The following is a 72,089-nucleotide window of genomic DNA, read 5'->3' as shown; positions in this document are numbered from 1 at the left end:
CTCATGGTTTTGCTCTTGGGCTCTCCCCAAAAGGCCTCAAGCCAATGGAGATATCTTTTCTCTTATAAACCTATGATCTTTCCCATGTGTTTCCAATATGGGACTATGTTTGCAACCTTGTAACCCCAACAATCCCCCCCCTCAAACAAAGGACCATAGGCTTCCCACGTCCGATCCTCGACCCACCAGGTCTTTCTGCCCCTCGGTCTACCCGACCTACTAGGACTTCCTGCCCCTCGGTCAACCCGACCTACTAGGACTTCCTGCCCCTCGATCCACCCGACCTACTAGGACTTCTTTGCCTAGCCGCAACTAGAACTTCCTGCCTGGTGTCTGGTCCTCTTGATCCGAACATAGGAGCCCCCACTTTCTTTATTCGAGGTCAATATTGTACTCACATGGTTCAATCAGACCATAGCTCTTTTTGCATAGTCGGTGGTTAAACCTTATAGCAGTCCGGGCTCTGATACCAATTGTAGGATCGAAAAGAATTTAGATATATCCACAATAGCATGATATTGTCCACTTTGGGCCTAGACCCTCATGGTTTTGCTCTTGGGCTCTCCCCAAAAGGCCTCAAGCCAATGGAGATATCTTTTCTCTTATAAACCCATGATTTTTCCCATGTGTTTCTAATATGGGACTATGTTTGTAACCTTGTAACCCCAACAATTCACCCCCCCCCCCTTTAGCTACTTTTCGGTCCCAACAAGTGGTATCAGAGTGAGGTCGCTCTTCACCGGAATCATCACCGGAAGGGGCAAACAAAATAAGCAAAGCTAGAGGGTGAAGAAGTTGGAGCAAATTCATCAAAGTCAAAGAATTCACGAAGCTCAACTTCAAGATGCAATTCCAAGATGGACTTGGATTTGACACAAGGGTGGCTCCACCGTACACATCTACAAGCTTCGATCTTTGGAAATCAAGAATCGAAAACTTCTTAATGGTGGAGATAGAGCAATGGTTTGCTCTTATGGAAGGCTTCGAAGCTCCAACGAATTCAAAGGGAAAAGTTCTCAAGAGGAGCAAATGGAGCCTGGAGCAAGTCCAAAGGTGCGAAGCAAATGACAAGGTAACTAAATTATTGGTTAATTTATTGCCTAGCACAATTCTATGCAAAATTGGAGAGTTCAAGGATGCCAAGGAGCTATGGAGCAAATTGGCATCAATTCATGAGATCCCCTCCACTGCACCAATCCAAGAAGAATCCAAAGAGGGTGACTCATTGGAGCAAAATCAAGAGGAAGAGGAAGAGGACTCCGAAGTTGAGAGATGCTCAACTTCCGAAGAAGAAGAAGTCCAAGAAGCATCATCCTCAAAGAAGTACAACCAAAAGAACAAGGAAGGAGCATATTCCTTGTTCAATGTGCAAGAGGATGAAGAAAAAGAAGAAGCCTCCACCTCTAGGATTGAGGGGGAGCAAATTTCGGTGACACCGGATCAAGGAGAAGAAGAAGCCTCCACATCTGGGTCAAAAGAAGAAGAGGATGAAGAAGCTTCCACCTCCACAAGTCAAGTCAAATCAAATGGAGGAATATCATTATCGGATCAAGAGGAAGCCTTTACATCCACATCACATGGACCAAGTGTCATCCCTACATGTGAAGGTAAAAATATCTCAATTAAAAATAAAAATCATATTATATATTTTGAGTGTAGGGAGAATGGGCATTACAAGAGCAAGTGTCCCAACTCGGCCAAGAAGAAGGGCCAAGTGGCACCCAAGGGCAAGGAGAAGCCCAAGGAGACCATTCCCACAACAAAGAAGAACAAGGAGCACATTGTGTGCTTCTTGTGCCAACAAAGAGGGCATTACCGAAGTCAATGCCCTAAGGGGAAGAAGGTGGTCAAGGCTCAAGGAGGAAGCTCAATTCAAGGGGGAGCCTCTAAGGTAAAAAGAAATGTAACCTTTATTGAGCCTACCCCTTTAAATTATGGTAAAAAACATGCTAGTTCTAATTTATATCATTCTAATGCTATTTACTATGAAAATAGGAGGCATGATAAAGTTAAGAAAAATCATGTAGCTTTTCATGCTAAAACCTCTCAACCTAGGGCTAGGAATGTAGATAAAAATCTAGGCAAGAACACTAAGATCAATAACTATATGCCTAGAAATAAAAACGCTTAAGGATTAAATAGAAAACCAAAATCTAGGGATTTATGGGAAGAAAATCAACTCTTGAGGTCAAGACTTGATAAAATGGAAAAGACCCTAAAAAGGATGGAAAATATCCTAATAGGGTAAAATGAGCAAAACCTAGGGCTAGGAGTATCAAAGCCATCCAATGGTCATAAAGGTTTGGGATACACACCAAAGGTTAAGAAGGATGTAATTTCCTACCATAGAGTTCCATATAGTTATGGAACAAACCCTAGGTCTAGTGGTTAAGTCAAGAATACTAGGGAGGTTATTCCTAAGAGTATTTTTTGCAATAAATGTGACTAAGACTTCTAAGAAGTCTAAGAAAGTCACAAAGAAAGTCACAAGGGAAGCAATCCCTAGAGTTGACCTGGAAAATGTGACCAAGGCTTCTAAGAAGCCAAACAAAGTCACTAAGAAGGTATCTAGGGAAGTTATCCCTAGTGAGTACCTAGAGCATCCAAGGAGCACTAATAGGTTTTGGGTTCCTAGGAGCATCTTCTCTACCCCATAGATGGGTTAGATGGTACCAACTCTAAGAAGAAGGGTAGTTAACCCAACTTTGAAGAAATTGACACTCAAGGAGCATTTTCAAGGTTATTATTAACCTTTAAAAATGAAATGGATTTATGATTTACTCTTTGAAAGAGTAAAATGTGCCAAAATTTGAGAAGTATTGATTTTAATCTTAATTGGCACAATTTGGGAAAACATAAGAAATACCAAGTTGGGATTTTGGTATTTTCTTAGTGTTACTCTTGTGGAAGAACAAAATATGCCAACATTTTAGGAATAAGCTAAATTTCAATTAGCATAAGTTAATCAAGAGAACTAGAAATGCCAATTTAGGTTTTGGCATTTTCTTGGAGCGTTTAGAGGGCAATCTAGGTTTAATTTTTAACTTAGCTAAGGGTTAAGGATACTTAGGTAGGTAATCTAGGTATTTTATTTATGCTAAACCTTACCATGATTGCTTGCTCACTATATGCCATGACATCATGATTATTTTTGCATTCTTACCTTACTATGAAAAATACAAAAATACCATGTCATGTCATACATACATCATGTAGTTATAGGAATCTTTCTTTTGAAAGTTATTTCATTTTGATGTATGCCATGACATTATCATGCATTATGTTTATTTCCTTAAAATTAAAGACAAATGGCATTTATCAACAAGTATCAACAAGTGACATCCTAGGTGGATGTTCAATATCCATAAAATGCCTAGATAGATATGCATGATCCCTAGATTAGGAAAAAATCAAATTTTACATCTCACAAAGACCCATAAGGTGACTTGTATGTGTTTTAGTGCACATTAGATACAAGTGGGATGTTAGAATAATGAACAAAACTCAAGATGTTGATTTAGTGCATTCTTTTGAGTTTTTAAGTTCATCAAAACACATAGTTATGTGTTTTCCCATCATTAGGAAAGCTAATGTACAAGTCATGTGCATTAAGCCCAAGGAACATAGTGGGATATTGGTTTTGAAAATCATTTTAAAATACTTTTGGAAAACTTTGGTGAAGGCTATCTTTTGATAGTACTCATCATTGAATAGTTAGGCACAAACTAGAAGAAAACACTAAAATTTTTGTAAGTTTTCTAGTTTGTGTCAATCTTTGAAAATATGATGTATTTTCATATAAAACTATTTTTCCATGATAAAGTATACCCTAAATAATGTCTACACGAATTTTTATGATTTTTAGAATTTTATAGAATTTTCTAGGGGTTTCTGAACTTGACTGAAATGAAAGTTCAGCAACTATCAGACCTCAATCGATCACCCGATCGATTGAAGGGTCTCAATTGATCGGGTGATCGATTGAGAGCAGGCTTCTCGTGAACAGAAGCCTTCTGGATCGATCCATCGATCGATCCAGCCCGTCTGAATCGATCAGTGGATCGATTCAAGCTGGTTCAATCGATTGGAACCCAACTCCAATCAATCGAAGATGCTGATTTTGGCTGAGAAAGCTTATTTTCAGTATTTTGAACCTATTTTAGTCTAGGTAACCATTCCTAACCCCTCAAAATAAATTTGCATACATAAAAAGGGTGTTTTCATGTTGAAAACAATGATGGATTGGTTAAAGGAGACTAAATTGAAGTTTAGGTTGAGGTTTGGTGTCAAATTTTAAACTTTTGAACCTCAAAACTTCTAAATCTGGGTTTCCTAAAGGTTTAGGGATTCCAAGTCATTGTTGGTGCAATGACAGAAGGTACGACCATGTCTTTAAGGGGAGGTACTCTTTAAAGACATGAAAACTATTTTTCATACACCTTGGAAGGTGTTTAACCTTCTTTAGTAAAAATGCTGAAGGTTAAGCATTGGATTACAATGGAGAGTGGATATCTTCATTGTTTAAGTTATAAATGCTCAAGATTGGGCATTTGTCTACATTGGGGGAGAATGTAGGGTTAAGGATAAATGAAGGGTATGGGACCTTCATTATCGTGTTGATCACAATGAGTGAAGTTGTGAACAACGATGAGCAACTCTTCAGGGGGAGAGTCTCAAAGGGGAGAGTTGTCAACAAGAAGTGGCATCAACAAGTGAATTTGTTTGATGTGTGCCAATAGGGAGAGAATGTAGGATTTAAGTTAGGCCTTCATTATCTAAGAGGGAGTCTGCCTTCTTAGAGGGAGAATGTAGGTTGTAACTCAAGCCTTCATTACCTAGTGGCATGAAGGAAGTTGAGGCTATGGGAATTAGCTTAACTTAAATATGGTATTGTCAAACATCAAAAAGAGGGAGATTGTTGGTGCAATATCCCTCAGGTCATTGTTGACCAAGTTTGAGTCTTGGTTTGGGTTTCGATGTTTGACAATACAAGACTTTGATGAAATGGACAAGTGCAGGTGCAGTTGTTCATGTGGGGAGATTGTTGGTACAATTCTCCACTGATCAGGGCTTGATCAGTTTTGGGTGTAGAAGAGTCAAGTAGGTCAAGGTTGACCGGATACTTGACTGGGAAAGTCCTAGTGAGTGAAACCAGACAGAAGGAAATCCTGGTGAGTGAAGCCAGGTGAAAGACCTAGTGAGTGAAGCTAGGCAGATGGAAAGTCCTAGTGAGTGAAGCTAGGCAGAAGGAAATCCTGGTGAGTGAAGCCAGGTGAAAGACCTAGTGAGTGAAGCTAGGCAGATGGAAAGTCCTAGTGAGTGAAGCTAGGCAGAAGGAAATCCTGGTGAGTGAAGCCAGGTGAAAGACCTAGTGAGTGAAGCTAGGTAGAGAGAAAATCCTGGTGAGTGAAGCCAGGTGAAAGTCCTAGTGAGTGAAGCTAGGCAGTTAGAAATCTTGGTGAGTGAAGCCAAGTGAAAGTCCTAGTGAGTGAAGCCAAGTGAAAGTCCTAGTGAGTGAAGCTAGGCAGTTGGAAGTCCTGGTGAGTGAAGCTAGGCACGGGAAAAATCCAGATGGGTCAAGGTTGACCAGACATCTGGTGAAAGTCCAAGTAGGTCAAGGGATTGACCGGATACTTGGCACGAGGAGAAAAGTCCAAGTAGGTCAAAGCGATTGACCGGATACTTGGCAAGAGGAGAAAAGTCTAAGTGGGTCAAAGGGATTGACCGGACACTTGGTGAGCGAGTTCTAGCAGGTTAAGGGTGACTGGATGCTAGGTACGATGAACCAACAGTCATGGTTAACCAGATGTTGGTTTAGGAGGCGTTAGACTTGATTTTAGGGAGAAATCATGAGCTGGATCGATCAGCCAATCGATTGGCTCATGCCCAATCGATCGACCGATCGATTGGGCGAGTCTTCGCGATAACCTCCTCCCAATCGATCAGTGGATCAATTGGGACACGTGCGCGATCGCACAGAACAGCGCTGGATCGATCGATCGATCGATCCAGATACCCCAATCAATCAGTGGATCGATTGGGAGCTGCGATTTCACATGATAAGCCCTGGATCGATCAGTCGATCGATCCAGGCAATTTACCGAGAGCACAGAGGCACTCTGGATCGATCAGTCGATCGATCCAAAGCCTCCCCGATCGATTGGGAGCAATCCAATCGATCAGGATCCGACCGTTAGCGTCGATAAAAGCCGCAGGCGTTCGATTCCTTCAGCAGAGACTTTACGATTTATCTCCGATCCTCTCCAGCAGCTCTCCACACTTCTTCTCCACTCTACCGCCAGTTCTTGAAGAGTTCTTGGAGCAAGGTTTGCTAGTGATCCAAGATCAAGAGGCGGGCAACAACAAGAAGTTAGGGTTAGGGTTTTCACTGCATAACGTGTAAGATTTTGCTTGTATTTTTGTTTCCCTTTCCTTCTTCTTGTATTGAGAGTGTTGTAGGGCTTCTCCGCCTTTGGTAGTTACCATAAAGGAGTGTTTATTAGTGGAGGTGTGTGTGTGTGTGTGTGGATCCTTGTACTAGTCACCTCTTGTGAGGTGGATACCAAGTAAAATCCATTTGTTAGCATTGTTGTAGTTATTTCTTTGTATTTCCGCTGCACATCTCTGAATAAACAAGCAACGAAGCACACAAGCACGTGACAAGCTATTCACCCCCCCCCCCTCTAGCTACTTTTCGGTCCCAACACTTAGTACATTTATTAGCAACACAATAAAACTGAACTCCTAGAATGCTTCCTTCAACCGAGTTCCTCAACCAATCCTCAACTTTCTCTTTCTCTCTCTTTCTCTTTCTTCCAATCTTACTTCTCTCTACTTTAGTGCATAGATTCTCAATCATTGATCGTTTAACAATTCATTATGATTAATTTCTAGTACTTATATTCAGTCTTTATGGGTTTGATATCTTTTATTACTTGATGACAATTATGTATTTGCAAATTGTATACATCACTTTACATACCTTGCAAAGTATTTGTTACTTGGATTGTAAAACCAGAATCAATCCATCAAGTGTTATAAATTGTACTAACCATATTCGATTCATAACAGACAAATGAGATAGAAATACCTTTCTTTTCAAACCAATCCTTAAATTTGGTATAATCTTTCTTCATATGCCTCTTCTTTTTATAGAAAAAATACTTAGATTCCTTCTTAATGTCAGGTTGGGATGGAATCTTCCTTTTCCATTTTCCCTTGACTATAGCTTGTCTTTGTGGCTTCCCTTGTGAGGTTATAAGAACATTATCACTTATTTCCATCAACAACCTTTCTTCCTCTTGTACACATATGGTCATTAACTCATTAATTGGCCACTTATCCTTATGTGCATTGTCGGAGATTTTGAAAGAACCATATCAATGAGGAAGAGTACATAAGATGTAGTGCACAAGAAAAGTTTCAAATATTTCCACCTCGATTATCTTTAATCAAGCTGTTATATCCCTTATCTTCATGATGTGCTCGCACACCTTTTATAGGATTGGTGCGCATGTAAGAGGGGATGGTGAATCATGCATATTTTGAAAACTTGTCTGTTTCTTCTTCTTTAAAAAATAAAAACAAAGTGCACATCGAAATTAAACAAAAACATAAACGAAAAGCACAAGTATGATTGGTTACTTGATTCGGAGCTTCTGATGACTCCTACTTTAAGATCTAGGTTCTTCGGACCTATCGATGGATAATTCACTAAATTCTCTTTCGAATCACTGTAAGAGTAATAGAATACAAAGAAGCGAATGGGAAATGTAACACTCCTACACTTCCCTTTTGCAAGTATGTATAATAGACACAAATTTAAAAGTTGTTACCAACACAAAGATGTCTACATAAAAGCACTTGTGTGTTGGTGTCGGTTCATCTACAGTAGTCGGGTGTAGCAGTGTCGTAGTAGGACGAGGTTGGAGTAGCTAGAATGTCGAATGATCGCATAGAAGAGTTGTGCTCAAGTTGTCATGACCCCTGGCCGAACACTTTTTTTAAAGGATCTTGAGGGTGCATCCAACCCTCCTCCGAGAAGCCTCCAATGCAAATCTGATCATATAACCTTCAGCTTCTTATCACCTTCGAAGTTTGTAATTTCTATCTGCGTGAGGGCACCTCCAATGCACCATTGAGGCACCTCTAGCACACTCCAGGGCACCTCCCCCAGTGGAAACTTATCTCCTTGAGGGTACCTCCACTGGTCTAGGGTGCCTCCAAGCGTCAATCCAAGGTGAATTTTATTTTTTTAACCTTGCCAAAAGAGTTAATCCGTAAAATCAAATATATCCTGCAAAATAGAGTTAGCATAATATAAAATAGTATTGTTAATTAGATCCTATTTCTCTGAAACCTAGATCTAGTTATGGTCTCAGCTTAGACTTTCAATATGGATCTAAGCTAGACCAGTGCCTAAAATCCTTAATTAGGACTCGTCCTCACTGACTCACTCTCCTACAGTGCTTACTTTCACTTACCTGCCAAACATCTGGTCCTCCAGACCTATTTGGACTTTCTCTAGTTCTGCTTAGTGTCTGATAAATATGATCCACTAAGACTTATTTGCAATACTGAGCTTGCACAATAGATATAAAATAGTAAGGTAAAACAGTGTTAGCAACTTTCAAGATTTGCTGGTCTGGTCGACTGTGTGTCAATCACACATGCTTGGAGTTTACTCCTCCAAGACTTTTCATTACCTAGGGTTACCTCCCCCTATGGTTGCATAGCTTCACTCACTAGTGTTGGAGCAATCTAGTGACCCTAGATTTTGATATTTGGGCAAAGGTTTAAGTTAGGTTTATTATTGTATTTGATATGCATTGTGAGTGCAGGATACATGTACAACAAGGAAAGTCCAAGTGTGATTTTGACAAAGGAGGAAAGTCCAAGGATGAGTCTTGGCGATATAAGTTCAAGCATGTAGTTTGGCAATGTAAGTCTAAGTGTGACTTGGCAATGGATGAAGTCCCGGAGGCGCGACTTCTTGGCAAAGGAAGACCCGACTACAATGACAAGGCCGATGGAAGCTCCAGAAGGTAAGACGTGAAGGATAGGAAGGCATCCGAGGGATGCAAGGCTGATGGAGGAGTCTTGAAGGCTAGGTCTAGGTTAGTCAGGCGAGGACGAGTGTTGAGTGAATGTACTCGGGAGTTAAATCCTATGATTAGGGTTTTAGTGTAGCGTCACTGTAGCATTACTGTAGCGTTACTGTAGCAGTACTATAGCATTACTGTAGTAGACGACTGGTGTTTTCATCAGTCGACTGGTAGCTGATCGTTGGTTTGTAACGGTTGAATTTCACTTAGGACCAGTCAACTGGTGGTAGGGGAAACAATAGGTATTTTCCTCCCGAGCTCTATTTAATAGAGCTCAGGATGTTTGGCCAAGGTTGACGAAATTAGTGGTGGTTAACTCTAATTAGAGTCTTCAAGTACCCAAGTGATCTAGCATGCTTGTACGAGGTTATAGTGAGGTTTCTCCACCCACAAGGAGCTACGCAAGCTAGCCGGAGGTTCTCATCCACCGACGAATCGGGATCGTCCACCTTACGGACAACCGTGGAGTAAGAGCTTTACATCCAAACCACGTTAAATCAACGTGTTAGGTTTACTTTCTATTGTTATTATTTGTTTTTGTATTCTGTTGTGCGTACTAACCATTGTAGGAAGCGGTGTTTTGGGTGAGACGCTATTCACCCCCCTCTAGTTGACGTCAAGGTCCCAACAACTAGGGCTTCCGTTGCTTAGCTTCACTCACCAGAACTTTCACTACCTAACTTCACTCACTAGGACTTCCATTTCCTGGCTTCACTCATCAGGACTTTCACCACCACCTTCACTCACTATGGTTTGACTTCACTCACTATGGTCTGACTTCACTCACCAGGACTTCCATTACCTAGCTTCACTAACTAGGATATGGCTTCACTTATCAAAAATTCTACTACCTAGCTTCACTCACTAGGACTTTCATTGTCTTGATTCACTCACCAGAACTTTCCCTTACCTGACCTCCAGTTAGGACTAGTCACTCAGTAGACTTCTCACCTACCTAACCTCTAGTTAGAACTTACCCTTGCCTAACCTCTAGTTAAGACTTTTCCTTGCTAGTCATCTAGTCCTGACTAGACTTCTCTCTTCCAATTAGATCAACCCTTAGTCAACTATATTGATATATTGTCAAACATCAAAACCCTAGAGGTTGATTGCACCAACACCTTTCACGTTGGTGAGCCTTAATGATGAGAATTCTATTATTTGGGTGTTAGCAAAGGCCTTGTCTGAAGTTGTAAATTGTTCATCAATTGCCTTAAGTAGGTTCTTGACATTGCCATACTCCTCAATCAAACCACGAATACTAGTAGAGATTTTGGTCTTTATGAATATTACGTTGGTACAATTTGATCGCTCCTATTTTTCATAAAGGTCAATCTCATCAGGAATGCTAAAATTATTAATAGTAAGTGGTTCATCTTTCCTTATGGTATAGTCAATGTCTAACCACCTCAAATGAAGGAGAACTCTTTCCTTCCATACTTTATAGTTTTCACCTTGAGTTTGAGAATATCACAATGCATATTAGAGAAATTTAAAGATTATGCTGCATAAATTAAATACATGTTTATTAAAAAAAAATAAGGAAAATGTCATGTTTACCAATGTAAATCATGTTTAGAGAAAAAACTCTAGTGACATAAAACTTGCCTATGAGCTAAAGTTTAATTCAATTAGATTCTACTATAACTTTATAATAAAACTATCTAATTATATTTTCTTTAACTCCTATGGATAAATCAAGAAAATATAATTTGATATTTTATTCTAATTAATCATATAAATATGACAAAAATCCCTGTGAGGTAAAATTTGTTATGTTTATATAATTAATTATAATTGATATACATTATGTGATCTTAATCTACTTAATGTATAATTTTAAATAATTAAGGATATTGTGGCTAAACCTCAATTATTTAAAACTATAACTAGACTTGTTTTTTAATCTTTATATAGTAATTATTTAGTAACACAATCAACACTTTCCAAGAATGCTCCGAGGAAAGATTGGTAGGGAGAGGCCTCTTTAAAAACTAACCTTCTTAGACAAAGCAACGCTACTAAGCAAACTAGTGCCCCAGGTGTTAACCTAAGGCGGGAGCATCAACAAGACTAGTCTATGAATAATTCTATTGGATCATGTCTTCAAACCTCTTCTATGGATGATGTTATTATTCTTGAAAGGTGTGTATATTTAAGGACCCTAAAGGCCACTCATTATAGTGCTCATTACCATTATTGAGTAAATCCTTAATATTATGATAAATCATGACAAAATAATCATACAATATTAAAAGATATGATAAAATAATCATACTATATTAAAATATATGATATTCATATTAAGGTAAGATTTCAATTAATTATGGACATTTAAATCTTCCAATATATGATCTCTTTATTAAGACAAAAGATGATACATAAATAAAATCTTAACAAATATGTGGCACTTAATAAGGAAAGATTCATAATAATAAAAAAATTCAAATAGCTTGCACTTCTGAATTTTTTAGATGGACGAACAAGGGGAAGGTCATCCGCTTCCAGGATTTGTTGAGTCGAAGCTCAAATATCTTGATATTCAAAAGATAAAATAAAATAAATCATTGAAATAGTTGTTCAAACTTGAATTTATGTATTTATTTATAACTTTGAAGTTAATTTGTGTATATGCTATCGAACTCTTTTAAATTTATTTGATTGATTACTGAATTTGATAATACAAATTTATTTGTTCATTTTGAAAAAAAAAAATACTATATTGACAAGAGTTGTTGATGGACATGATTCATAAATTTTATTTATATTCATGAATATTAATGAACTAAACATAAATATGTTTAAGTTTGTTCTTTAATTTAACAAGTTGTTCAAACTTATTTATTTAATTAATCTTTTGTTTATTAAATGAATATAAATAAACTCTTATTAAGTCATTCATCAAATTTGCACATGAATATTTAATTCATTTACAACTCTAACATCAAATTTTATTAAATTATACACCTCTTTTTTAAAAAAATACCTTATAACTAACCACTAAACACATTCAATGGGCATTCATAATCTAATAATAGGGATCAGGTTTTATAGCTATTATTTCTTTGTCATTCGACCATCTGCCAACTTTCCAAAGCTGTAATCTACACTTTGTTCTTACTTTTGATGATGACTTATTTAGGGTTATAAATGAGTCAAGCTAAGTCAAGCTTTATGGTATTCAAAATTATATGATAAGATAGTCAAGTTAAGCCAAGATGAACTTGAAATGAACCAAGTCATTGAAATGAATGTTCAACCTTGTCTTGATTTCTTTTTTATGATCTTGAGCTTAGTTTGAGCTTGATTTGAACTTAGTTCTTTTAGATATTATCGAGCTCTTAATTTAAGATTATTTAAAACTTTTATATTTTAACTTTATTTAATTGGTCATTGAACTTGATAGTATAAATTTATTTATTTATTTTGAACTTTTTTTTTTTAATTTAGCATGTTGATAAAAGTTTTATTGATAAACATATTGTTCACGAATATTATTCATAACATGAATATTCTTTATGAACACTAACAAATTGAATATATGTGTATTCAAGCTTTTCATTTAGTTTAATGAATTATTCAAGCTTATTTATTTAATTAATCTTATGTATATTATGTGGTAAAAGATGATAACGAATATAGATAAGCTCTTACCAAACTTGTTTAGGAACGTTCGATCATAGTCATCATTTTTCTCCTTCAATTTTAAAAGAGCTATATTGTAACTACTACAACGTAACATACTTAGGATTTAGAACTTACGATTTAGTTTGATTAAAATGAAATATATGATTTTTTTTAAAGACATGGTCATACCTTCTGTCATACCTTCTGTAATATATTAAAAGACATGAAATATATGATTTTTTTGAACTTACAATTTAGTTTGGAGCAACTATAAAGACATGGTCATACCTTCTGTCATTGCACCAACAATGACTTGGAATCCCTAAACCTTTAGGAAACCCCAAATTTAGAAGTTTTGAGGCTCAAAAGCTCAAAATTTGAATCAAACCTCAACCTAAACTTCAATTTAATCTCCCTTAGCCAATCCTTCCTTGTTTTCAACATGAAAACACCCTTTTTTATGTATACAAATGTATTTTAAGGGGTTAGGAATGGTTACCTAGACTAAAATAGGTTCAAAATGCTGAAAATAAGCTTTCCCAACCAAATTCAGCATCTTCGATCGATTGGAGTTGGGTTCCTATCGATTGAACCAGCTTGAATCGATCTACTGATCGATTCAGAAGGGCTGGATCGATCGGTGGATCGATCCAGCGAGCTTCTGCTCGCGGGATTTGCCTTCCCAATCGATCGCTCGATCGATTGAGGCACTCCAATCGATCGGGTGATCGATTGGAGTTCTGATAGTTGCTGAAATTCCATTTCAGTCAACTTCAGAAACCCCTAGAAAAATCTACAAAAATCCAAAAATTATGAAAATTTGTGTAGACATTATTTAGGGCATATATTATCATGGAAAGATAATTTTATAAGAAAATACTTCATATTTTCCAAGATTGACACAAACTAGAGAACTTGCAAAAACTTTAGTGTTTTTCTAGTTTGTGCTCAACTATTCAATGATGATTACTATCAAAAGATAATCTTCATCAAGGTTTGCCAAAAGCATTTTAAAATGATTTTCAAAACCAATATCCCACCATATTCCTTGGGCTTAATGCACATGACTTGTACATTAGCTTTCCCAATGATGGGACAACACATAACTATGTGTTTTGATGAACTTAAAACTCAAAGAAATGCACTAAATCAACATGTTGAGTTTTGTTCATCATCCTAACATCTCACTTGTATCTATTGTGCACAAAACACATACAAGTCATCTTATAGGTCTTTGTGAGATGTAAAATTTGGTTTTGCCCTAATCTAGGGATCATGCATATCTATCTACGCATTTTGTGGATATTGAACATCCACCTAGGATGTCACTTGTTGACTTGTTGATAAATGTCATTTGTCATTAATTTTAAGGAAATAAGCATAATGCATGATAATTTTATGACATACATCAAAAAGAAATAATTTTTAAAAGAAAATTTTCTTATAACTACATGATGTATGTATGACATGACATGGTATTTTTGTATTTTCATGATAAGGCATGAGTGCAAAAATAAAACATGATGTCATGGCATATAATGGGCAAACAATCATGGCAAAGTCTAGCATAAATAAAATACCTAGATTACCTATCTAAGTATCCTTAATCTTAGCTAATCCTAAAACTTAAACCCAAGATTGCCCAAAGTGCTTCAAGAGAGTGCCAAAACCTAAATGGGCATTTCTGATTCTCTTGATTAATTTATGCCAATTGAAATTAAGCTTATTCCTCAAATGTTGGCATATTTCATTTTTCCATAAGAGTAGCACTTTAAATTAAGGCTCAAATTGCCTTTAATTTCCTAAGAACATACCAAAATCCCAACTTGGTAGGTCTTATGATTTTCCAAGATGTGCCATTTTAAAATAAAACCAAAACTTCTTAAATTTGGCACATTTTACTCTTTCAAGGAGTAAATCATAAATCCATTTCATTTTCAAAAGTTGATAATAACCTTGAAAATGCTCCTTGAGTGTCAATTTCTTCAAAGTTGGGTTTACTACCCTTCTTCTTAGAGTTGACACTCTCTAACCCATCTATGGGGTAGAGAAGATGCTCCTAGGAACCCAAAACCTATTTGTACTCCTTGGATGCTCTAGGTATTCACTAGGGATAATTTCCCTAGATACCTTCCTAGTGACCTTGTTTGGCTTCTTAGAAGCCTTGGTCACTTTTTCTAAGTCAACCCTAGGGATTGCTTCCCTTGTGACCTTGTTAGTGACTTTCTTAGCCTTCTTAGAGGTCTTAGTCACGTTTTTCGTTGCAAAGATACTTCTAGGGATAACTTCCCTTGTTTCCTTGACTTGACCTCTAGACTTAGGGTTAGTTCCATAGCTATATGGAACCCTATGGTAAGTAGGTACATCCTTTTTGATTTTAGGTTTGTATCCCAAACTTCTATGACCCTTGGATGACCCTTGTAGTACTCCTAAACCTAGGTTTTGCTCATTTTGCCCTTTTAGGATATTTTCCATCCTTTTTAGGGTCTTTTTCATTTTATCAAGTCTTGACCTCAAGACTTGATTGTCTTCCCATAAATCCCTAGATTTAGGTTTTCTATTTAATCCTTGAACATTTTTATTTCTAGGCTTATAGTTATTGACCTTAGTGTTCTTGCCTAGATTTTTATCTACATTCCTAGCCCTAGGTGTAGTGGTTTTAGCATGAAAAGCTACATGATTTTCTTTAACTTTATCATGCCTCCTATTTTCAAGGTAAATAGCATTAAAATGATATAGGTTAGTACTAGCATGCTCTTTACCATAATTTAAAGGGGTAGACTCAATAAAAGTTATCTTTCTTTTTACCTTGAAGGCTCCCCCTTGAATTGAGCTTCCTCCAAGAGCCTTGACCACCTTCTTCTTCCCCTTAGGGCATTAACTTCGGTAATGCCCCTTTTGATTGCACAAGAAGCACACAATGTACTCCTTGCTCTTCTTTGTTTCGAGGATAGTCTCCTTGGGCTTCTCCTTGCTCTTTTGTGCCACTTGGCCCTTCTTCTTGGCCAATTTAGGGCATTTACTTTTGTAATGCCCTTTTTCCCTACATTCAAAGCATATAATATGGTTTTTATTATTAATTAAAATTATTATACCTTTGCTTGTAGGGGTGGAATCTTCTCCTTTTAATCCGGAGGTAGAAGCTTCCTCTTGATCCGAAGATGATACTCCTCCATTTGATTTTGCTTGACTTGTGGAGGTGGAAGCTTCATCATCCTCTTCTTCTTTTGACCCGGATGTAGAAGCTTCTCCTTCTTCTTGATCCGGTGTCACCAAAAATTGCTCCCCCTCAATCCTAGAAGTGGAGGCTTCATCATCTTATACATGGAACAAGGAGTATGCTCCCTTCTTGTTCCCTTCATTGCATTCCCTCGAAGATGAAGCTTCTTCTTGAACTTCTTCTTCGGAAGTTGAGCATCTCTCAACTTCAAAGTCCTCCTCTTGATCTTGCTCCAATGAGTCGCCCTCTTTGGATTCCTCTTGATTCGGTACAGTGGAGGGGATCTCATGAATTGATGTCAACTTGCTCCAAAGCTCCTTGGCATCCTTGAATTCTCCAACTTGAGCCAAAATATTGCTTGGCAATAAGTTTACCAAAAGCTTGGTCACTTTATCGTTTGTGTTGCTCCTTTGAACTTGCTCTTGACTCCATTTGCTTTTCTTGAGAGGCTTGCCCTTAGAGTTTGTTGGAGCTTCAAATCCTTGCATGAGAGCAAATCATTGCTCTATCTCCTGTTAGTTAGAGCCCTAGAGCCAATTATTTGATGATTGTATGGACTCATTGTATCACATTCTTGTATATTAATAAAGGCATTTGTTTGGTTATTATACTTACTTGTATTAGTGCCAAATAAACTAAGTATAATAATGTCCTTGAGTAGATGGTTCTCACCTATATCAATCGGTTAGTTGAACCGATAGTGAGATGATATAGGGAACACTACTCTAAATCATTCCTAGTCGAGTATTAACGTTCAGGGACAATGTTAATGCAAAAAAGACTAGCATGTAGGTCAACTCGATGACTTGATCTCACAAGTCATGGATATGGAGATATCAAGTTGACACATGAGTATGCATTGGAGAATGTATACTGAATGACCCGCCATGAGAAAGTATCATGGATCGTTATATGAGTGTCATATACTTTCTCATGTGGCTATTAGTATGACTATTAGTCCTTAGACCTGAAGTCACCATGGATCCCTACATAAGGAGTTATGTACTTTGGTTTCGTCAAACGTCACCCGTAACTGGGTGGACTATAAAGGCGATTACTGGGTATGTAACGAATTATGCAGAGGGATGTGAGTGATGTAGATGGGATCTATCCCTCCTATATGACGGGAGTGACATCGATATTCTTGATAGAGTAAGACCACGAAATGTATGGCCATACCCAAATGAGTCAATATGAGATATTGAGCTCATTTGATTAAGTGAGTCTACTTGGAGTTCAAGATTTAGATTGGTCAGAGGATGACATGGTCTATGCCTCACATTGATCAATCTAGATGTCTAGGATAGAAGGACACTTGTCATATATTGTGAGGAGTCACAATTAATAGTCACAAGGTGATGTTGGATCTCAACATTCTTGTAACTTGGGTAGCAATGATGTATTGCTAGATGTCGCTCATTGCTTATGTTTCTAAAGGAGTTTAGAAACATTGCCAACGTTACAAGAACCTATTGGGTCACACACAAAGAACAAGTGGATGGAGATTAGGTTCATATGATGAACCAATTGGATTAGGTTCATATGATGCACCAAAGATTGGATTCAAATTAGACTTATTGAGTTAGACTCAATTAGATTCAATTGTTGAATGAGTCTAATTTAAATTTGATTCATTGAGTCAATTTATATTAATGAATTGAGATTCATTAAATTGAAATTGACTTGAATCAAAGGTTAGATTTAGCTCAACAAGGAAGAAATTGGTCAATTTTGACTTGACCAAATGGAAGTTGAAACATCAAGTTTGACTTGATGCATTGCCACATCATGTAGGTTGACTCATCCTACATGGCATGACACATCCTTGCCACATCATCACCACCTCATAATGGTGTGCCACCTCATGGAGGTTACACACCCATACCACTTAATGTGGCCGGCCACATTAAATGAGGGGGTTACATGTTGTGGCCGACCACACAAATGTGAGGAGGGGTTTTGATTTTGTGGTAATAATGTGTGCATTCATTCCATCTTCTTCCTTGGTCTTTTCCTCTTTGTTTTGCTGCTGTTGTCGTGAGCTTCCAAGGGAGGAGAAGGTGGTTGAGTGAATTCCAAGAGCAAAGGAAGAGTGAAGGTCACAAAGGAAGGATACTACATCTTGAGTGTATGACATTCCTTTTTGCATCCTCTTTTTCTTCCTTTCCAATCCCATTCGAGAGCTCTAGAAAGTGCTAGCACACTTGGGGCTTTTTTCTCCATCCTTTGAGTGTGAGAGACACTCCTTGTTCGTGTGGATATCATTAGAGGAGTGTCTACGTTGACACTCTCGAGATCCGGTGTACCGTTGGACGAGCGGGATTTGCGAGGGCACGCTTCAAAGGTAAAAGCTCTCAACACATAGATCTAGGAGTAGATCTAAAGTTTTGAAACTCGTACTTGTATTTCATTCGGTTTTTCCTTGCACGGATCTACGGCTTTGGGTGATTCGGGGTTTCCGCGACGCGAAAAGCGGTTTTCGCGGCCCGAAAAACCCAACATCTCCATCATCAAGAAATTTTCGATTCTTGATCTCCAAGAATCGAAGCTTGTGGATGTGTACGGTGGAGCCACCCTTGTTTCAAATCCAAGTCCATCTTGGAATTACATCTTGAAGTTGAGCCTTTTGATGATGTCTTCGACTTGTAGAATTTCTTCAACTTCTTCACCCTCTAGCTTTGCTTGTTTTGTTTGCCCCTTCCGGCGATGATTCCGGTGAAGAGTGGCCTCGCTCTGATACCACTTGTTGGGACCAAAAAGTAGCTAGAGGGGGGGTGAATAGCTTGTCGCGTGCTTCGTGGTTGGCGTTGCTTGTTTCTTCAAAGATGTGCAGCGGAAATGTACAAGAAACAAAATACAACGCTAACAAATGGATTTTACTTGGTATCCACCTCACAAGAGGTGACTAATCCAAGGATCCACACACTCACGCACCCTCCACTATGAAACACACTCCTCTACGGTAACTACCGAAGGCGGAGAAGCCTTTACAAACTCTCAATACAAGAAGAAAGGAAAGGATATGAAATACAAGCAAAAGCTTACAATAAACCCTAACCCTAACTTCTCTTCTTGCTTTTGATCCGCCTCTTGACTTGGAAGAACCTCCAAGAATCTTCAAGAACTGGCGATCTAAACTTGAGAGAGAGCTATGGAGTCGCTGGTGAAGATCGTAGATGAATCGTGTAAGCTCTTGCTGAAGGAAACGCTCGCCTGCAGCTAAATACGACGCCAACGGTCGGATCCTTTGGATCGATCAACCGATCGATCCAGAGCGCCTCTGTGCTTTCTGGAATAGCCTGGATCGATCGGCTGATCGATCCAGGGCTTATCGCGCACAAACAGCAGCTCCCAATCGATCCACTGATCGATTGGGACCTTTGGATCGATCCACGGATCGATCCAAAGGGGTTCTGTTCGCGGAGACTCACCCGATCGATCAGCTGATCGATTGGGCATGATCTAATCGATCGGCTGATCGATCTAGATCTGCTGGATCGATCGGCTGATCGATCCAGATCTGCTGGATCGATCGACTGATCGATCCAGATCTGCTGGATCGATCGGCTGATCGATCCAGATCTGCTGGATCAATCCGCTGATCAATCCAGATATGCTGGATCAATCCGCTGATCAATCCAGATCTTGGTTTTTGCCCAAAAGCAAGTCCAAAGCCCCCTAAACCAACATCCAGTCAACCATGACTTGTTGGTACATAAAACCTAGCATCCGGTCACCCTTGACCAGCTAGGACTTTCTCACCAAGTGTCTGGTCAATCCCTTTGACCCACTTGGACTTTTCTCCATCGTGCCAAGTATCTGGTCACTCCCTTGACCTACTTGGATTTTTTCCTCATCATGCCAAGTATCCGGTCAATCCCTTTGACCTACTTGGACTTTCACCAGATGTCTGGTCAACCTTGACTCATCTGGATTTCCCCGTGCCTGGCTTCACTCACCAGGACTTCCCTTCTGCCTAGCTTCACTCACTAGGACTTCTCTTCTGCCTGGCTTCACTCACCAGGTCTTTCACCTAGCTTCACTCACTAGGATTTTCTATCTGCCTAGCTTCACTCACTAGGTCTTTCACTTGGCTTCACTCACCAGGATTTTCCTTCTGCTTAACATCCCAGTTAGGACTTCTCAGTCAAGTATCTGGTCAACCTTGACCTACTTGACTCTTCTTCAATCAACCTGATCAGACCCTGATCAGAGGAAAATTGCACCAAACAATCTCCCCAAATGAACAACTGCACCTGCACTTGTCCATATCATCGAAGTCTTGTATTATCAAACATTGAAACCCAAACCAAGACTCAAGCCTGGTCAACCAGGTCAATCAGGTCAACTTTGACCTGAGGGATATTGCACCAACAAGGGTTATAAATGAGTCAAGTCAAGTCAAGCTTTATGGTGTTCAAAATTATATGATAAGATAGTCGAGTCAAGCCAAGTTGAACCTAAATGAACCAAGTCATTCAAATGATTATTCAAGCTTGGCTTGATTTCTTTTTTATGATCTTGAGAATATTGGTTCAAGCTTGATTTGAACTTAGTTCTTTTAGATATTATCAAGCTCTTAATTTAAGATTATTTAAAATTTTTATATTTTAACCTTGTTTGATTGGTCATTGAGCTTGATAGTATAAATTTATTTATTCATTTTGAACCTTTTTTTTATTTATTTACCATATTAATAAGAGTTTTGTTGATGAATATATAGTTCTTAAATATTGTTCATGAATATTATTCATAACATGAATATTCTTTATGAACACTAACAAGTTGAATATATATGTATTCAAGCTTTTCATTTAGTTTAATGAATTATTCAAACTTGTTTATTTAATTAATCTTATGTATATTCTGTGGTAAAAGATGATAACGAATATAAGCAAGCTCTTACCAAACTTGTTTAGGAACGTTAGTCGTCATTTTTCTCCTTCAATTTTAAAAGAGCAAAAATTACAAGGGCACTCTAACTTATATAAATTGTCAAAAAGTTATTCCTTTTTATAAATAAAAAAAAAATCAAAAAGACGATTCTTCGGATGTGTTAACCCTAGAATACCTCTTATTTCAATGTTAATATTGTAACAACTACTTATAAGTACTACAATATATAGAAAATATATTATAACTACTACAACGTAACATACTTAGGATTTAGAACTTACGGTTTAGTTTGATTAAAGTGAAATATATGATTTTTTTTAAGTTATAGTCGCCATAAAATAGTTGTTATATGTCGTAATAGTTACATAGTATAACAACTATAATAATATTGAAAATAAATAACAACGTTATAACATTTGGAGCTACAATAATAATATTGAAATAAGAGATATTATGAGGATAAAATATTTGATGAAACATCTTTTCAATTTTTTTTTTTTTAAATGACACCCATGTTTGCCTTTTGATTTTTTTTCCATTTAAAAAAATACATAGTTTAATAAATATAAAAGTATTTATTTGATAAGAGTGAGAGACAAATATTACTAATTAACATTTGGAATTTATTACGAATTGGAATGAAAGCATTGAATTGGCACCACTTTGTTGTCTTTTGATGGCTGATCGATCAAAATCTTGTAAGGCAACAACTTCGTGTTCGTCACTGCATACCTCACAAGAAAGTTAAGTTGTTGGATAGGAAAAAGTTTCTGAATTTTTTTAATTTTATAGTAGATTTGAGTCCATTTATGATGTCATTATATTAATTATAGATTTATTGTTATACTATGTTGTGGATTGCTAGCTCATAAATGTTTAATGTTGAGATAAAAATTAATAGTCGTCCGTGATTTATCTCCTCCGTATTAATCTTAGGATAGATTGACAGAGACGCTGAGAACAAATATATTCATCTTTTGTCATCATGTGGATTTTGAACAGCTCTCTCAAAGATGATGTTTATAAATATAAATAATGGAAAAATTATTAAAAGCGCACAATCTATAAGTCGCATCTAGTCTATTTTTATGTTAAAATTGTCTTTATTCTTCCTTAATTTCTATCTTATACAAAGAGTGTAAAAGGTTTTTTTTTTTTACTTCTAGAAGATTTTGAGAAAGAGAAAAATAATAAATTGACAGGAGTGATTCAATCATAAATTGTAGAGTAGCAACTGAGGAAATTCAATTCATATAAAATTCAAATGTTTATTAATTTGTATGTTTTTTTTCTTTATTTGTATTTTATTTATTTGTTGGGCATTAACTTGACTTATAAAATAAAACCAGTAAATAAAGCAATCGACTATTCATTCCCTCTGGGTAATCCCCGGGTTATGATATCATAGTAAAATATTTAAGTTGGCATTCAGATATCCACTATTTGATTCTCAATTATGATTATTTATTAAAAAAATTCCTTTAAATAGAGTGCGATCAAAAGATACGTACTTCCTGATTTATCTTTATGGATGGAAAAATTTTATAAAATTGGAATGAAGATAAATTGTTGTGAGCCATCATTTTCGCCCACATTAGGGTTATTTACCATTCAATGGGATCACCCCAACTCGACTAGATAATTTCATTTGGCTTGATCAATCAAGTTTGACTAAATCGACCCACACAGATAGTTCATCCTTACAAACACATTTGACTTGATTAATCTATTTTCTCATTCTTTTTTTCCCTCTATTTTAGTTTTTAAAATCATAATTTGATAAATAATATATTTAATAGAGTGGAATAAATCCTTTTTATTTCTTAAATTACATATATAATGCCCACCTTTCTTGACTTGATTGTCCAAATATATTTTTTTATTCATCTTCCAAAAGAGTTTTAATCTGATAACTCCATGAGGAGTGATGATTTGTCATCAAGTACTTATCCGTATGATAGGGTAATTAAGTCAATTTTTAAATAAAATTATTACTCTACCTCAAACAGACGATTCAAAAATTTAAAAATAAATTCGACAAAATAAATGGTTAAGGGTAATTCACTTCATGAGCAAGGATCTTCATTGCGACTATTCGATTGTAATTAATTATAATTTTTTTTATATTTATTTTTTTTATTTAAATTATAGTTTGAATCTGGATAAACGATCATAGATCGTTCGAAAATCATCCTCACTCGACGCCCGATAATCCATCATTCATCCATCATCGGCGGTCTTTGATCACTCACCCAGATTCAAATTATAACATAGAAAAATAAATTCAGAAAAAAATCATAACCAATTACGATAAAATCACACCCGCGTTCCAACTATAATTATATTATGAATAATCTCCTAATTTACAGCAGCTAGACCTGAGAATCCGATCACCTCAATCATGTCATCAAATTAGGCGTTCTACTCTATAAATTACTGAGAATCACATACTCAATTTCGATTTACCAAATACCCCTATCCGAAAAACTAGAGGCTTATGACAAAATCACAGCTAGGAAACTTAGGTTGCTACAATCATGGTAAGGTAGCCGAGTTAATCATAAAATGGAGTTCAATAAAGTTCTAAATAAGTAAAATTTCAAACTTATTTACTTATGAATTTATTCAAACTCATTTATTAAAAATTTTATTGAGCTTAACTATTCATTAGTAGTCAAAGATAAAATAGTTATTTCGACCGTCCCTTCAACAATTCATGAGGGGCTTCGTCTAGTAATAATAATATATATAAGGAGAGGTTAAAACATCGAATGAGACATTTCGTACATGTTAAAAATTAAACAAAGGTATATTGATAATAATACTTATTCATGAACCAACTATGTTAATCAGGTTTTATTATCAATATTGTTATTCTTATAATTTATTTTAAAATTTTACCTATTCGTGGAATTTTAAAAGAATATAAAAAATCTATAAAATTATTCACAATTATATATATATATATATATATAATTTTTAGTAATTAAATTTTGTATAAATTAATAAATAAGAATATTTGTGAACGTTGAAAATCAAAGTCATTAGTGTTCAAATTTATTTATTTTATATATTCTCTTTATAATTGAACAAACCTGGATGAATTTTATAAATCAATCACCAAACTTATTCAATATTTGATTCATTTAGTCCTGCGACACCGTCCTCATCATATTTAGGGTTTGGGGGTTAGCAATAGGGCAATTTGGGAAATCAGTGTAATTTACACGGTTTGATAATTAATTTGAATATCGAATAAAGTGAGGTTCATTAAATTGCTGAATCCCTTTAGAACTAAAAGCTTGGAAATATTAACTAGATAACCCATTGTTAGAAAATTAACATTAATTCCATTTATATAAAAGAACAGTGGTCCCTCGATTACTTGGAAGAGTCCAAAGCAACTACGACAACCCCAAAGAAAGAGCAAGAGGCAAGGCCACACAATTCTCCACCGCCACAAGAACAGGGCACGGAGGAGGAAGAGGCCAATGGAGGCGGCGCCGCTTTTAGATCGCCCAGGCGGCGATCGGGACAAGGAGGATCAGGAGATCGCCGGACTGGCGAAGCGGAGTTGGATTGAGTCGAAGAAGCTGTGGCAGATCGTAGGACCGGCCATCTTCGGGAGGGTCGCCCTTTACAGCATGAACGTCATCACGCAGGCCTTCGCCGGCCACCTCGGCGACCTCGAGCTCGCCTCCATCACCATTGCCAGCACCGTCATCGTCGGCTTTAGCTTCGGTCTGATGGTACGGCGGCCGGTAGCTTAATGCTTTTGTTTACCCTCTCTTCTATCAGGTTTGTAAGCTTCGATCGTGCAGTTGGGCATGGCGAGCGCCATGGAGACGATGTGCGGCCAAGCCTACGGCGCGAGGAAGTTCCACATGCTCGGCATCTACCTGCAGCGGTCGTGGATCGTCCTTTTCCTCTGCGCCGTCCTCCTCCTTCCGATTTACTTGTTCGCCACGCAGGCGCTCCTCCTGACAGGGCAGCCGCCGGACCTGGCGGCGCAGGCCGGCGCGGTGTCCCTCTTGTTCATCCCCACCCACTTCTGCTTCGTCTTCCTCTTGCCGCTCACTCGGTTCCTCCAGTGCCAGCTCAAGAACAACGTCAACGCCGCCTTCTCCTTCACCGCGCTCCTCGTCCATGTCTTCATCACCTGGCTCTTCGTCTCCAGGCTCAAGTTCGGCCTCGTCGGTACCGCGCTCACGCTCAGTTTCTCGTGGTGGGCCGCCGCCGCCATGCTGTTCGCCTACGTCGTCGGAGGCGGCTGCCCGGACACCTGGAAGGGCTTCTCTCTCGAGGCCTTCGTCGGCCTCTGGGACTTCACGAAGCTCTCCGCCGCCTCCGGCGTCATGCTCTGGTCCGTTCGCTCTGTTTCCGGCGATCCACATACAACTGATTAACCAACAAATCTTTCCTCTCCGACGCTAACTCTACTCCGATTGCTGCATGCAGCTTGGAGAATTGGTACTACAGAATCTTGGTCTTGTTGACGGGGAATCTCAAGAACGCCAAGATCGCCGTCGACGCAATCTCGATTTGGTAAAACATTACGATTCTTTATCACAACCAGTTCATCATCTGCGGCGCAAACACACATCGATAATAATAATAATCCAGCGTGATTCGTGCAGCATGAACATAAATGGCTGGGAGATGATGATTCCTCTGGGATTTTTTGCCGGGACTGGGTATATGCAAAATTCAAATCTCTTCTTCACGCTTACCCAAATTTTTCAAGTCGTCGGAACGTCTGTTTCTTCATTAATTGTTGTGCGCCCCCAATTGGGCCATTCTTAGACCCAACTCAATCATCAGTCGCATGATCGTCTAATTGCCACATTTATAGAGTTAAATAATAATTGTCTTTTGTTTACGCCAGAGTGCGAGTGGCCAATGAGCTTGGGGCGGGCAATGGTAGAGGTGCAAAGTTCGCGACCATTGTATCGGTTACGACCTCGTCAGTGATCGGTCTCTTCTTCTGGGTCCTCATCATGTCCCTCCACGACAAATTCGCCCTCATCTTCACCTCCAGCCCGATCGTGATCGAAGCTGTGGACAAGCTCTCTGTGATATTGGCAGCCACCATTTTGCTCAACAGCATCCAACCGGTTCTCTCAGGTTAAATTCTATTTTATGTTAGAAAATTTAAAAAAAAAAATAACACTTTGGATAAAGAGAAATAATTTGAGAAGAAATAAATGTGCAGGAGTAGCCGTTGGATCAGGGTGGCAGGCGACGGTGGCATATGTCAATATTGGCAGCTACTATTTAATTGGAGTTCCCCTTGGAATATTCATGGGCTGGATCTTCAATCTAGGAGTTCTGGTATATTTTTTATTTTTTCAGAAAACGAATAATAATAATAATAATAATAATAATAATAATAATAATTGTTAAACAAAATGGCAGGGTATTTGGGCTGGCATGGTCGGTGGAACAGCAGTCCAGACATTAATTCTGGCTTTCATTACCATCAGATGTGACTGGGAAAAAGAGGTAAAACTCATTTTTCATTTTTTATTTATTACAGTAAAATAAAAAAGTGTCTATTCTATTGAAATTATCGAAGCAACTTTTCTTTTTCGTTTATTATCAAGATGACATACCCTCTCATATTTTACTTTCTAAAATTATTTTTATTTTTAATATTATTATAACTGCTAAAGTTCATAACTATAACTACAACCGCTATAATTTCATAGCTATTATATAATTATAATAATTATGGTTTTCTAACTAATAGTTATAATATCAAAGTTACTATAATATAATGTTTACTAATATTAATCAGAAATAAATTGTCTAAATTATAGTATAACTACTGTGTTGATTAATATTGATCAGTGTTGACTAAAGATAAAACATCTATATTATAAAAGTTATGAACTATAGTTATTAGTATTATTCGTGTTTATCAAACCTTTAAATATTATTGGTGTGGTGGATATTAACAACATCCACATATATGTACCCATGGAGTTAAGACTCGTGCTTAGTTGTTTGTAAAAGTTTAGTAGATTAAACCTGCCTAAGTCAGATTCAGGCTCAGGCCAGAATGAGCATGGGTAGGTCAAGTTCACTTAGCCAATGAAGCAATAGGAGATTCAAACCTAGGTGAATTAGATCAACCACCATCCAAAGTTAAGCTTACCTAAGAACTAACTCTAGCTCAGTTGTCTCACTCGGAAATCACGACCCGGGCTAACCTGCCATGCCTCTACAAGTCTGGTACTCCACACAGACCCTTCGAGGTCTAGTACTCCATGCTGATCTCAATAGATCTGGTATTCCACGTCGATCTCTACAGATTTGGTAGACTATGTAGATCTCTATACGTCTAATACTCCAAGCCAGATCTCCATAGCTTTGTTGTTCCATGCTAGAACTCCATGACTCTACTGCTACACGCCAGACCTCCACAGCTTTGTTGCTCTCCTACTCCCTCTAATGGTCGAGAACGGGGGTGCCGGGATAAGCAGAGAACACGGGACAACTAGGGGATGAGGATAAAGTACGTGGCTCCACATGGCTATTCCACGATCAAAATTAAAGGTGGGGTTTGTGCCTCCCCCTAGGGGTAGTATAATTGGGAGTCCACTCTCATGAGCGCATATATGCATACACATAAGCCAACCAACTTCTTCTACTTTCCAACTGCTTAACCACTTGATTAACTTGAACATCAAAATGGCTATGTTGGGGCCTCCCTTGGCACCATTTTAACCTTTTATGTTGAGCTAATTTGCAGTGGAAAACTTGAAGCAATGCTAACACCTTTTGTTCTACTTGGTCTTCATTTCCTGAGATAACTAATATAAGGATTCAGCTTACACGATCTCATCCATTATGAAGTTCATTCTTCTTGGAAACTTTCTAGAGGCAGAGAAGTCTCGTACAAACTTGAAACAAGGATACAATAAGACAAAGGAAGTAAATACACAATTCAATGAAAATCTTTCTTACTTAATCTCTTGTTGCTCGAAAATACCTCTTATTGACTTGGAAATACAACAACACTTCGCCTTAGAATCCCCAAGAACCGGCATGAACAACTCTTCACGGAACCACTTTTCTAGGATTTCTCTCGGATTGGAAAATGCCTCCTAATCGATTAGGCTTTTCCCTAGTCGACTGCCACATTATCTGACCATTCAAAGCCTATAGAATGACTCTTTTCACCCATTTAATTGATTGGTAAGCTATACCAATCAATTTGGCAACTTTTAATCAATTACTCTAATCGATTCAAAAGTTTTATGTTCTCACAAAAACACTACCTAATTGTTTGCCCTAATCAATTGGCGTTTATCTTAATCAATTGCCCCAATTGATTCAAGACTTTCTGTTTGCAAAAGAAGCATAGCCTAATCGATTGCCCACAATCGATTGGCATTATCGGAATTGATTTTGACAGCTTCTATGCTCTCGTGATGACACATCTAATCGATTAGCATGACCCAATCAATTCCTCACCTTCTGCGCTCTTGCGAAAAGCTTCCAATCGATTAGGAAATCAACCTAATTGATTGGAGCATGTCCCAATCAATTAGATAGTGATTGGCCTTGGCTAATTGATTGAGCTATCGATTGTCTAATCCTAAACTTTGTTCTCAAGTTTAGGATACCTTTGACCAATCCTAAAGTTATTTGTAACTCATTAGGACTTATCATTGCCTAGCATCTAGTTAACCTTGACCTACCAGAGCTTCTTCACCAAGTGTCCGGTTAACCCTTGACCCACTTGAACTTTCGATCTCTTGCCAACTTCCCATTGGACTTTCAATCACCAAGTATCAGGTCAACCTTTGACCACTTGGACTTTTTCCTTTGCCTGGCCCCGCTAGCACTTCCGTTGTCTAGTTCCCAACTAGGTCTTCATGCCTAGCTCCGCTAGGATTTTCACTGCCTAGTTCCCAATTAGGTTTTCATTGTCTAGCCCCATTAGGACTTTCACTACATAGCTCATTGTTGTTTAACCTCCATTTAGGACTTCCACCATCCAGCTTCATTGACTAGGACTTTTCCATTATCTAACCTACAGTTAAGACTTCCATTGTCTAGCTTCACTCATTAGAACTTTTCATTTGTCTAACCTTCAATTAGGACTTTATATTGACTAATCTCCAATTAGGACTTTCCTAATAAGTATCCGATCTTCCCTTAACCTACTTGACTTTTCTCTCATATATTATCAATTATCAAAACTCAAGCTCGAGCCAACTCGATCTTATTTAAACTAGTCAATCTTAACCTAAAGATAATGGTACCGATAAGCTTTCCCTTTCTGATATTTGATAATATATTTAAGTTAAGCTAACTCATATTAGACCAACTACCTTCTTCATCCTATGCCAAAGCATAAATGAGAGTTTTCTAACTTGAACCCTACATTTTTCTCCCCCTTTGAAACATCAAAAAATTTCTCCCCGAGATTCATCCTTTTGTCATTCAAGCTTCACAATGAAGGTCTCATACACTTCCATTGTCTCCAATGTTCAACCTTGAGCATTCATCCATCATCATGTCTTTAACGAGAACCTCCCCCTCAAAGCATGCTTCAACTTCTAACATTGCACTAACAATGATTTGGAGTTCATGCCTTTAGAAAGTTCTAAAATTTGAAATTATGAGGTTAAAAAATTCAACCTTGAATTTAAACCTCCTTCTTAACTCTAAATTAGTCCTCTTTAACCATTTCATTTTCATTTCATCAAGGAAATTATCCTTAAATGCTTACCTAAGGACTTCAGAGGGTTAGGGATAGTTAAATTGACTAAATATGACTTAGTAAATTGAAATCAGACCATTTCAGCCAAAAACAGCTCTTCTAATCAATTGGTTTTAGCTACCAATCAATTACGGCCTGTGCTAATCGGTTGGCTTGACCTGACAATCGATTATGCTCATACCAATCGATTGGGAACATTTCATAATCGATTAGAGTGTCTATTTCTCTAATTCAAGTTCATATGAAATTCAGAACCTAAGCCAACTAGCGGTGGACCTGTATCTAGCCAATAAGATTTTGAAGGACCATGTGGAGGAGTTGAAATCCCCCTCAACTCTTACCTCAATTCTAGAGGTGAACAGACTCCGTCAAGAGGTGCAAACCCAGGTAGAACTGTTATTACATATGGAAATAGCCCTCAAGGAGACTTGGTAGGTGATGGATAGTCAACAGACAACAAAAAGAAAACTCGAAATCTTGTTGCGAACAAGTGAAACTAAGCTCCAAGTGGAAAATATAGTGAAGGCCAAAGAGGTATCCGACCTTGCACAACTTACTGTTGTGCTAGAGGAATTAAAGATTTCTCACACTTCATAATCAATCAAAAAAATCCAAAGAATTAAGAGCCAAGGATCTGCTAATATTAGACCAGCAAAGGAATTTGAACTCACAAGAGATCCAACTGGATTCACTACAAGCAAAGCTGGAGTCTACCAATTCTGAGTTGATGACTTCCAGGTCCGAGTGAGTGGTCTATAAGGTGGAAGAGAATAAGCATTTTGAGGCCAGACGAACAACACACGTCCGATCTCATGAGTTTAGTTTGCAGCTTGGTCGACGTACCATAAATATATTTTCATATGAAGTCGAATGAGTGGTCAAGCAGCTCCACGAGGTAGGATATTTATCTGCTAATCTGCCTGAGCGATTCTTAGATCACCAACAGATTATAGATGAGCTTCCTGATGACCTCTTTCCTGAATTCAGGTGATAGCAACCCTTGTACTATGAGCCCTTGATGGGTAGAAAACGTTAACCATGTAGCATTCGCAATTGTTGTGGTGTCGCCTATTTTTGACCGTTGTTGTACTTCCCATTATCGTTCGAACATTTTATGTCTCAAGTGTGATATGCCATAGATGGCAAGCTTTTAGATGCCATACGCTCGGCTTTATGTCAAGCGTCTAGTGAGCAGCAAGTTCGAGTAATCAGGGATTTGGGATGAATGTTGAGCGAGCGGCTATATGCAAGTGTCGGTTGAGAGAGTGCCCTTCCCATGTGAATTGGTACTGGGAGCCAAGCGTAGGTAAATTGATGCGGGGAACCAGGCCTAATTATAATCCACAGCTGTGGCGAGAATCGGGAACAACCGACCAAATAATTGTTGGGCGTATGAGCCATACATGTTTATAACGCATAACTATGACAAAATTTGGGACTTAGTCCCGTAAGCAAGCACGCTTATAACTTAACCGAGCATCTCGAGAGCCTGGGACTTAGGCGCATGAGCAAATACGCTTATAACTCGGTCGAGCTACTTGAGAGTCTAGGACTTAGGCGCATGAACAAGAAACGCTTACAACTCGGTCAAGCGGCTTGAGAGTCTAAGACTTAGGCACGCGAGCAAGCACGCTTATAACTTGGCTAAGTGGCTTGAGAGTCTAGGATTTAGGCACGTGAGCAAGCACGCTTATAACTCAGTTGGGCGGCTTGAGAGTCTGAAACTTAGGCATGTGAGAAAACACACTTATAACTCAGCTAAACGGTACAAGAGTATGAGATTTAGGCATGTAAGCAAACATGCTTATAACTCAGTCGAACAATACAAGAGTATGAGGTTTAGGCATGTAAGCAAGCATGCTTATAACACGACCAAGTGGCTCAAGAGTCTAGAACATAGGCGAGAGAGCAAGCTTGCTTATAACTCGACCGAGTAGCATGAGATCCTGGAATATGAACACGAGAATAAGCTCGCTTATAACTCAACTGAGCAGCTCGAGAGTATGGAATATAGACGTGAGAGTAAACTTACTTATAACTCGATCGAGTGGCTCGAGAGTCTGTAATATGGGTATGAGAGCAAGTTCGATTATAACTCAGTCGAGTGACTCGAGAGTCTGGAATATGGGAACGAGAGCAAGCTTGCTTTTGACTCAGCTAAACAGCTTGAGAGTCTAGAACATGAGCACGAGAGCAAGCTCGTTTATAATTCGACCGAGCGACTCAAGAGTCTAGAACATGTGCACGAGAGCAAGCTCGTTTATGACTCGGCTGAGCGGCTCAAGAGTTTGGAACATGGGCATGAGAGCAAGCTCATTTAAAACTCAGTTGAGTAGATTGAGAGTCTAAAACATAGGCGCAAGAGCAAGCTCGCTTATAACTCAACCGAGCGGTTCGAGAGTACGAAATATAAGCATGAGAGCAAACTCACTTATAACTCGGTCGAGCGGCCTGAGAATCTGGAATATGGGTGTGAGAGCAAGCTTATATATAACTCAGTTAAGCGGCCCAAGAGTCTAAAATATGGGTGCAAGAGTAAGCTCGCTTATAACTCGGCAGAGTGGCTCGAGAGTCTGAAATATGGGTGCAAGAGCAAACTCACTCATAACTCAGTTGAGTGACATAAGAGTCTAGAATATGGGCACAAGAGCAAGCTTACTTATAACTAGATTAAGTGGCTCGAGAGTCTAGAACATGGGTATAAGAGCAAGCTCGCTTATAACTCGGTTGAGTGACTCGAGAGTTTGGAATATGGGCACGTGAGCAAGCGGCTCAAGAGTCTATAATATGGTGTAAGAGCAAACTCGCTTATAACTCAGCTGAGCGGCTCAAGAGTCTGAATATGGACGCAAGAACAAGCTCACTTATAACTCAGTCGTGTTGGGGTTGCAAGGTTGCAAACATAATCCCACATTGAAAACACATGGGAAAGATCATGAGTTTATAAGAGAAAGATATCTTCATTTGGCATGAGGCCTTTTGGGGAGAGCCCAAGAGCAAAACCATGAGGGCTTAAGCCCAAAGTGGACAATATCATGCAATTGTGGAGATATCTAAATTCTTTTCAATCAAACAATTGATATCAGAGCCCGGACTGCCAGAAGGTTTAACCGTCGACTGTGCACAAAAGCTATGATCTGATTGAGCCATGTGGATACGATATTGACCTCGAACAAAGAAAGTGGAGGTTCCTATGTTTGGATCAAGAGGACCAGACACCAGGCAGGAAGTCCTAGTTGCTGCTAGGCAAGGAAGTCCTAGTAGGTCGGGTGGACCGAGGGGCAGGAAGACCTGGTGGGTCGAGGATCGGACATGGGAAGCCTGTGGTCCTTTGTTTGAGGGGGGATTGTTGGGGTTGCAAGATTGCAAACATAGTCCCACATTGAAAACACATGGGAAAGATCATGGGTTTATAAAAGAAAGATATCTCCATTTGGCATGAGGCCTTTTGGGGAGAGCCCAAGAGTAAAACCATAAGGGCTTAGGCCCAAAGTGGACAATATCATGTAATTGTGGAGATATCTAAATTCTTTTCGATCCAATAAGTCGAGCGGCTCAAGAGTCTAGAATATGAGTGCGAGAGCAAGCTCGCTTATAACTCGGTCGAGCGGCTTGAGAGTTTGGAATATGGGTGCGAGAGCAAGCTCGTTTATAACTTGACTGACAGCTCGAGAGTCTGAAATATGGGTGTGAGAGCAAGCTCGCTTATAACTTGGCCGAGTGACACTAGAGTTTGGAATATAGACGCGAGAGCAAGATCGCTTATAACTCGGTCGAGTGGCTCGAAAGTTTATAATATGGGTGCAAGAGCAAACTCGCTTATAACTTGGTCGAGTGGCTTGAGGGTCTAGAATTAAGGGCCCCTAATCTAAGTTTGCCTGCATTTCCATTAAATGTGAATATTCAACAGTATATAGAAGCACATTACAGACATACTCGCAGGTTCGATAAGGTTGCAAGTAGTTGGCGCTCCACGGCCACTCCAAGTTTCTTCCTGCAACAAAGTAACTGTAGTGAATCGTCCAGTCTCTCCCATTTTCACATTTCAAATTCAGGTAAAGTTTTCTACAGATAATGTCAAATTTAATCCTGTCTAAAATTAGGGAAGATAGTGCGTTGAGTAGGTGACTCTAATACTGACCATGAGAAGACTCTGAGATGAAAGAAAATGGTGTCAAGCAATCCTCTCTGTGTATACCACAGAGCGACCAAATAGGAATGTTAGAGTGATAACCAAAGAGGGGGTCTCTGGTGTAAACACTTAGACGTTCAAGTCAAAACTGTAGCAAAATGAAGAAAAATAAGATGAATAGTTGAACAAAAACGTAGATGCATGTGTGGATGTGCGCTCGTACCTGGCTAACAGAGAGGACCCCTTTTTACACTGACCCTCATAACCTCCGCAATAATGAGGCATCAAAGAATATCTGATGTCAGATATATTAGGTAACGAAGGGTGTACAATAATCTTCCCCTAGAAGGTTTCATTGCCTATATATGTCAGAATAGTAGAATATTCCCTGGTGAGTAGTTGTTATTCTCTGACAATGTTATCTTATAGAAGGAGTCTAACAGACTTTGGAGTTAATCGGATATTTTCTAGAGGTCGTGCCCATGAAGTGGGGTGTTGAGCCTAGAAGGTCCGACTGGTGCTCAGGGTTGACCGACTATATGATGGGATCTTGCTCATGAGGAGTAGGGAGCTAAGTCCCGAAGGTCAAACCGGCACTAGGGCCAACTGGGGGTCATATCCATGAGGAGTGGAGAGCTGAATGCTAAAGGTCCGACTGACTCTAGAACTGACCGACTATGTACTGGGGGTCATATCCATGAGGAGTGGAGAGCTGAATGCTGAAGGTCCGACTGACTCTAGAACTGACCGACTATGTACTGGGGGTCATATCCATGAGGAGTGGGGAGCTAAGTCCCGAAAGTCAAACCGGCTCTGAGACTGACTGATTGTATACTGGGGGTCATTCCCATGAAAAATTCGTACGGTTGGTCGATTAACCTTCTCCTTCCCAGTCGTGGCACACTCTCCCATGGCTCAGTCATCCTTGATTTATTGCCGAAACAACTACTATAATATAATATTGGTTAGTGCAAATCATAAATGAAGCACACATAGCGTAGCAATTATGAATTATAGTTATAACATAATTTACTTGTATTGATTCAACTCTTAGAGTTGAAGTGTTTATTATAGTAGCTATAAATTCATAGTGGTTATAACAGTGTCAATAAATAAATGATGTTTCAAAAAATAAAATGTATTAACGCGGTTTGTCCTTTCGATAATAAAAAAAGAATATTATTTGATTCCAATAAAAAGGATGTGTTTTTTCTTGAAAAAAAAAAGAAAAAATGTATTTAGTTTTCTAAATTTTGTTTAATGTGCAGGCTCTAAGAGCAAGCTCAAGAATGGAGAAGTACAGCAGCAGCTCCAGTAAGCCATGAATTCAAATGTTGTGATCTCCCTAAAGTGGAAGAACTTAATGCCTTTCTAGTTATGGCATTTGATGAGATTTTAATGATTATAAATCATTAAGAAGTAGCTTGTCCAAATTTACATCTAAATATCGAAAAAACATTGACGACTATACCAAGAACATTCAAATGGTTTAGATGACTTCTCTTCGTCTCCCTCTCCCTTTCTTGTTGCTTGGAATGACCATTTCTTTGTTCCTAAAGAAACTTTCAAATCACATTCTCCACACTAGCCAAATTTGAAACACACACATCACAAATTAAAATTATTATTCAAAAAAAATCATTATTAATTATTGTTCGAAATTATTTGTAAATATTACAGACATAAAAATATCATTATTATTTATCCATCCATATCACACATCTGATGCATTTCCCTTCAATCAGCAGCTCAAAAGCCTTGTTAATCTCATCCAGTCCAACTTCATGTGTCACAAACTCATCCAAGTGAAGCTCCTAATCCATCAAAGTAAACAAGAATTTTTTTTTCAGAAAAAAAAAATTAGTTTATCAGGTATTTAAAAGTACCATAAACCTTGTTGAGATATTTGTCTATGAGGATTGGAATGTGAGTCTTGGATTTCAGTCCCCCGAACGCTGAACCGATGATCATTTTACCGCACAAGATTTCTTTCGAGTCAATTGTGATCGGCGACATGTTCTTCTCGACTCCAAGAATAACGGTCTTCCCCCAACCCTTTATCGAAAAGTTTGTCACAATTTGATATGCTTTGTTTGTGTTCAATAGATGAAAGGAAAGTAGGCGAGGAAAAGAAGAGGAACCGATCGAGAGCTTCTATACGCTTCCAACATCACGGATGCTAGACCAATGCACTCGAAACAATAATCCGCACCGCCGTCGGTCATTTCCTTGATCACCTACAAATATATTAAGCATGAGAAGAGAGCATAATATTCATGATGTTCTCTAAACAATGGGTATTAGTGTGAGACCTCGTTAATGGATCGATGGCCGATATCATTAGGATTTATGAAATCAGTGAGACCCAACCTCTTACCTAAAACAAGAAGCAAATAATTTTTCTTTCAACAAACAAGTAGCTAGCTAGCTAGGCTCATCAAAATGGTCTTACCGACTTCAAACTTGTCGGGGTTCGAATCGACTCCGATTATCCTTCCGGCACCTTGAAGTCGTGCCCCTTCTACGACCTGAAAAAAGTAATTAGCGAGGGCGATAATCATCTAATTAGATAGATAAAGTACAAGTTCACTCACAAATTAAGTTTCACAAAAAATTCTCATTAATCTTGGAATCAAATTTAGTGAAATGATATATGCACAAATTTATGGTGTTAAATGAATAAATTACAGCCAATCCAATAGTTCCAAGTCCAAAGACTGCCACGGTGGATCCGGGGTCCACATTTGCAACCTTCCAAGCTGCTCCAAATCCTGCAATATTTTTTTTTAAAAAAAAATCTACTAAATTTGATAAAATATCTGATTGAATTATTAAGTTTATCATCAAAAATACCCCTAAAGTTTAATATTTTGGCATTAATGGAACTCTGAGGGCATTTTGAGAAAGTAAGGCGGCCGTTTTGGCTCACCGGTGGAGAAGCCGCAGCTGAGGACGCAGATCTTCTCCGGCGGAAGTTCCGCGGAGACCTTGACGACGTTGGTGACGTCGACGACGGTGTACTGGCTGAAGCTGGAGACGGTGAGATAGTGGTACACGGGCGCGCCGGCGGCGTCGGTGAACCGGGTGGTCCCGTCCCGCGGCATCCCCGTCAACGGCCGGAACGGGAGTCGAGAGCACATGTTGCTCCGCTCCGACAGGCAGTCGACGCAGTCGCGGCAGTCGGCCAGGAACACCGGCATCACCGTGTCCCCCGCCGCCACCTCCTCCACCTCTTCCCCCACGCTCTCCACCACCCTGGGCGGACACAGAACAAATCATCGATGATCGATCCATAGAGTAAAGGGAAAAAAAGGGAGTAATCAAATACCCGATGGCTTCGTGGCCGAGGATTCTGGGGAAGACGGCGGGGAACTCGCGGAGGCGCCAACGGGAGACGTCGCTGAAGCAGAGGGAGGAGCAGATGATCTTGACGCGGACTTCGTGGGCACGCGGCGGCGCCACCACGACCTCCTCAATTAGGAGAGGCTCACCGGCGGATCTGCACACTGCCGCTGCAAGTGTTGCTCACTGTACTGTTAGACGAAACTGAAAACGTACGACGTGATCAAGGAAACGAGGCGATTGATCGATTGGCTACGTACCTTTGCATCTGATGGGCTCTGGGAAAGGCATCTCCATTGAAGCCCTTGGGAAGAAGACGAGCTTGTACTCTACCTGCCCAGAATCCAGAGAGGCAGAGACAAAAGAAGCGGATCTAGGGCAAACTGGTGCCTGGTGGTCCAGTCATTAATTTACTTTAGTCTCTCTTTTAATTTACTTTTAACGAGTTATTTAAATTTATTTATTTAACTGACATATTATGTATTAATCGTACATAAAAAAAATAAAATTAAAAAAAAAACTTAAATAAAGTAATCTAACACAGACAAGTACTATCGTCAAATTCAATTTGATTTAATTGTGAGACCTCATTTTAGATTAGATCTCATCTTCAATCACATATGACAATTATTATATAAAATATCTACATTTTTTTTAGTGGTTTTCCAACGCATTGCACATTTGCACTACTTGAAATTCAAAGACCTGCACACTACCAAACAAGACGCATGCGAATGATTGAGACCATCTAGAGGATGATCGCGTAGAAAGGCTCTCACTACTATGGAACAACAAGATCGAGAATAAGCCATGTCGACAATGAATGAGCAGATGAAACATCCACATGACTTCTGTTTAAGTTGAAAACTCACAAAGAAACAGCTACAAACTAGTAATCTGAGTCTGTAGTGTGATCTAAAGGAGCACAATAGATGACATCGAAATCTTCAGCATGCAAATTAACATGAACATCAAACAGATCGTCTTCCATTATTCGCTAGAACCACAGATTTAGATAAAGCTAAAGCAAACATGTTTTACCATGTTTTATCGATTCAGATCCAACTTGTTCAATCTTCTCCAGTTTATTCCAAACAGCATAACTACGAGAATGTGAAGCTTTTTGTGATCTTATTTCCGAGCAGATGTGGAGTACTGGTCTCTGCTCTTTGATCTATTTCTGTTACTCCTTGGTGGGTTTGCAATGCCTCTGAAGCTCCTCCCCTCGCCGACGCCCTTGATCAAAGGGCTTGAACCATGGCCTACTCGCCTAGCTGACCTCCGACGGGAACCCCAATTGTTATTTCCTAGTGCTGCCCTTGCAATGCTATCTGTGGCTGCCTCCCTAGCCCTCAGTGGTTTGATTGGCTGCTTGTTCAGATAAGCGAGATGCGGAAGGAGGCCACAGACCGCCTTGCGAATCTGGTCATCTCCGATGTTGCTTTGAATTGGGTTACCGAGCAGGTTGAGGGCCACTAGAGAATGGTAGTTGGCGACAAGCTGGCCCAAAGCCTTTGCGGTTGTTATCTTGTTAAAGCTAAGGTCCAGAACTGTGAGTTTCAGAAGCCGGTGAAGTCCCTCCACGCCGCTTATCTTGTTTCCAGCAAGATACAGCTCCTTGATCACGGTGCAATTCGACAGCCCTGAAAAGCAGTCATAATTAGAACAAAACTAAGTTTTAAAGAGGATGATAAGTTCAAGAATCATGTAACATTAATGTTCAATTACGAGCTGCTAGATCAATGAAGGAAATTGTGTGTATTGCTAATCTGGTCCAAATCGGTTTAGAACAGGAAGATGGCACAAATTTCAAGTCCACGAATGAAAGTGTACAAACTGTGAATTTGTATCACAAACATATAAAGGGCAGCCGGTGCACGAAGCTTCCTCCAATACGGGTGCTGGGAAAGGATCTATTGTACGCAATTTGCTTTGCAAGAGACTTGTTTCCGCGACTTGAATCCGTGACATTCAGGTCACACGTCAGCAACTTTACCATTGAGTCAGGCTCTCCTTCCCGAGATATATGCATTAAGAGCATATATCTCTAAATTTAATGTAAACACAGAAATTAAAAGGCCATAGATGGCACAATGTTCGTCAAATAATTGGACTCATTGCACATCTTCCTGAGAAGGTTATTGTAATTTGTAAGATGTAAGTATTTCAGTAACCCAAAAATAGATATTATTGTCTATAAAGAGAACTAGTTTAAAGAGCATAACAAGCAAATTGGCTAATAAAAGGATAAAAATAGTTATTCATACCATGACCAATTCGTGAAATTCTGTTGTAGCTGAGATTAAGAACTCGAAGCCTTGTCAGTTCCCTAAGTCCTTCAATTGTTGTAATCTTGTTCCTTGACAAGTCAAGCATGTGAAGACTCTTGGGTAGAGATCCTGGCGAAATGTGAACTACACAAACATGAAATAAGTCATATACCACATCGATAGGCATACACAATTCCTATTTTAATTTACATAAGTCTGTAGCTAAGCTTTACCTATGAAGTTGCCAGATAGATTGACTGACCGGAGGCTACTGAAAGCTGAAATTGCAGGTACCACCTTTAAGCCCATGCTGGCAATGTGAGCAACTGAAGAAAATGGAGGAAGGGATTGTATAATGTTGTTGGCCTGCAATACCTCATCCATTGCACGCCGACCAGTTCGATGGATGTTTTTACTGGATGATTCCCCAATCTCTAGAAAACTTGGGGGTGTAGCAGACTCAAGTGCAATTTCATCTCCATTGTCACCATCGTCAATTGGGCATAATGGGCTGTCATCAAGACTATGCACCCAAGCATCCACTCTATCTAAAGAGGAAGATTCTGTGGAAAAAGCAACCCACTGGTTTGGAGGCCATATATCATTACTAAATTTAGCCTCAGACTCTTCCATAATCTTCTTGTTCTTCCAATCAGTACCACGATTGGGTTCTACTGTATCAGAGCAGTAACCATCCTTCTGGTTGGATGTATAATTGATGGAAGCATACCGATGAGGTTTCATTGACCAGCTCCGATGAAGATTTCTGTGGCTCCATAAGAAAAGCTTCCACCAAAGTTTCCTACTTCGCGAAGGAAGAACCTGGCTTGAAGATCTCTTCTTTAGCATTACTTTATCAGCACTGCAAGAAGTCATTACCGATGCAGGGCTACCTGGGATCAATTTGGGTGGTTCTCCAGGGAAATCTCCAGCTAAGTTTTTGAGGTCGTCATATGAATGGGACTTGCTTGGGGACATAAGCAATTTACTAGATCTCTTTGTCTCAATATTAGAGCATGAGCGTTTCAACATAGGAGAGCCCCAAAACGCAGTCGTGCGGCCCATCCCAGGATCACTCACATGCCCACTCTGGATCACTAATTCAGGTGTTATGCCCTCATCTTTCTCAGATTTGTCATCAGGTCCATTGGTCATTTTTTGGTTCAAACCATAGGAACTGGTTTCATCTTTTTCTGCCAGGGCCTGCAAATCAAGGTCAGATAGATCCCTTTTGAATGACATGATCTCGTCATGTTCATCACCTCCCTCATAAGCTGCTTCAGCTGCCACATCTATTTGGATAAAGTTCTCATCATTCTTTTCACCCCCTACTAGTTTAAGTTCGGTGGAACCTCTTATGCTTGCATTGGTTTGTATTGGTTCAGAGTATTTGAAAGATGCATTATGACTTGCTTTCTGGATAGCCGCATAGGCGAGAGCTTCTGACTTAATAGGCAAAGCTTCCATTATATTCTCCTCCTTCGAATAGATTTCATTCCGCAGTCTCTGCAAGCAAAAGTTGAAATGAGCAACAACCTAGACCAAATTTATCAAGGAGAAAAGGAAAGAAAAATACCATCTTTGCTCACCTTGGACTTCTTCTTTCCAACCCAAAGTGAGGAAAAGCAACCGATCAATGCCATTTTCTAGCCGTAAACACAAAAGATACCAGAGCACTTGGCAACTATTGTTTCCCTATGATTCTCAAGAACACCTATCAAACTCTACTAAAGTAAAAGGAAGATTAGGAGATGATCTATTTCTACGGAACTGATTCACGGGTTAGCCATTATCAATTGGAGACCCTTCAATTATACGACAGAGTAGCCAGACAAGCAGCAGAGTGAAAATTGGAATAGAGACAGGGAAAAGTGCATCCTCCCGAGCCCACACCTTTTGCAAGGTGCGAGGGAATGGTATCCCAGTGACTTCCAGAGTGATTTAAAGAACAACAGTGTTGGCTGAGAGGCCTCCTTAATCTTTGTCTGGTTCCAGAGCCTAAAGAGATAGATAAAAAAAAAAGTAAGATTTCTAAATTTACAGGAGCAAAACTATTCTTGTTGATGCAATATCCCGACAAATACATCATTAGCAAGCAGTTTGGATCTGTTAATCTTTTTTGTTTCAAGGGAAAATGACAGGGAAATTTGAGAAACAGAGATCCAATGAATCGATAGAAAGAATAAAAAAACGGTGCTATGCCAAACAACTGCAATTAAATACTGAATTTAATGGTGTTCAACAAATCCTTGAAATATATATAACAAGCGAGGAATTCTAAACCACAAAACAAATTGTTCTGTTGCGGCGGATGATCCGAGGGCTGAAATTAATGAAGAATCGGAGAGCCGACTGAAAGAAGCCTCCAACCTACGCAAGCAGGAAGATCCAAAAGCAGCAATTGTGTAAGAAATAGGAAAAGCAATTGGAAAGTAACCCGCCGATATCATGGTTTTTGCTTCCTCCTCTTGGAAAGCTTTGGAAGACAGGATCCAAAAAGAGAAGATCTTAATGCGATTCCACCAACCATAAGAACAGATCAACTTTACGCTTGTGCATCTAAAGCAACATCCGTAGAATCAAAAAGCACAAACAAAACAAAACAAAAAAAAGATCTTTAACGATTCGATCGCCAACTCCCCCCAAGGCCCAAACAAGGGCGAATCAAGAGCTCGCGACGAAAGCAACGAATCAACAATAGAAATACCGACAAGGGGCTCAGAGGAAGACGCACCTGCGCCAATCTGCTAAATCTACCCTAGTCTCCACAAGGCGAGACGTAGACGAGGAAGCGACGAAGACCACCGAGGTGCGAGTTGCGAGGTGCGAGGGCAGCGGAGTAGGCGAGGGCGAGAGGAGAAGGAAAGAAGGAAGAAGAGGCGAGAATGAAGAGGAAGGCGGTGGAAGTGGCTACAAATAGCCTGGATCCGCCGCCGATGCCATGGACGTGATCAGACACGCGGATGGACTCGCTTCCTCTCTTCCGTTTCACATGCCATTTTTAATTATTTTTTTTTCAAAATAACTGATGAGCTTTATTTAGCACTTAATTTACCTAAAATAGCGTGTGTGTATATATAACTACACAAAATTTAAAACCTTAAATAAAAAAAAGATGTTTTTTCGGACTTATATTAAAAATATTAAAATATTTATTCTAAAGTTTATATTTAAATTAGGTTTATTAGATTGATTTATATTATTTTATTATAATAACTTTTTACTAAATTTACTATATTTATATGGTAAAAAACCACAAAATTATTAGAGCTGTTGACTAAATTCCTATCAATTTTAATTGAAATAATAATCAGTTTTTTTCCCAGACAGTAGTGTGACGGTTAAGCCTTCCAAAATATAATCAATATATAAGGTTTAAATCTAACTATAGTATATTATAAGAAAATTTTCCTCTAATAAAATCCTGACTTAAAAATTTCTAATAGAATAATAACTTTAAGAATATTAGACACTTGAATAAGTATAAATTAATAATAATAATGTCTGTTTTTCTTTTTATAAAAACGACCCTTACCGCTAGTAAAATTATACAACTATCCTTAAATATACTATTTGTTCGATTTTGACTTTTTATATATTGATTTTAATTTCTTGACTACCAATTCAAATTTAAACTCATGGCGACAGACTTACATGTTTAACAACATGCATATTAAACCCTTTCATAATTATTATAAGATATACCTAACTTATTCAAAAAATAATCATATTATAGATATTACAGTAGTTACTACTTTATAATTATTATATTATCATGTTCAATAATATTTACCTTATAACAATTATAAACCACAGATATTATAATTCGACCTTATCATGTTAAATAATGTTTATATTGTAATAGATACTAAACTATCGCTACTATAATCAATGTAATTGAGGACAATAGTCTTGATGGAGAGTGATCAACGATCCATTTATCAAAAATAAAAATAAAAATGGAAGAAGGGACGTTGTTGTGATGCCTTGGAAAAACAAGGGCGTTTTTTTAATTCTTACCCCTTTTAATTAATATAAAAGAAATTCACATCAATTATTAAATTATTATTTAAATATAAATATATTGATTAAATTAAAAAGCCCATCCTATCAAATTTAGTCACTGTCATTATAATTATATTTCTTTCCTACCGTCTCCTATTATTATCCTTTATTCAAATTACATTTAAATATCAAGATAGTAAAATAGTTTTCTTCAAAATTATTATAATAATATTGAAAAAGAAATATTTTAGAAATTTAAAAAATAGTGATGAAAAATAGGTTAACGTTGTTTTGATTTGATTTTTGTATATTATTTTATTTTACTTTTGTAAAATAATTGTCTGATAATATTTTTTAATTTAATGATATTTTATATGCACGGATATCGTACTCTGTGATAATTGGGTCCAAATCAATTCCAATTTATATTCTTCTCTGCGTCGTAGTCATTGCATTGTCCGAAATCTAATAAGAATATCTTTGACAAATGTTGTGGCTTCAATTTAACTCTTACAAAATCATCAATATTTAAAAAACAATGAAATTTATGTGTAATAATTAAAAATACAAAATAGGTTGCCTCCTCATGGGTGTGACATTCAAAAATTCCTAAAATCAAGTGTTAAAATTAAATAAAAATTATTATCATCATAAAAAGAATGTTCCAGTTAAAAATATAAAATAAATTTATAGATGAACATAATTTATATAAACTATCAATTTAATTGACGTTGGTATATTGAATGAAAATAAATAAAATATTATCAAGACAAAAAGTAAACTACTATTCGAATGGAATAATTTGGCATATTCCATATTAACAAAAGTATATTTACGTTTCTATCTCACAAATATATATAATGCTTGAATTCCTTCTCAATAACACTCCGTGAATCAAACAAATGCCCTATTATTTGTTATTTTACAAGAGCAAGTAGCCAATCTTTTCATCTATCACATTGCGTGACATTAACAATATTGTTTTGGTAGCCATATTCTAAATTCCAATCAATTTTGGCACTGTGGATCCAACCACAATTATGTTATATAATAATTTCATCAAGTGCAGCGATAAGGTACGGAATTATTATTATTATTATTATTGTCATTTTTATAGACTATATATTAATTTGGACGCATCTTATCCCTCCATCTTATCCACCCCTCAATATCCTTTAAATATTCATAAATCATAATTTTCCAATCTTTACCAAGAATATTAACGTTCTAAAATGACCAAATCTAGAGAGAGGTCCTAAACGAGCATCAAGGTACATATAAGTAACACTCTAAAATCATCAAAAAAAAAAAAAAAAACCTTCAAACACTCAAATGAGTGCTATATATTCAATGATGCGCAACAAAATCACCTAGTCCAGTCCGGAGGTGACTCCTCTTGAAGGTTTCCTAATATTAAATTTCTTAGGTGGGAGGGAGGGTTTAAATAATTTGATGTAGGTTAGACTCCACCTAAGAAATCGATTTGATCTCAGGCTATCACTTTCTTTGCTTTTGTTGAGTCCGACTGAATGTTTAGTACTTTCTCTTTTAGGTGTTTAGGTTGCTCGGGTTTCTTTTTGCATTCAACCAATCCTAAACCTTAATTTTCAAATCCTAAATTTTAAGGTGTGTTTAGTTTAATTTATCATACATAAATTATGTAATTATCATATAATTATATAACTAAAATTATAAAGAATAAAATATATCATAATATTATTTAAACACTTTTATCACTTAATCAATTTCATATTTGATTAATTTTTTTAATCGATTCACTAAAGTTTAAATTAATTTTAATCAACCTTAAATACTTTTTAATCAAATGTTATAACCGAATTTAATATTACCCTTTGTTCTGTCTCTTATTGGCTGCATCCCCTCCGCAGGCAAAACCTAGCAATCTCTCATCGTCCCAATCGAGGAATCGCTTGGGCGAGACCGTGGTGGTTGACGACGAGGATGGGGAGGAGGGAGAAGTCGAAGTCAAAAGATATCCCTCTTCGTTGTCCAACACCGTCGTTGCCATCTCCCCTGGAGCACCACCTCCTCCTCCCGCTGATTTGTGAAGGGTAATTTTGGGAAAAAAAAATATTAACCCTGGAATTGTAAAAAACCATATGATTCTAAGATTTTTTAATTCCGGGTTATATTCCCTAATTGCTGACGCGGAAGAAATCACTCGTTATCTGAAATCGCTCATTACCTAAACCAAATACGATTTTTATTGATAACCTATCAAGGTTATCAACGATAATCCCTAACAAAAAAAAAACTCTAAGGGTGCGTTTGATTCAAATTGTTGTGCATAACCTTGTTTATGTGATTATCAAGTAATCCGATAACCAAAGTTATAGGGAATAAAAGCTAATCCTAATCTTATTTGATTCAACTAGGTAATGCTATAATATAATTTATGATCCGGTAGTAAGGTGGGGTCCGCCCTGCAGGAGGTCAAAGTGGTCAACGTCCTTGGCAGGCGTCCAATCGGGTGAACTACCTTCCCGGTCAGCAGGAAGAGTAGCCGGCCCGACACTTCGACAGCTCGGTCAGACACCGAGCTTTCGACGCTCATAAAGCTCGAAGCAGAGAGGGACGAAGGCCGAGCGGCCGCCCCGGCTAAGCAGTGGACGCAGCCTCGACCCGGCAGACAGGGCTCCCTCGCTTGGCAGGGCGGAACCGAGTAGCAGGTCATCGGTCGAACGGATACTCGGCCCGGCCATTGTATCACTCAGACAACAAGCTAGCCAAGCGGCTCTCCCACTCGACCCAGTAATAGACAAGAGGAGCGGTTGACGATATCTTCCTATGGACCAGTGTCACCGACGGGCTGCATGGTCGGCGGCATGGTCGGACAAAGAATCGTATGGTGAAAGCTTTCACTGTCACGTCGGGGATATACTGGGGCTGTTCGGATATGACGTCAGACACACTTTTTCTGACACATATTTTCTAGGTATGTTTTGAGAATCGCGCACGCCTCGGGAAGTGTGTGTGTGCCTCCCGGTAGCTCTATATAAGGACCCCCCAGGTTTCAACAGAGGTATGCTCACTACTGTAGCTACAGTTACGCTGTTGCTCCTTTCTTCTCTACTTCGTTCGTTTGCCGCCGGTATCTGACTTGAGCGTCAGAGGGTCATCGTCGGAGAACCCTTCCCCGGCTCGGCACTAATGACTTGTGATTGCAGGCTTAGCTCATTGGAGATCCACGTCGTCTTCAGTCGACATCCAGTCAAAGTGAGCGTCACCTCCCCAGCGTCCGTCAACTCACTCTCGGACAGGATCAATTTAATATTTACAATATTACCCTTATCAATTACATGATTAATTTTTTTGGAATAAATTAAATTAAATTAAATTAATTATTATTATTATTATATTTATTAATAAGTTGATAATATATATAATAAATAAATATAATTGATTTATAATTTTTAAAATTTAAAATAAATATATATATTTTAAAATATAATTAAAATAATTTAGATATGTGATTAAATTTTTATTTTTATTTACTTTTACTGTGCTTCTCCCTCTTACCCCCCATATTTTTTACTATGTTGACATCTTCCACACAATTGCTAAAGTCGCTTCCTCTGGAAGTCGTCGGCACACCGCCTCCTTCGAGAACCTTTGGCGTAGTCTCCGCGTTGTCTCTGTCCAGGCAATGGCTGGCTTCAGCCGTCGTTGCTTCACAATCACCGCTTGCTTGCCATCGCCGCCGCCACCTGCTTGCCGTAGTTGTTGCTCCGCAATCACCTTTGTTGCTCCGCAGTTGCCGTCATTGCTCACTGTCGCCTCCTTCTTGCCACTGACAGGTCGCCTCCTCCGTGAACCTCTGGCGTCGTCTCCTCTATTACATTGTCTCCTTTATTACGTCGTCTTCGTCCAGGTGATGGCTGACCTCATCCGTCGTTGCTTCACAGTCATCGTCTACTCGCCATCACCGCTGCCACCTGCTTGTCGTCATTGCTCGTCGTCGCCTTCTTCTCGCCGTCATTGCCATTGCTAGTTGTCATTGCTCCGCAGTCGCTGTCGTTGCCCCACAGTCTTCGCCTGCTCTGCTCACCACCTGCTAGTCTCGGAGGGTAATTTTGGAAAAAAAAATATTGATACCCCCGGAATCGTGAAAAACCTAAGGGGGTGCTTGGTATATATTTGGCAATGAGAATGATAATGGGTTTTGATTAAGAGGTTAATGGCAATGAGAATGATTACTGGATTGATGGTGCTTGGTATAGATACTGGAATAGATATTATTCTCATTAATGTTGTGATCTCAAAAGCGGTGATCAAGTTCCATAGTCCTAGAAAAGGGGCACTGTTGTCACCAATAGAAAATAAAGAGGCAATAGAAAATAAAGGAAACTAATTCCGATTGACGAAAATTAGGTAAAAAAAAAGATGCTGAAATGCGAAAATCAAAAGAAAAAGAAAGACAAGTTGAGGCAACTGACTCACCTTCGACAAACCAGACTATGGTAAAGAGGCAAGTTGAGGCGCAGCGGTGAGTGAGGAAGAAAGACACAGAAATGCGAAAATCAAAAGAGAAGAAAAGGTTCGACTCGAGGGGTTGGGTCGTTAAAAAAAACCACATGAATAGATAGGAATGAGTTTAACGATAACCTAGGGGTAGGTGGGTTATGAAAGTAGGGATATCAAATCCATATTTTGATTCCGATTCCCATCTACCAAGCATCAAGAATGGGAATGAAATATATTTCATTACCATTCCAGCATTCGAAACCCGCCGACCAAGCACCTCCAAAGGTTTCTAAGATTTTCTGATTCCGGGTTATATTCCTTGATTGCTGATGTGGCAGGAATATTGCATTATCGGAAATCATTGATTACTTAAACCAAATAAGGTTATCGTTGATAACTTATCAAGGTTATCAATGATAACCCCCAACTAAACACGCCCTAAACGATATTTCAAATGATCTATTATTCCTGCTTGGTCGTGTCTTATTATGCTCCGCAATGTATGAGGATAGGACTAATTATAAACTCTAAATCTCAAATTCTAATAGATACTTCACATGAGTCCTATCTGTGTCCTCTGCTTGCGAGTGTCTCAATGTCATATTTGCAAATTAGAAGTGATTACAAACCCCAAATCTCAAGCCCTGAAAGATACTTCGGATTAAGGTAATTTATTTGGGCTTTAGTCTAGGCAGTTTCTTTTAACATGTATCCAATACAAATTCATACATGTTTATAATAGTATGATATTATTCATTTTAAATTTTAAATTTTATCCAAAAGACCTTATTACTTATATTAATGTATCTTTTAAACTCATAATCTTTTTCATGTATTTTTAATATAAGACTTTAATTGTATTTCGAATAATATGGACCAATAGATAAATTTTTCATCTGCAAGTCCTAGACAGATGATTACCTGGGCATATTACAGTCGATCAATATTAACCCGGGTAGAGACTCCGCCATCGCTTCAGATGAGTCTTATCCGTGCTATATGTGCTCACGGCATAAACAACAAACCTTGAAAGATACTTCACATGAGTTTTCTCCCCGCTATGTTATGTTTGCTTGTGTCTTCTTTGTCTTATTATACTTCGTAACATTCAAGAATTGGGAGTGATCAGGCGGCCGTGGTCCTTGTGTGTACCAGAGAGATGATCAGGTCCACACTGGAATAAAGATCAATGCCAGATTATGACGTCCCACATGCACAATTACTGCCACCATTCCTTTTGATTCATTCAATCATTATTAAGCACATCACCTAACGCCAATAAAACACAATTGATTCAGTCCAGATAAGAAACACAACATGATCATCAACTTTCATTTCCTTCACTCAAACTGAAACTTAATTATATATATAATATATATGAAGGACAAGATCTGATGGATACATGTGTGGTCCTTGTGAGGGGATCTTAAAGGCTGTGTATTGTTAGGTGGCCTACAAGGGAAATCAAGCCAGTTTTCACTACAGACAGGCAGACTGCTGTCACTGCCAAAGCAAACTGCCTTTATCTGCATGGCCACATCCTTATCATGTGTCTATTGCCTATTGAGCAATTGAGTGGGTTTTGCCAATTAAATCTATGTTATAACTTATGCTCAATCGAAAGCGGCAATTTACGGAGGTAAAATGGAATTGCAATTTATAGAACTCTAAGGGGGCGATTCCTAAGAGCCCAACTAAATAATTGAGAACGTATGGGCCGGCCGATTAACCCACAAAATCTAGTTGTGAATCTCATGTATATTTTCTTCTGCCAATGAAGAATTACAATTCATCACTGTTGGCAATATCGACTTTACATATAGATAAAATGAGGCAGGAAAACCAGTAAATAATGGTCTTGAGCCAACTACCATAATGAGAGACAGTGTATTAAAAAAAATTGAAGAAAAGAAAAATAAAATGGAAGAAAGGAGAAAAACCTGTTCTTGTATTTTCCTATGGACATGGCAAAAGAGCCCACGCCTTTCAGATGTTGTTCCTCAAATCAGACACTGTGGATCATTGGTTGAACTCCACAATACGACGCAAGAACGTCGGAACCTGTGGAAATAACCCAAATTAATGATATTAGCAACGAAGTTGTGATTAGGGTTTAGAGTTTAGGATTTTAGGGGGAAAAAAATAGGTTTTAGAGTTTAGGCTTTAAGATTTTAGGGTTTAGAGATGAGATTTAACCCAAATCGGATTTTCAATTCTCATATAAATGAAGTAAGAATTTTAAAAAATAAAAAATTTAACAATAGATGTCCATGAATTGTCCATACATGGTTGATTATGGTAACAAAACTATATATATCGAGAGAGGATTCACCCAAGTGCACACACACCTGGGAGCATATGTCCACGTAGTAAGGTTGACTACCACATGGGCCAGTACGCATCGGGGATGTGTAATGTATCGGGAATTGATCTCTTTTATATATATATATATATACACACGAATATGATATCCTTTGCGACTATGCACGTCGCGCAGGATATCAGTGTTTTTTTTCTTTTTAATTATTTTTTAAAATTTTGAATTAAAAAAATAATTAAAATATTTTTTAAAAATTTTATTTCTAAGATTCATGCTTCCCAATTGGGTTATAATTTGTAAGTTATTTTTTTTAAAGATTTTATCTTTAGGGTTTAAATTTTCCAATTAGATTATAGTATTTAGTAAAAAGAAAAATAAAAAATAAAATAAATTTAAATATTTATGGAATATTATAATATGTTTTGAAGATATATTCATGGATTATGATTTATATATAAGGAAATATTGATTTTTTTAAATTTAAAATCGAAATAATAGATATCATATTATATTATTTATTATGATTATTATTTTTAAATTTAGAATTAAAATTTTTAATTAAAATATTTTTTAAGATTTTATTTTAGGATTTATGCTTCTCAATTGGGTTATAATTTTCAAACTATTTTTTTTTTAAAGATTTTACCTCTAGATTCAGACATCCCAATTGGATTATAGTATTTAATAAAAAAAATTAAAAATCAAATAAATTTAAATATTTATGAAAATTTATAATATGTTTAGGGGGTATATTTATATATTAGGGATTTATATATAAAAATATTAATTTTTTTAATTCAAATTTATATATATATATATATATATATAAAGGCATCGTCTGTACTATCATCTCCAATGTACAAAGGCAGTACGTCATTGCGGTTACTAAACCATGGATGATCATGTTTCCATCATGTTGAGCAACAAAAACAAACTTATTATCACTGTTTAGTAATAATGTCAGATAACATTGGGTCACAAAGCATACCGAGCCCTTGTCCCATTAAATTGTCGGTCCAATCTCCATAACCTAAAGTTTAAAAAGCATCCATCAAGTCATACTCTAGTTCACAGAAATTGAATGTAGCCAAATGTTGTTGAATAAATGTTGAAAGCTAAGAGCATCCATAATAATATCAAATATTTCTCTCAAATATTTACGACTCCACATACACATCATCAATCAAATATCTCACTTCTCAAATATAGCACAATCAAATATCTCACAGACTAAATATTTATGAGGCTCACCTATGAAATATCTCACTCTCAAATATTCTAAATTCTACCGTTAAATATATACTTTTAATTTTTTTTTATTAAAAAGATAGAGAGAGCTCTCTGCCCTATGAATTCAAATCCCTTCCCCAATATCCCCTTTCAATGGGTGATACTCGAAATTGGGAAATATTTGAAGAAATATTACACTCCAAATATTCTCATTGTAGATGCTCTAACGGTTAAGATGTTTTACCTTTCTTCCACGAGTAAGCCTCAGCTTGAGCTACTCCCTTAGAAGAGATCGGACTTTGTCAGATAGTAAATTCCATTTCTGAGATTAAGAAGGCAAAAGTTAGCTTATTTTGTAAGTGGTTTACGATGTGTATCACATGTTTACCTTCTCTTCGACACATTGGAAGTGAACAGAGAGACAAAATTTATTGTTCTCCACTCGTGATCCAGGGACACTCTTTGTAGTCTCCACCAATTTCTTGTAGACCTTGAAAAGGGCAGAATGCAAACCATCAAAGCATTTTTTTTTTAAAAAAAAAAATATCTTTAGAAAAGGAGCATTTTTTAACTGAGATCCGGGCATGAACAAGCTCACCTCATCAATCATGGGAAGGAATTCACTGGCCGGCTGAAAAAGAACAGATTTTGCCTGTGACACCAAGGTAAAGTAAGGATCCCCAAAGCAACATAAGAAAGGTGGTGGGTAGACAGAAGAAGTTAAAGAGGAGAGCCACCTTGGCTTCTGTGTGCCTGTGCCCATGACTGGCCTGGGCCTTTGATGCCCATGCCATGACTACCAGCGTGGTACAATTCTGATAGCCTCACAAAGCTGGAAACCTGATCTAGAATGGACCGTGCACCAGAACCAAATGTTGAAGGCAATGGAAGAAACTTGACTGCAAGAATTCTTGTGCGAGCGCAAAAACGTACCTTTTCTCTGCACCTCCTGCTGACGATAGCAGTAGGGAAATGGCTTGCTACATCTCTCACGGCCTCTCTCATCTAGTTCAAAAGAAGTAATTGACCAGGTCAAGATTTTGAAAAGAAATTACCAAGCATTTCGCAAGCTCGCCTCATCGGACATGAAGGCGCAGTCAGGGTCGTCGACGATGAGAGACAGGGTGCCATCATAGTCGAGGAACATCACGATCTGATTCCCCTTGGATGAGATCATCACCTCCTCGAAATTGTCCAATGCGGACGGATGCAATTCCTTCGCGCAAATTCCCCCAATTCAATCCCCGGGCCAAATTCCACGGCTGATTTATAGAGAAAAAATAAAAAATCCAACGATCTTCAACAGTGACACTCACCAGCCATCTTTCATAGTCTCCTCCTCCTCCATGAGAGGCCGTCAACGCCGCCGCCCCTTCCTTGATCTGAGTCGGAGACGATGGCGGGATGGACTGGATCCACGAACTGGGTCTGCCGCCGCGGCCGAGTTTGATCTGGCGAAACATTTTCTTGCAACTAAGGTAACTGACGATGGAGTCGGTGGCCGGATAGGGGAAGCGAGCGACCTTGTTCGCGGCGGCGACCACCGCGAGGGCGAATCCTCCGACAGCGTCAATCCCTACCTCATCATCTTCTTCCACACATTTTCCGTCGCCTAAAGACCGAGAAACCGAATCGAACAGACTGGATTCGAGCTCCTCGTCCTGCTCCTGCCACTGGCTTCGGTTTCCGATTTGGGAATTGGGCGAGGAGGGGCGACGGGCGCCCGGGCCTTTAAATCGTCGCCCGGGCCTTTAAATGGCGCTCCGCGCCTCCGCGGCACATCGGCAGCGAGAAACTCGTCCCATTCAACTGGGGCCCGCCACGCGCGAGAGGCAGCGGCCCACCAAGATCGCGGGTGAGCGGCGGGGGCAACATGTGGGCCCCGGTAAGCGGACCGGGCACATGGCGCCAGTGTCCCGACCCAGGGACTTGACGCCCGCCGAGTCCTATCCAGTTAATCGCGGCGTCACGTCCGCAACAGCAGCTCGGGTGGTTGGGCCCGCAAAGACTTGGCAAGTTAGAAAGTTAGTTAGTCGCGCGTCTCTTATTCGACCATGTATATATTATTGCTTATTTATTAGAATCATGTGAATTTCCATGGAATTGGCGCGCAATAAATATGATTGAAGTTGCTCTTCGTGTTCTTTCTTTAAAATTTCTGAGAGATTCATGGGAATTAGCCTGTCTGAAATTAATTAGTTGACTTTAATAATATTATTTTTGTGCGTTTAAAAATATTTAAATTAGCTTTATCTTGAGTTTGAAGTCTTAGTTGACTTGATAAAGCTCACATTTGACCAGTTCATTCCCTTTTTCAATGCTGATTTAGATTGACAAACGGAAGACCAGAGTCATGCAGAAGGACCAAACTGGAAAAGATCATCAAACTTTCAAGCTGGAAAAGATCAAAGCAGTAGCCACTGCGATCATGCCTGCGACGCTAACTGTTGCAGCTGCTGCGTTAGACGACTGGCCGGCGAGCGGAGACGGTGCAATGGCGGCTCCCAAGGAGGGAGACGGAGCTCCGGCAGGACCTCCACCGAGAGGCGCAACTGCAACAACATGAACAGTTCAGTAATGTATCTGAAACAGATAGATCGAGAAGAAGCAAAGGGTCAGGCACCTTTACAGTCGGCGAGGGGAGGGACGGAGACGGCACAAGAAGAAGGGAGAGCCAGGGCCCTGGTCATGTTGATCCTGAACCCCATGGCGGCGCCCTGGCTGAAGGCCACGCAGAGGCAGCTCTCCTGTTCTACGGCGACCTCATTGAGCCCGGAGCAGCATCGCTTCTGTGGCCGGGCCTCGCTGCTTCCCTGCTCCACGAAGGAGAGGCAGCCGGACAGGCTGAGCAAGGCGGAGGAGCAGTCCTCCGTGGGGGAAGGTGAGGGTGCAGCTGCCACGGCAGAGAGCCAGATGAAGAGCGGGAGCAGAGCGCGAGTCCGGGCCATGGATGTGGAAATCGATGGGTTGAGACTTGAGAGACGTTTAAGGAAGAAGAGAGGCGGCGTTGGAAGCGCAGGGCGATGCAGAGGTCGACAGGTGTGAGAGGAGATGGACTGGAAGAGGACAAGTTTCTTCGTCTTCCTTTGGAAGGTGGCAGCTTTTTTCCGTAATTAATGAAACGTACGTTATCATTTCTTTCTAGTAAATTGTTAAAAATTACAGGTGAACCATTTTAAAATGGGGCAGCTTTTTCGCCTCGGCTTTAATAATTAATTAAACATACGTTATCATTTTTTTAATAGGAAATAAAATAAAAAATTATGAGTAATGATAGGTAGAGAAAAAAATTTAAAGAAATGTTCATGATAGATATATAAATTTATGATTCATTATTTTTATTTTTATGGGTTCATCATCATATCATATGTGTCTATCTTTAATTTTTTTTAAAGATTTTTTCTTTTTACATATCATTTTTCTTTTAAAATTTAAAACATTGACGAACAATAATAGGACCCAATGTGGTATATTGAGAGGTTGCTTGGTTGAGTAAGGGGAATGAGAAGATGGTAAAAGGTGATGTTTATAACGTTTTCATTAATTTGTCTCTAAATTAATATGGAGATGGTAAATCACGGATGACTACTAGCTATTAATAAAGAGAATAAGGATGATATTAGTGGGGAATGAAAATGAGTATTATTAATTTAATAGCATTGCTTGGTTTAGTAAGGAGAATGAGCATTACTATAAAAGATTAACATTGCTTGGTTTATATCCTAGCAGAGACCTAGCTAGGAATAGGAATGAGCTAATAAAAGAAGGGCGAGATTCACTAGGAAAAAAAGGAGTGGGAAAAGAACACGTTTCGCATGTTTTTTTTTCACGAATGAGTTTCAATATATTGGTTTTAGTGGGGAATAGATGATTACCCATAAATAAGGAATGCCACTAATGTTGGAATATGAAACCCTCAAACCAACCACCTATTTTTCATTCCTTTCTCATTCCCCATTATCAAACCCTCAAAACAGGCAACCCCTAAGGATACTAATGAATCATATTCGGATTACATTTTATATCCTTTATTTTTATATTCATCCATGATCGAATATTTTAGGGATTAATTTGTAATAAGCACATATCCTCCGGAAAATATTCTTTCCATTTTCTAATCATTTGGCAGTCGACTATAAGCTAACTCCATAATTTACCTCCCTTCACATAACTTGAGGATGGATTGTGAGGGCGCCTGGGATGAGCATAATTATTAGTGTTGGATCGAAAAGAATTTAGATATCTCCACAATGGCATGATATTGTCCACTTTGGGCCTAAGCCCTCATGGTTTTGCTCTTGGGCTCTTCCCAAAAGGCCTCATGCCAATAGAGATATCTTTTTCTTATAAACCCATGATCTTTTCCATGTGTTTTCAATATGGGACTATGTTTGCAACCTTGCAACCCCAACAATCCCCCCCTCAAACAAAGGACCATGGGCTTCCCACGTCCGATCCTCGACCCACCAGGTCTTCCTGCCCCTCGGTCTACCCGACCTACTAGGACTTCCTTGCCTAGCCACAACTAGGACTTCCTGCCCCTCGGTCCACCCGACCTACTAGGACTTCTTGCCCGGTGTCTGGTCCTCTTGATCCGAACATAGGAGCCCCCACTTTCTTTGTTCAAGGTCAATATTGTACTCACATGGTTCAATCAGACCATAGCTCTTGTGCACAGTCGGCGGTTAAACCTTCTGGCAGTCCGGGTTCTGATACCAATTGTAGGATCGAAAAGAATTTAGATATCTCCACAATGACATGATATTGTCCACTTTGGGCCTAAGCCCTCATGGTTTTGCTCTTGGGCTCTACCCAAAAGGCCTCATGCCAATAGAGATATCTTTTTCTTATAAACCCATGATCTTTTCCATGTGTTTTCAATATGGGACTATGTTTGCAACCTTGCAACCCCAACAATTAGGACATGTAGAAATCTAGAGGGGTGAATAGCTTTAATCACTTCTTTAAACTTGATTTGCAATGGAAAACTTGAAGCAATGATAACATTGTTGGGGTTGCAAGGTTGCAAAAATAGTATCACATTGAAAACACATGAGAAATATCATGGGTTTATAAGAAAAAAGATATCTCTATTGGTGTGAGACCTTTTGGAGAGAGTCCAAGAGAAAAATCATGAGAGCTTAGGCCCAAAGTGAATAATATCATGCAATTATGGAGATATCTAAATTATTTTTGATCCAACAATTGGTATTAGAGCCTGAACTGCCAGAAGGTTTAACCGCCAACTGTGCACAAGAGCTATATAGTCTGATTGAGTCTGGAAAGATCATGGGTTTATAAGAAAAAAGATATCTCCATTGGTATGAGGTCTTTTGGGTAGAGCCGGTATGAGCCCTTTTGGGGAGAGCCGATATGAGCCCTTTTGGGGAGAGCCCAAGAGCAAAACCATGAGGGCTTAGGTCTAAAATGGACAATATTATGCAATTGTGGAGATATCTAAATTCTTTTCGATCCTACAAGGATCTCTTGTTTTACTTGGTATCCACCTCCTTAAAGTAACTAATCCAAGGATTTGCTCTTCACTCTCATAGATACACTATGAAACCTCCTTCCATGAGACAGTGAAGCCTCGTACAAGTTCAAGCACGAGAATATAAAAATAGGACACAAGAATACAACAAAAATAAGGAAATAAATACAAATACAATAAACATATTCTTTAGATCTCTTGTTGTACAAAAATGCCTCTTGTTCACTTGGAAATGCAATAGCACTTCGCTTCAGAATCACCAAGAATCGATAGCTTAAACACCTCACGAAACCTCCTTTTCTAGGGTTTCTCTCAGGCTAGAAAATGCCTCATAATCGATTAGACTTTCTCCTAATCGATTGTCACACCATTTGATCGTTCAAAACCTATAGAATAACTCTTTTTCACTCATTTAATCGATTAGTGAGTCATACCAATCGATTTGGCAGTTTCTAATAGATTGAGCCAATCGATTCAAAAGCTTCTATTCTCATGAGAAAACACTCATAATTGATTAGCCCAATCGATTAATCAATGTTGAATTAATTAACCCAATCAATTTAGCAATCATCTGTTTACTTATGAAAACCTCCCCAATCTATTACCTTAATTGATTGGTATGATGAATTGATTAGCCAATCGATTCAAGTACTTTCTGTGCTCTCTTGAAAACACTGCCTAATTGATTGGCCTTAGGGTAATTGATTACCTTATCGATTCTAAACTCTACTATGCTTTGCGAAGATCTCGCAATTAATAATTGATTGCACTAGCCTAACATCCAGAATCAGAGTTTAGGGTTCCTTTACCCAACATCCAGTCAACCGTGACTTACTAGGACTTTAAACCCATGACATTAAAAGAATGTCAATCAAAATGGCATTGGCCAAAATGGAAGGAAGCAATTCAGACAGAACTAACATCTTTGTGAAAACGTGAGGTTTTTGGGTCCATTGTAAAAACACCTGAAGGTGTTAAATCAATAGGATATAAATGGGTATTCATACGGAAAAGAAATGAAAAAAAATGAGATTGTTCGATACAAAGCTCAACTAATTGCATAAGTCTTGTCACAAAGACTTGGGATTCACTGTGAAGAGGCATATTCTCCTGTAATGAATGCGATTACTTTTCATTATCTTATTGGTTTAGTAGCACAGAGAAGACTTCATATGCAAACGATGGGTGTTGTTACAACATATTTATATGATGCACTAGATAATGACATATACATGAAAATCTCAGAAGGACTAAAGATGTTAGAAGCATGCAATTCTCAAGAATTATTTTCTGTTAAATTACAAAGATCTTTGTATGGTTTAAAACAATTTCAGTATATGTGGTGCAATAATCTTAGTGAATATTTGTTAAAAGTGGGTTATATAAAAAACCATATTTGTCCATGCATTTTTATAAAAAAGTCCAATATGGTTTTCTGATAATCATTGTATATGTTGGCACTTTTGAAGAGATCTCGAATGCAATAAATTATTTAAAGAAAGAATTTGAAATGAAAGATCTTGGTAAAACTAAATTTTGTCTCAGCCTACAGTTTGAGTATTTAAAGAACAGGATTTTTGTCTACCAATCAACTTATATTGAGAAAGTTTAAAATGATTTAATATAGACAAATCATACCCATTAGCCAACCTAATGGTTGTTCGGTCACTTGATATACAAAAGGATCCTTTCCATCTTTGAGATGATAATGAGAAAATTCTTGGTCCTGCAGTGTCATACTTAAGTGCAATTGGTACTTTAATGTATCTTGCTAATAATACCCAACCTAATATTATTTTTGTTGTAAATTTATTAGTAAGATATAGTTATGTTCCAACCAAAAGATATTGGAACAGAATTAAACATGTTTTTCGATATCTATGAGGAACAATTGATATGAGCCTATTTTACTCTCATGAGTTAAATACAAAATTAATTGGGTATGGATATGCAACATACTTATTTGATTCACACAAAGTCATGTCTCAATCAGGTTATGTATTCATACATAGTAGAACAACGATATCTTGAAGATATATAAAATAGACTATACTGCTAGTTCATCAAATCATGCTAAAATAATTACACTTCGTGAGGCAAGTCGTGAATGCGTGTGGTTGAGGATAATGACTTATTGTTAGGATTGTAAGGTTGTAAATAAAGTCCCACATTAAAACCACATGGGAAAGATCATGAGCTTATAAGGGAAATATATCTTCATTGGTATGAGATCTTTTGGGTAAAGCCGAAAAATAAAACCATGAGGGTTTAAGCCCAAAGTGGACAATATATTATATCATTGTGAAGATATAAATTTTTTTAGTCCTAACAATTGGTATCAGAACCCTGATTGTTAAAAGGTTTAACCGCCAATTATTCATAAGATTTATAGTTTAATCGAGTCATGTGAGTAGAATATCAACCTTGAACAAAGAAAGTGGAGGCTAATCGAGCCATGCAAGTAGAATATCGACCTTGAACAAAGAAAGTGGGGGCTCCTGAGTTCGGATCAAGAGGACTAGACACTAGGCAATAATTCTTGATCGACAGTCAGGCAAGGAAGCCCTAGTTGTGGCTAGGAAAGGAAGATCTAGTAAGTCAGTCGGACCGAGAGGCAAGGAACTCTCAATCGTTAGGTCGACCAAGGGGCGGAAAGACATAGTAGGTCAGTTGGACTGAGGGGAAAGAAGACCTGGTGGATTGAGGATCAGACGTCAAAAGGATAGACTTTCCGCTTGAGGGGGATTTTGTGGTCTTTCGCTTGAGGAGGGATTATTAGGATTGCAAGATTACAAACAAAGTTCCATATTGAAAAAATATGAGAAAGATCATGAGTTTATAAGGGAAAGATATTTCCATTAATATAAGAGCTTTTAGATATAGCCCAAAAATAAAATCACGAGGACTTAAGTCTAAATTAAAATGAATAATATCATATCATTATGGAGATATATGAATTCTTTTGATCCTAATACTTATCACATTTAAGAATCATACAATTTATTAATACATACAGAAAATTCAATCAAATAAGAATCTTATATATTTATTCACAAAAACATTACCGTATTTAAGAAATTGATTCATAAGAATGGAATGCATCCAAAAACTATTAAGTAATGATTTAAATGGGGAGAGTGTAATATCAAATTAGATGTACAAGGAAGGGTGTACTCCTTTTCCTTCACTAAGGTTTTTTGTCCCACTAGGTTTTTCCCTAGTAAGGTCTTAACGAGGCATACTCTATATAATAGACATCTCCCCTAGTGCTATAATTGATATGCATTTATTGTGGATGTCATCTTTTGAAAGAATGATCAAATTAATTCATAAATGATCATTAGCTTTTGGGTTACTGCATTCAAAAGTAACCATTAACTTTTGGATTACCATATTAAATAGGAGTATCTTTTCATTACTTCTCACAAGACTATAAATAGGTATTTTTGTAATCTCAATACAATAAGGGAAATAAAATTCTTCTTCTCTTATACTTTTTAAATTCTTTCTATTTTCTAAATATTTAATAATAATAATAATAATAATAATAAGGAGATTTAGATCATTTTTAGAAAAAATCAAATGCGTGTAAGAAGAAGAAAAAAATGGGTCGATAAACTATTAATTAATAATGAACTCATGGTTAGATATATTGTCGACAAGTTTATAAGTAGATTATAAACTTACGATCAAATAAGAAATAAATTTATAATATAATATAAAATTATGATGAGCATGTATAAATCCATAAAGATACAAATGACGAATTCACTTGAGCTTCCGACTAGACAGTTGACACAAGCTCACGTAAACATTTGTATTATAACTATTTAATTTTTAGATGGTATTTTTATTACTGAATTGAGATATATAAATTGTATTTTATGATTTATTTATTCAAATGAGTAAAAATCAGTAATTTTATTAAACGTTGAACTTTTAAATAAATGACAGTAAAGATAAATATAATAGACATAAATTTAAAAAGTATATATATATATATATATATATATATAATTTTATAATTTTAGATTTTTAATAAAAAACATTTCAATTTTTTATTTGTCACTACCAATTCAATTATATAATTTGATATTGATTTTAATTATGCTTTTTTTTTTAGTAACCAACCCTATGTTTAAAATTTATAAAAAACATATTAAAGGGGCATTCCGAGAATTAAACTCAGGACCTCTCGCACCCTAAGCGAGAATCATACCACTAGACCAAATGCCCTATGCTTTAAAAGCTAATAATTTTATTTAAATAATTATTATAATAAATTTTAAAAAGATAAACTCCCACTTAACAATGAGTAAGTCACAAGATTATAATTAGATATGAATTAACTATAAATTAATAGAGATTGCAAGTAAAGTATAAGTGATTAGCAGGCCAAATAACTTCCATAGGCTTCCAACTAAATATCATGGAAGAGTTCATATGAATATTTGTATTATAATTATTTGAATTTTATATGATTTTTTTACAAATAATTATTATTATTCTATTAATTATTTATATATATATATATATATATATATATATATATATATATATTATATTTTATGATTTCTCTATTCAAATTAGTATAAATAAGTAATTTTATTAAATTGTTAACTTTTTAATAAATAACAGTAAATATAAATATAATAGACATACATTTCAAAAGTTTTAAAAATAGCTTTTTAATAAAAAAAATTATTTCATTTTTTTAATTCCCACTCCCGATTCAATTATATTAATTTGCGCTTTTAATTATGCTTTTGTTTTTTTATTAATCAACTCATTCTCAACTTTTAACAATATTCTTAAAATTCATGTTTTCTTAATACTAATTTCTTATACTCAAATCTAAGGAGAGCAAAAGATTGATAAATGATAAATCCAAATTAACAGATCGAACGGATCAAATTCGGAGTTTGATTCGATTATTTTAAAAATATCAAATTTTTCCATTTCATTTTAATTTTAAAATCCATAAATTGATTAAACTGACGATTGAGATTGAGACTGATCGATTAATTCAGTAACCAATTGAATAGATCAATTTTATATTAGTTTAATTTATTTAATTTTGATGATAAAATTTGATTGATTTAATTTATCTAAAAATAATAATTTAATTAGTTGTTATTTGTTGTTTTGAAGAGTTTGACTAAATTTGTGATTTTGTAACAAAAAAAATACTAAACATAAGAGACAGTTGTGAATCTTGCACCCTAAGAAAGGATCACCATTGGGCCAAATGCTAAGCCATGTTAGTAGATCTCTAATATGTTTATTTGATATATTATTATAATATTATAAATGTTTGCTATGAAACTTAACATCGAAGGTGAACCATTTTCAGTAAAATCGATTCCTTATAAGGAAAAAAAAAAGGTTGATAAACTTCCATTTAGCAATAAGTAAGTCACGAGATTATAATTAGATATAAGTTAATTATAAACTCATAGAGATTGTGAGTAAATATAAGTGACTAGCTAATGGCCAAACAAAAGCTATAGATTTCCCGCTAAACATCTACAACGAGTTTATATGAATATTTGTATTACAATTATTTGATTTTTAGATGTGTATTTTTGTAAATAAATAATTATTATTATTTTACTCAATTAAGATATATAGATTATAGTTTATGATTTTTCTATTCAAATTAGTATAAATAAGCAATTTTATTAAAATTGTTTACTTTTTAATAAATCACAATAAAGATAGATATAATAGACAAAAATTTAAAAATAAAAAACATTTAATTTCAGTTTTTTAAATAAAAATATCATTTCAAATTTTTATTTCTCACTTCCCATTCAATTATATTAGTTTTAACTTTTAATTATGCTTTTGTTTTTTTTTTTTTTTGTTAATCAACTCATTCTCAACTTTTAAGGATATACCCAAATCTACTATTTTATTAATAACTCATTCTCAAACTGATGGAGAGTCAGTTTGATTAATTTAAAATTTTATTTTTTAAAAATAAAATAGTAGTTTTTTAGTTTTGAATTTGATTTTAAAATCTATAAATTGATTAAATCATGACTGATGAAGTCATCAATATCGATTAATTCAATAACTAACGATTTTATATCGGTTCGATTTATTGAATTTTAATAATAAAATTTAGTTAGTTTAATTTACTAAAAAAAATTCAATTCAATCAGTTCAATTCAATCATTTAGTAGTCAAAAATGCTAAATGTTCAAGAAACTTGTACCGCTAGATCAAATGGCTAAGTCATGTAATTAGGTCTCTAGTATATTTATTTATTTATTTTACATTATCTTTCTAGGCAAAAAAAAAATTAAATAATTAATACAAATATTATTATCTTCATAAAAAGGCATTTTTTATTTATAAAAATAAAAATAACCCCTCAATCATATTTTTCATCATGAAAATACTTTTGTTCTATCATATTATGGGAGTGCTTAGTAGAGCTTCTACTAAGCATTGCTTATATTCTAATTACATGAAAGTACTTTTGTGTGTTTGTAAATGTTAAATTCTGCTTCAATTTCTATAATTTTTACTCTAAAGTTAGAAGCAAGAATACGATGGGATAATATACCTATGCAATGAAGGTTGGATTCTCTTACGGGGAATATTAAACGCCCATATTGATCGAACTATACGCCTGTATTGTTCGAACTATTCATGATGCTGAACCACCCGTCAAAATTCATTTGTGATTCTTAGATTTACTTGATGGTCGATCTGTGTGAGATCGAACTGTTGACTTATTGAATTAATTGAATCGCAAGTGCTATATCCATGAGATAAAAAAAAAACTCCATTTCAATCTAAAATAAAATGTTGTTTGCAAAATGATCCTATTCGAAATCGTGAAGTTGAAAATAAGTTTGGAGGTGGTGGCTTCGCTGATCGGACGTGAACTTCGCTCCACTCGGCAAAACAAACAGCATCAGTGCTGGGCCAGGGTTGACCCTCCGACACTCAAGTCAGTCACCAGAAAATGTGGAGAAGCAAAGCAACAATAGTAACAATGAAATTCAATAATAACGCGTACCTCCGCCGGTGAATAACCCCCTTTATATAGAGTCCTGGTGGGTAGCGTGCATGCTTCTCAAAGCATGAGCACGCTCTCTCATATGTCCCATTCAAGGATCCTGTCAAGAAAGTACCTCTGACATCATACCTTAACAGGGCATGCATATCCCTGATGCGACAATAGAAGTTTTGGCCGTACGATCCGCCTGTCGACCATGCCTCATGTCAGCGACACAATCTCCCAAAAAAATGTCGAGAGATACTACAGTGGTCCCGTTGCTGTAGAAATTAAGAGAAGGAAAAAAGCTAACCATATTATTGAATCTAAAATTGATGCCTAGAAATATAGAGTGTAAGGTCTTATATAGTTACATTAAGAAATCCTAAACTCTATAAAAAAAAGGAAAAAGTCTAAATTATCCTAAAAACTATAAACAAATAAATATATAATCTAACATCTCTCCCTCAAACTCATGATGTTACAGCTAGAAGCATTGAGAGTTTGTCAGATAAGAAACGAAAATGTCAAGTGGAATGTGCCTTGGTAAACATATCAGCAATCTGTAACTTTGAATGAACAAAAGGCAATGTGATGGTGTCAATCTGAAGATGGTGATGAGTAATGTGACAATCAATTTCAATATGTTTCGTCCGCTCATGAAAAATTGAATTGCGTGTAATTTGAATAACACTCTGATTATCACAATATAACAGAGTAGGTTGATAAAGAGAGACCCTCATATCCCCAAGCAACCAATGCAACCAAATTATCTCACAAGTAGTTGAGGTCATGACACGATACTCAACTTTTGTGAAAGATCTAGAAATAACATCTTGCTTTTTACTCTTCCAAGAAATGAGGGAATCACCAAAAAAAATGTAGAAGCCAGTGATAGAATCCACATCAAAGTATGCATGTGGCTCAAGAGATGAAGTAGAAGGAAATAAAAAACTTTGAAATTGAGTGCCCTGAAGATATATGAGAATACAAAGAACAACAACTCAATGAACTGTATTTAGTGTAGTGACAAATTGACTAACCACATGAACAACATACTTAATATCTGGACGAGTTACAGTGAGATAAACCAAGCTTCCAACAATAGTTCTGTATAAACTAGGATCTGACAAAGGTGAGCCATCAGATGGAGAATATCGAGCATTAGTCTCAACAGAATATGACCTGTACTCGTATATTTGATAAACAATATTGAATCATGATTACTATGATAAAATCGAACGAAGTAATCACTGTAGCGAACTTCTTAAACCAAGCACGAGGTGCTTGTTTGAGACCATAAAGCGCTTTACAAAGCCTACAAACTTCACCAGGTTGATGTGAAATACCAAGAAGAGATGTCATATAAACTTCTTTATGAAGATCACCATTTAGAAATGCATTCTTAACATCCATCTGAGATATTCTTTATCGACAAACAGAAGTAACAACAATTAAGTACGAACAGTCATCATTTTTGCAACAAGAGCAAATGTTTCCTCATAATCTATGTCATACTCCTGAGAACAACCTTTAGCAACAAGACGAGCTTTGTATCGTTCGATAGATTCATCAAATTTAGTTTTAATTTTATATATCCAACAAGAATTAATAGTATGTTTTCCCGGTGGCAATGGAACCAAATCCTATGTATGACTATGATGCAAAGCAATTAGTTCCTCAGTCATACCACTCTGCTAAAGTGGGTTACAAATAGCTTCTCTATATAATACGGGCTCAAACAAACAATGAATAGATGCAACAAATGAAGCAAAAGAATGAGAATAACATGAGTAAGCAAAATCTGGTAGTTGGTAGACTTACGAACATGAGTGGATTGACGATGGTGGAGAGAAGAATCATCCGCAATCTCAGGAGATGATTGGGTAGTAGCAGAAGGAAGAGCACGTGGAGCGGATATCTCGGGAACCAAAGTACCAGATTCAGTTGAGCTACCAGTAGGAGTTGTGGGTGAAGCTTTCTCAGTGTCGGTATTGAAGGGATCAATGCAAAATAGATCTGACTTTGTCATATTGTGCGAACTAACAGGAATAGAAAAGAATAAAATATGTTCAAGAAACACAACATGATGAGACATACAATTTTTGACTAACGGGATCAAAGCAACGATATCCTTTTTGACTAACACCATAACCCAGAAAGACACAAAGAGTAGATCAAGAGGCTAATTTATTACGCTCAACATGTGGACTAAAGACAAAGCAAGTACAACTAAAAACACGTAAAATGGAGTAGAGAGGAGCATGCCCATACAATTTTTCAAAAGATGACAAGCTTGCATTGTGTGAGGTTGGAATTCTATTAATCACGTGAGTAATAGTAAGGATTGCTTCCCCCAAACGGTACTAGGAACACTGGCAGATAATAAAAATGAACAGACTGTTTCAATAAGATGCTTATGTTTTCGTTCAGCTACACCATTCTGTTTAGTAGTATTTGTACACGAGGATTGATGAATAGTATCATCAGAAGCAAGTAACTGTGAAAATGATTCGAAGTGTATCCCCCCCCCCCAAATCACAATAAAAATACTTTATGACATTAAAATGTTGAGTTTTTACAAGAGCTTTGAAGTTGTTGAAAATGGTAAGATAATCAAACCTATGTTTCATAAGATAAACCTAAGATTAACGAGTGCAATCATCAATAAAGGAAACATAATACCTTGAACCCTCTTTTATAGGAATAGGAGAGGGTCCCCACACATCATAATAGATAAGATCAAATGGATCAGAAGAAAAAGAGAGACTTTTAGAAAATGATAAGATAGAAAATTTGGCCAATTTACAATCACTACAATCAGAAATATCATAACTTTTTAAAGGTCCTAATACTTTTGTAGAAGCTAAAAACTACAAACGAGACACTGAAACATGACCTAATTGAGAGTGCTTTAAATAAAAATTAGAAGATGAACGACTCATATGAAAAGATGATAAATCCACACTTTAAGCTATAACTTCTAGTACTTTAAGTTGATCTTGCCTATGACTGGTCCCAATCAACCTCTAAGATTGCGGGTCTTGAACATAACAATTGGATGAGGAAAAAGAGATTAGGTATCTAGACTCACATAATTAACTAATAGAAACAAGATTTAAAGTAAGACTCGGAATATAATAAACATTAGTAAAAGATAAAGAGGATGTAATAATTGAACTAACACCTACTAATGACATAGGAGTACCATCAGCAGTCACAATAAATATAGATGAACTGGAGAAAAAGAAACAAAAAATGACAAATTGAATGACATATGATAGAAGACACCAGAGTCCAAAATCCACAAGAATGAAGATATACCTGAAATACCAGACGATGACAAACCTATATGAGAGGAAGCTGATATGGCAGAGGGCTATAATGTAAGAAACTGCTGAAACTGCTCAAACATATATGTATCATATTTCCATGAAGCATCTGCACGACCAGGCATGATGATAGAACGAATAATTCTCAGAATAACCAAACTGTAAGGATACACATTTGTATGATCCACAAAAAATGATGTTAGGACGACCCATGGTCACACAAAGAATCTGAGACAGAAAAGGATGTCAAATATAGAAATCAGTAGCACATGATGTTAGTGTCAAAATTAATAGAAAAGGACGTCAATGCCGAAATCGGCAACATAGGACTTTGGCACAAAAATCGACAGAAAAGAGCATCTGTGCCGAAATTGGTAGCACAGGACGTCGGTACTGAAATCGATAGAAAATAGCGTCCACATCGAAATCAGTAGAAAATAACGTCGGTGTCGAAATTGATAGGACAAGATGTCGATGCCGAAATTGATAGAAAATAGATGTCGGCATTGAAATCAACAGCAGCAGAATAGAAAATAGATGTTGGCGCCGAAATCAATAGCATGTAGTAGTAGGAGACGACAGTGGCAACATGAAGCAATAACAGGGGGCGGTAGAAAAAAAATAAGTCAGAGAAGGAGAGTCGCTGTGATACCATGTATAAATTAAGAGAAGGGAAAAACTAACCATATTATTGAATCTAAAATTGATACCTAGAAATACAGAGTATAAGGTCTTATATAGTTACGTTAAGAAACCCTAAACTCTATAAAAAAAAGGAAAAAGTCCAAATTGCCCTAAAAGGTATAAATAAACAAATATATAATCTAATAGTCCTATTGCTTGGCCGAGTGAGGTAGCTGCTCGGTTGGGATTTTGCTCCGTCCATGACCAGGTCCAGTTGCTTGGCCGAGCGGGGTAGCCACTCAGTCGGGACTCCGCTCCGCACATGCCCAGGTCTTGTTGCTTGGCCGAGCGGGGAAACCGCTCGGTTAGGACTCCGTTGCGTCCCTGGCCAGGTCTCATACGACGTCCTACCATTCCGTATCAAGCGTCGACTGCCTTGCGTGTCATCCTGAGCCTGAGTGGGGGGTCAGCTTGGACCCGTCTCCTTCCAGTCGGGGTCTAACCACCTGACCGACCATTGCAATTGTCCTCCGTTCGACGTTTGTCATTCGGGCGTTGACCGCCTTGACTTTGACCTCCACCATGATAGTTTACCTCGTGCCAGATAGGCTTCCCTCCATCACCGCATCACAAAACAATATCAAATTAAAGTTAATAATTTTTAATTTTGTAATTTAATAGTAGATTAAATTATCCACCAGTTAGTACTTGATCTCTTCTGGTCACATAATTCTTTAGCACAAGGACAAGTAGCAAGATATAAGCTTCTGGCACCATGTACAGAGCTTATTATACAGTGCCTTGCCTTCGCAAGCAATGGTATCCGCCACACTTTTGTTTCTATCTGTTAATTGATTCTGTTGTCTTCATGATCTTCCGTATGATTACTCAACTGAGACATTAGATTTGTATGTGAATCTACTGAAAGTGATGTGAATTCACCCCGTGATACATACAACAATCAGAATATTAGATGATGTTTATGCACACTGAATCTACCATGTGCATGCAGGTTTTGGATGTGTTATCAGAAACCAGATACAAGGAATCGAGTAAGTTATTTTCATTTGGTTTTTGAGGAATAAAGATTTGATTTTAGTTTGATTAAACTTATCAATATACACGAACATTAATATTGAAAAAGATAGTTCTTTTCTTGAATGAAGATCTTGTAAGTATTTCTGATGACAAAAAAAAATGATGAGATTTGTTTTTGACTAAAACTTCTAACTTTGTTTCTGAAGAATCAGTATCAGACTTATCATAATTTGCTGAACTTTGCAATCACAATTTTCTAAATGAATACATATATGTTTTTAGACCGTTCATTGTCCTTTCTTTAATAAAGATTTTACAAGTGTTTCTAATGGCAGTGAAAAACAAATGAGATTTGTTTTTTTTACTAGAACTTCAAATTTTATTTCTAATTATTTAGGTCAGTCACCTCATTCATGGCTTGATTTAACATCAAACTTGATTTCACAAACATTAATACTGAAAAAAATATTCTTTTTCTTTAATGAAGATCTTGCAAGTGTTTCTGTAGGCAAAAATAAAAAGTGATGAAGTTTATTTTTGACTAGAACTTCAAATTCTATTTCCTCATTCATGGCTTGATTTAATATCAGACTTGATCCTACCTGAGAATGTCAATGAACAAACCATCAGTGAAGAGGTATAGTGCCGCCTTAGTCGCCAATCACCTAGTGACAACGAGTATTGGTGGGGAGATCCACTGGAACTTGGATAGAAGAAGATGAAAGAAAAGGTGTTAGAATGACAACCAGGCGATTTCTTTTTAAAACTCAAGTCAATTGTCGGCGGAGGTGGAGGAAGAAGAACGAAAAGGGAATATTTAGGGGTTTTTGATGCGTGCGTTCGTGTACCTCAACCCATAGGGGCGAGCTACCTTTTATAGATTGATGGATGATTCCTATGTTTTCCATGTATTCCGAGATCCGCATGCTTTGTTATTTATCTCCTAAAATAGTCCAAAATTTTGAGATCCCTATGATCATTATCTACTTTCTGAAATAGTTTGAGATCCGTACATGTATTTGCTTCCTGAAATAAAGGACGACATTATCTTTAGTTGAGCACGTTATGGAGTCGGGGTACCGCTGTTGAGTCAAGAGGCGACTTGAAGACGAACAACTCAGAGTCAGGAACGCCATGAAGTTGAGATGCCACCAAGTCGGGGGAAGCTTGGGGACGAACAACCCGGGGTCGAGAACACCATGGAGTCGAGATACCGCCAAGTCAGGAGCAGCTTGGGGACGAACAACCTGGGGTTGAGAGCACCATGGAGTTGAGAGTACAGGTAGTCCAGGCTGTACGAACTCAAGGAGCTGGTCAGCTCTTCCTTGACCTTTCCCACCACCTCAACATGATTGTTGACTTCCTTATCCACAAGACACTCTTTGATTACCTACCGGATCATAAGTCTCCCATTTGAGTCTAGCTGAAAGAGGTGGGAGTCCGACTGATTAGATTGTGATGTGATTGAACAGGGTAACTCTAGCTACCTTGACTGTCTTAGCCACGTGGTATATTGGATCCATCCTGGAGGGACTATTGAGACTGTCATTGCAATACCGCATGCACCGTAGCTATTACCAATTTGTTAAAATCCTTCGTTGTCATTGCGATGGCTTTGAGCCTTGTGGTGTCATCTATCCTAATGTCTTATTTCAAGTTTTTAGCTGAGTATTCCTAAAGATGACATCAATTTGATCCTGTCTGAGAATGCCGATGAACAAACCACCGATGAATAGGCATAGAAGCGACCTTAGTTGCCAATCACCTAGTACAATGAGGATTGGTGGGGAGATATGTTAGAGCATGGATAGAAGTAGCTGAAAGAAAGAGAGTTAGAATGATGGTTGCCAATCTGACACTCAAATCAGTTGTTGGCAGAGGTGGAGGAAGAAGATTGAAAAGAGGATATTTTGGGTTTTTCGATGCATATGTTCACATACCTAAACTTAAAGGGGCGGACTACCTTTTATAGATTGACGACTAATTTTTATGTTCTTTGCGTGTCTTAAGATCTGTGTGATTTGTTATTTGTCTCTTGAAATAGTCCAAAATCTCGAGATCCGCACGATCATTATCTAATTCTTGAAATAGTCTGAAATTCTAAGATTTACACATGCATCTACTTCATGAAATAAACGGTGACATTGTCTTCAGTTGAGCACGTCATAGGGTCCGGGTGCAGATGCCGAGTTAGAAGGCGGCTTGGAGATGGACTACCTAGAATTGAGAACAACAGGAAGTCGAGAAGCTGCCAAGTTGAGGGACAGCTTGGGGATGAACAACCCGAGGTCGAGAGCGCCATGGAGTCAAGATGCCGGTATGTTAGGGGTAGCTCGGGGACAAACAACGAAGGGTCGAGAGCACTATAGAGTCAAGAGCTACTTGTAGTCGAGGCCGTACAAACTCGAGGAACTACTTGTCTCTTCATTGACCTTGCCCGCCACCTCAATAGGATTGTTAACTTCTTTATCCATATGGTGCTATCTGGTTACCCGGATCCAGACTTATTACAGTTTACTAAATCTTACAATTACAATCTTCTCAATGAACACAAACATATGTTCATATTGTTTATTATCATTTCTTTAATGAAGATCTTGCAAGTGATCCTAATGGCAGAGACAAAAAATGAGGTATTTTTCATATACCTGCAAGCGTCCTAGGCGCGTCAATTCTCAAAAGTAAATTGGGGCATCTAGGAGTATTTTTGGACGTCTGGACCTGTGAAGGTCGTCCATGAATATGCAGGATAAGAATGTAAGGGTATAATTTCTCTCTATATATAAAAATTTAGATGACCTAACTTATTCTCACGAGTTTGAAACTTTTGGGACGAGATATTCCTGTATCCAAACTTCAAAGTCAATATCATCAAATCAATATCACAATTATGGACCACCAAACAATATCTTCAACTTCAATAATAAAAAATCAAAACACAAATATCTAAATATCATTAGTCTATATTTATAGTAACACTTTAAAATCAATCATTCAAAACAACAACACTTCATCAAATAACAACTCTCGGAAGAACTCCATACTCCTGCTGTTGTGATACAGACCACCCAAGCATCATTCTCTCGAAAAATCGTACAAGAAAGAACACATCAGATGAGTAAAAGATCGATAAAGAAACCGTTAGCAAAAATGAATGAATATATTAAGAATCAATTAGTACATGAATTGCTCTAGGGTTTGCTCCTGCTTTTCTGTACTCACACATG

At 37.5% G+C, this 72,089-nt stretch overlaps 3 protein-coding genes, 1 non-coding gene and 1 pseudogene across 5 annotated transcripts; 1 reads left to right on the top strand and 4 right to left on the bottom strand.

Moving 5' to 3' along the window:
- The first annotated feature begins 24,242 nt into the window (after positions 1-24,242).
- On the top strand, positions 24,243-35,198 carry LOC122043011 (protein DETOXIFICATION 27-like). Its single transcript, XM_042603438.1, has 8 exons — positions 24,243-24,596; positions 24,669-25,210; positions 25,306-25,392; positions 25,485-25,541; positions 25,733-25,971; positions 26,060-26,178; positions 26,263-26,349; positions 34,982-35,198. The coding sequence occupies exons 1-8, from the start codon at positions 24,339-24,341 to the stop codon at positions 35,036-35,038; spliced, it is 1,446 nt and encodes a 481-aa protein (XP_042459372.1). The 5' UTR covers positions 24,243-24,338; the 3' UTR covers positions 35,039-35,198.
- Positions 35,199-35,306: 108 nt separating this feature from the next.
- LOC122043012 (alcohol dehydrogenase-like 7) lies at positions 35,307-37,474 on the bottom strand. The gene is made up of 9 exons (XM_042603439.1): positions 37,316-37,474; positions 37,042-37,225; positions 36,643-36,968; positions 36,402-36,484; positions 36,166-36,241; positions 36,026-36,090; positions 35,855-35,950; positions 35,607-35,768; positions 35,307-35,527 (listed from the first exon to the last, which is right to left on the bottom strand). The coding sequence occupies exons 1-9, from the start codon at positions 37,350-37,352 to the stop codon at positions 35,411-35,413; spliced, it is 1,146 nt and encodes a 381-aa protein (XP_042459373.1). The 5' UTR covers positions 37,353-37,474; the 3' UTR covers positions 35,307-35,410.
- Positions 37,475-37,879: 405 nt separating this feature from the next.
- LOC122043010 lies at positions 37,880-42,317 on the bottom strand. Of its 2 annotated transcripts, none has more exons than XM_042603435.1 (5): positions 42,060-42,317; positions 40,915-41,323; positions 39,559-40,831; positions 39,323-39,469; positions 37,880-38,698 (listed from the first exon to the last, which is right to left on the bottom strand). In XM_042603435.1, exons 2-5 carry the CDS (start codon positions 40,966-40,968, stop codon positions 38,187-38,189), a joined length of 1,986 nt encoding a protein of 661 aa, XP_042459369.1. In that variant the 5' UTR covers positions 40,969-41,323; positions 42,060-42,317; the 3' UTR covers positions 37,880-38,186. The 2 variants fall into 2 exon arrangements, with proteins under 2 accessions (XP_042459369.1, XP_042459371.1); XM_042603437.1 differs by lacking the exon at positions 42,060-42,317 and adding an exon at positions 41,609-41,979.
- A 7,517-nt stretch (positions 42,318-49,834) lies between these two features.
- On the bottom strand, positions 49,835-53,084 carry LOC122044207 (annotated as a pseudogene).
- A 7,936-nt stretch (positions 53,085-61,020) lies between these two features.
- TRNAP-AGG lies at positions 61,021-61,092 on the bottom strand. Its single transcript has one exon. It is a non-coding gene; the product is annotated as a tRNA-Pro (tRNA).
- Positions 61,093-72,089: the final 10,997 nt, after the last annotated feature.

The sequence above is a fragment of the Zingiber officinale genome, chromosome 2A, assembly GCF_018446385.1.
Source record: "Zingiber officinale cultivar Zhangliang chromosome 2A, Zo_v1.1, whole genome shotgun sequence".
Lineage (NCBI taxonomy): Eukaryota > Viridiplantae > Streptophyta > Magnoliopsida > Zingiberales > Zingiberaceae > Zingiber > Zingiber officinale.
This window is presented reverse-complemented; position numbering and strand designations above follow the sequence as displayed.

Bases quoted from the DNA above. Each gene is read 5' to 3' on its own strand.
- LOC122043012 (XM_042603439.1), bottom strand. From the start codon at position 37,352: ATGGAGATGCCTTTCCCAGAGCCCATCAGATGCAAAG. The intron at 36,485-36,642 runs GTGAGCCAAAAC...AAAATATTGCAG, and splicing joins CAGCTGCGGCTTCTCCACCG to GATTTGGAGCAGCTTGGAAG. The intron at 35,951-36,025 runs GTCTCACACTAA...ATATATTTGTAG, and splicing joins GCCATCGATCCATTAACGAG to GTGATCAAGGAAATGACCGA.
- LOC122043010 (XM_042603435.1), bottom strand. From the start codon at position 40,968: ATGGCATTGATCGGTTGCTTTTCCTCACTTTGGGTTGGAAAGAAGAAG. The intron at 40,832-40,914 runs GTGAGCAAAGAT...TTTTGCTTGCAG, and splicing joins TTGGAAAGAAGAAGTCCAAG to AGACTGCGGAATGAAATCTA. The intron at 38,699-39,322 runs GTATGAATAACT...ACTGCTTTTCAG, and splicing joins AATTTCACGAATTGGTCATG to GGCTGTCGAATTGCACCGTG.
- LOC122043011 (XM_042603438.1), top strand. From the start codon at position 24,339: ATGGAGGCGGCGCCGCTTTTAGATCGCCCAGGCGGCGATCGGGACAAG. The intron at 25,542-25,732 runs GTATATGCAAAA...TGTTTACGCCAG, and splicing joins GGATTTTTTGCCGGGACTGG to AGTGCGAGTGGCCAATGAGC. The intron at 26,350-34,981 runs GTAAAACTCATT...TTTAATGTGCAG, and splicing joins GATGTGACTGGGAAAAAGAG to GCTCTAAGAGCAAGCTCAAG.